This window comes from Ammospiza nelsoni, chromosome 16 (genome assembly GCF_027579445.1).
Source record: "Ammospiza nelsoni isolate bAmmNel1 chromosome 16, bAmmNel1.pri, whole genome shotgun sequence".
Lineage (NCBI taxonomy): Eukaryota > Metazoa > Chordata > Aves > Passeriformes > Passerellidae > Ammospiza > Ammospiza nelsoni.
In genome coordinates, this window is record NC_080648.1 from 17581446 (window position 1) to 17640498 (window position 59053).

Genomic DNA, 59053 nt, shown 5'->3' on the forward strand with positions numbered 1-59053 from the left:
CTGCTCTGTGCCACAGGCGGGGAGAAATTCTGGGAAACACGCAGGAGATGTCTTCCCAATTATCCCTGCTGCTTCATTTGGATGAAATTCATTAGGTGTGCAGGGGAAAAGCCAAGGTGTTTTATGCCAGGCTGTGGATTTGGAGTTAGTGACCCCATGAAGGGCTGCAGCTCCAGTGCCAGGGCCACATGGAATAACAACAATGGGAGAGCCTGGAAAAGGGCTGTGCGTGCCTGGTTTGTTGGAGTTATGATTCAGTCCTCTGCCACTTGCTGATGTCAAAAGATCATTTCCAGCAGTGTCAGAGAGCTTATGAAACATCCCCATTTCCCCAGGAAGAAACACCACAGAACAACTCCTGTTCTTTTGTGCCTGCTCATGGCTGAACTCACTGCAGAGGTCAAGTGGGGCTGTGGACACCTTCCCTGGATGGGGACATTCCTCCAGCAATTCAGGGATATTTACAGCCCATGCCCACAGAGAGGAGAGGGTTTGTTTTAAAGGAAAATAGGCAGGGACAAGCAGAAATATTTGGGAGACTCTGCTTCCTTAAAATTCCAGAGGTTACCAAGGAGAAAAACTTCTTCTTAAGCCCTCTATCCCACAGATATCCCCAAAAAATGCAGGGAGGTGAAGCGGGGGAAATACATCCTGCTAATTTGTTTGTGAAGTACCTTGGAGTGACACAAACCTCTCCCTGGAGCCCAATGTTCCCAGAGTTGTTATCAGCTGCCTGGCTATCAAATAATCAGGAGAGGCAAAGAGGAGAATTCTGGCTGCTGGCATGAGAAGTGATGACCCAGCTGAGCATCCCATTTCCTGGGAGAAGGAGAGGCCTGATCCCTTGGGACAGAGGGAAAGAAGGCTCCAGAAATCCTCCCCAAGAGTGCAGAGAAATCCCCAGTTTGGATTTGTGGGAGTTTTTCCCACCTACACAAACTGGCAGTGGCTGGTGGAAGGACAGTCCATGTGGGAAGCTGCTGTGGAAGGGTTGGAAAGTGGAAAAAGAGGGAATATGAGCCAGAGGGAGAATTCTCCAGGAAAAGGACAATAAGGAACTGAAAGACACAAAATAACACAACCTGGACACGCTGCTGTTTTGAAGGTAAAAAGGGAAGTTTATTTTCTGATTCCAACATTTATAGATTTCTAGAAGTGACAGTGGATTGGAAGGTGACAGTGCCACCTCTCCAATGACACTGGGCAAACTAACAGTTCATCAAATTTCTCTTCCTCCATAAAAGAAGGCAAAACAATGAGTTATTTACAGAAAGTGTGTGAGAAATTCGTTACAAGAATGTCAACATCAGAAGGCTTAGAAAATCTTAAAAAATCATTTGGGTGCTAAATGCTGACATGGAGGTGATGAAGAGACAAATGTCACCTTTTAAGGTGGTCTGATGTCCCTGAGATGTGTTTGGAGACGCAGCTCTGAGTCTTTCTCCTCCCCCCATCTCTGAGGTGCTGGATTGGCAGGGAAGAAGGGAAAGAGCAAAACCAGGATTAGATGAACAACATGCTCAGTGGAAGAGCCAAGGAAGGAACACCTGGAGAAACAGAGGGAGAATGAGAATCCCCTTGGACACTGCCAGGACCAGCAGGGATTTGGGAAGGGCAGGTCCCAGGGCTGTGGATGCAGCAGAGAGGAGGGAGATGGAATGTCCATCCTGGATTTGGGAAGGGCAGGTCCCAGGGTTAGGGATGCAGCAGAGAGGAGGGAGATGGAATGTCCATCCCATTGCCAGGAATGTGGGCAGCTCTCCAGCCCTGCGGGTGAAGGGCACTGCACTGCCCCAGGCAGCCCCCCGAGAGCACCAGGGGAAAGGAAACAAAGGAGAACACCAAAGGGAAGAAAACAAAGAGAACACCAAAGGGAAGAAAACAAAGTCACCGGGATTCCTCGGCACTTCAAAGCCCCGAGCCACGCCCGGCCGGTGTTGCTGCTCGGGCTGGGAGCCATCTCTGCAATGAAGAAAAATTAAAAAAAAAGAAAAGAAAAGAAAAGAAAAGAAAAGAAAAGAAAAGAAAAGAAAAGAAAAGAAAAGAAAAGAAAAGAAAAGAAAAGAAAAGAAAAGAAAAGAAAAGAAAAGAAAAGAAAAGAAAAGAAAAGAAAAGAAAAGAAAAGAAAAGAAAAGAAAAGAAAAGAAAAGAAAAGAAAAGAAAAGAAAAGAAAAGAAAAGAAAAGAAAAGAAAAGAAAAGAAAAGAAAAGAAAAGAAAAGCTGCTTCATCGTGTTCTGCTCCAAGCCTGGGCCAGCCCTGCCAATCCAGCACCTCAGAGAAAGACTCAGAGCTGTGTCTCCAAACACATCTCAGGGACATCTGACCGCCTTAAAAGGTGACATTTGTCTCTTCATCACCTCCATGTCAGCATTTAGCACCCAAATGATTTTTTAAGATTTTATAAGCCTTCTGATGTTTACATTCTTGTAACGAACTTTCTCACACACTTTCTGTAAATAACTCATTGTTCTGCATGCTTTTATGGAGGAAGACAAATTTGATGGAGTGTTGGTTTGTCCAGTGTCATTGGAGAGGTGGCACTGCCACCCTCCAATCCACTGTCACTTTTGGAAATCTATAAAGGTTGGAGTCAGAAAGTAAACTTCCCTTTTTACCTTATAAACAGCAGCGTGTCCAGGTTGTGTTATTTCATGTCTTTTAGTGACATCCAAACTCATGAAAATTCCAAGTTCCCAGGCTGCTGGTGCATCCCAGAAAACTCCACCTCACAGCCAACCTGTGGCGTGTCTGGACATGAATTTAGGGAAGAATTTTTTGGAGGGGAAGAGTTGGAATTCTGGTCTTGGAGAAGGAGTTTGTTGACAGAGAAATTGGGAGTCCAGAGTTTGGTAAATATTAAAAAAATATTACAGTCTGACTCATGTTCGTAAATGAGTAAATTTAAACTGCTGACATTATTCTCAGAGGTCTCAAGGGGACTCACATGGAAAACTGCAATGAAAAGTTTCTAAATGGTGGCATCAATTATTAATTTCATTAAAATGTGTGCCTGCAGAGCAGCACTCAGGAGCTGCTGCGGGGTTTTCAGGCAGGGCTTGGAGCACCCTGCTCCAGTGGAAGGTACCTGTGATGGGGGCTGGAAGGAGCTGATCTTTAAGGACCCTTCCAACCCAAACCATCCCAGGATTCTGGGATTCCAGGAACCAGCCAGCAGAGGAGCCAAGCAGAAGTGGAGCCAGCCCTTTTTGCCATGGCCCTGCAGTTTGGCACATGTGGGATGTCAGCTGAGGGGCAGCTGGGATGCTGTGACTTGTCCTTGTGCCCTGGGGCTCCTAAATCCTCACTGTGGGCTGTGGGGGCAGTGGGAGATGGGACTGTGTGGTAGAGTTCACAGGGGTTCCAGGATAAGGGAAGAGATGAGAACCTTGACTCCATGTTTCAGAAGGCTGATATATTATATTATATTATATTATATTATATTATATTATATTATATTATATTATATTATATTATATTATATTATATTATATTATATTATATTATATTATATTATATTATATTATATTATATTATATTATATTATATTATATTATATTATATTATATTATATTATATGATATTATATTATTTCATATTATTTCATATTATTTCATATTATTTCATATTATTTCATATTATTTCATATTATATCATATAGTATCGTATTTATATATTCAAACTACACTAAAAGAATAGAAGAAAATATTTCATCAGAAGGCTTGCAAAGAATATAAAGGAATGATAATAAAGTCTTGTGACTCTCAGAGAGTCCGAGCCAGCTGACTGTGATTGGCCATTAATTAGAAACATCCACATGAGACCAATCACAGATGCACCTGTTGCATTCCACAGCAGCAGGTAATCATTGTTTGCATTTTGTTCCTGAGGCCTCTCAGATTCTCAGGAGAAAAAAATCTTAATAAACAATTTTTCATAAAATATGTCTGTGCCAGGGCTGTTCCCAGCTCCCACCTTTGTGCGGTTTGGGGCTGATGCAGCCTCCTCTTCTGCTGGGATTCATCACCTGCACAGCATTTGTGTCACCCAGTGCTGTGACAGCGTGGGGCTGGCTCTGCCTCCTGCTCTGTGCAGCTTTGGGCATCACAAAATACATGTATATATAATCACAAAATAAATGTTTATCAAGATATTTCTGTCCAAAACAGGCGTGTGCAGGTGCTGAAAGGCCAGCCTCGAGTGCAGCCCCCTCTGCCCAGCCCCATTTACCCCCAGAGCAGCAGGATGAGGATTTGGGGCCCAGGCTCTGAGGTGCAGCTTCCCCAGGGGAGGTGGCAAGCCCTGAGATGAGCCCAGCTTGGATTGCAGTGACTCAGAGGTGTGAGTAAATGTGAGAACACTCTGCAGCACGGCTCCTCTGACAGGAACACTCCCTCTTTCACACGCTTCAGAGGTGATTCTGTAAAAAAAAAATAAAATCTAAAGGAGCAGAATATGAGCAACAGCCGAGGAATTTATTTGCCCATGTGCTTCCCACCTCTCTCTCACACCTCTGGTCTCCTGCAGCTTTGCCCATGGAGCAGATCTGGGTGGAGGGGAGGGAATAAAGGTAATTTTCTTCACGGAATCTGTGGTTTTTCACATGGGGTGGCTGCACTTGCACACTTTGCTCAGTGAGGGAGGAAGGCAGAGCTCAGGAAAAAAAGCAGATTAATGTTCCTGAAGCAGCATCTGCTCAGAGGAAAAGGCTGTAGAGATCTTAGCTAAATATTCCTGGACATGTGTCTGTAAAAGAGGGAAATTATTATGGGATTGAGAGAGAACACAACAAAACAGGAGTGGGGTGATGGAGAGAGCCTGGGAAAGGATGTCCCTGGAAAAACACTGCCTGTGCCTCAGCCCTGGCTCCAAACCAGCTCCAAAAGGGAGTTTGGGTTCCTGATGTCCCCCAAGAGAGGCTGGGTGTGCCTGGTGCCAAGGCAGGTACCAGATTCATATTCAAACAAATCCCCCAGCAGTGACACCTCTTTGCCAGCTGCCAGGGTGAAATTCGTGTATTCTGCAGTCCTCACGTGGGAAACATCAAAACCAAGAGCAAGGACTCTCCATCCAAGCTAAATCCAGCCTGGCAGAAACCAGTCCAGGTGTGAGCACAGAGGCAAAGGCTGTGCACTGGTATCTGGGTGGAGCTGGGCTTGGGGATTAGCTGAGATCAGCCCCAGCAGTGACTCCAGGGCAGCAGGAGCTGATTCTGTGACTGAGACCTGTGAGAACCAGCTGGGAGTGGCTCGGGCAGGCAGGATCCCTTTGGAACCATCACACTTCACATCCCTGCAATGCTGGGCTGGAGGCTGAAAGCAAAACTGCCCAGCTGAGGTGGCAGCCCTGGCACCTGGGGCAGCCCTGGCACCTGGGACAGCCCTGGCTGGCACCACCCAGACCAAGAGCTCTCATTTGTCACCCAGATCAGAGCATGGGAATGGCCTTGGGAGCACCTGAGATGTCTTTATCCAAGGCTGTGGGTGAGCACAACAGAGAAAAGGAGGCTCAGGGGGGCCCTTGTGGCTCTGCACAGCTCCTGACAGGAGGGGACAGCCAGGTGGGCATCCAGGATGAGAGGGAACGGCCTCAGGCTGGGCCAGGGCAGGCTCAGGGTGGGCACAGCAGGAATTTCCCCATGGAAAGGGGGCTCAGGGCAGGCTCAGGGTGGGCACAGCAGGAATTTCCCCATGGAAAGGGGGCTCAGGCACTGGCACTGCCCAGGGAGGGTTGGATGCCCATCCCTGGAGGTGGCATTCAGTGCTCTGAGCTGGGGACAAGGTGGGGATTGGGCACAGCTTGGATTTGATGGGCTGGGAGGTCATTTCCAACCTAAATGATTTTGGAATTCTGGGAAGTGCCACCTTTGGATGTCACTGAGCCTGTGCTGACAGTGGGATATGAGACACTGGAAGGTTCTGTGAGACCTTGGAGACACCATGAAAAGAAGGGCAGAGAAACACAATAATTGGGAGTAAATGGAAATAAAGGGGACGGCTCAAGCTGCTGAGACATGAAGGGAGATGAAAGTGGCACAAATCAGGCAGTGACTAATAGAACACTGCAAACAGGAGGAGGGTCACACACCAACAAGGAAAGGAAAGCAATTAGGGGCATCGTTAAGAGAAATGGAATGACTAATTGAAGGAAAGTGTCAGCTGAATGTCAGGAAATAATTCCTAAGCGGGAGCAGCTCAGGGCTGTGGAACAAGCCTGAAATGAGATTTCCTGAGCTGTTCAACCCTGAGTCAAACACAGAATCCACCACTGACCTGGCAAGAGCCCAGCCTGAGCTGCTTCCATCGGAGCCTCCGCTCTTGTCCCAGCTGTTTGAAAAACAAAAATGATGTTCAAGTCCATAAAACACAGCTAAATTTCCACTCAGCCCTCACCACAGGAATCCTTCATTCCTTGAAACCCCTGGTCAGGCACAGACCTTTGGTTGCATAAAACAGCCACGGAAAGATCTCCAACACTGATTGAGCATGTTTGCCTCGAACCCTTCCTTCTCCTGAAGTTCACAAAAAGCCAAACAACCTCAAATCCTGATTTTTATCTTTATTGTCCTCCCTGGAAGGCGCAGTCATTTTCTGATTCATTTACTCCTGTGAGCAGTGCCAGCTTGGTCCCTGGAGCTGCCTGTCTAGGAAGCTGCTGCCTGCCTGGATGGGTGCTCTGGTGTTTCCCAGCTCAGCTGGAGCTGATTCCCACTTGCCATTCCTTTCTCAAAGCCCCCTGTGCCATGGGGATGGGAAAAGAGGTGAAATCCCCCTGGAGGGGCTGATTTCCAGCTCTCCTGTGGGCACCCAGCACAGCCCCTGCTGGCTGCACTCCGTGTCCAGCTGCTGTCCCCACGATGGGGAGGATAATCCATAATGGGGAGGATCTGTGGAGTGCCCCCATCTGCTGAAAAGAAAAATCAAGGCTGAATTTCCCCTCTGCTATTTTTGCCTTGAGTTCTGTGTCCTCAGCACGACGCCAGCTCTGTTCTTTCACAGTGTGGGCGCGAAGGAAGAGGAGAGCAATCCCTGGGAATTTTGTCCTGGAAGAGATGGTGGTGGGGTCACTGGGAATGGAGGGGGAGCAGCTCTGTCCTGAACCACCCAGGGCACAAACCATGAGTGATGGAAACTGATAACCAGAGAGTTCCCCAGGGGAAACCTCCCCCCGTTCCTCAGGGAATAAACCAGAGCTGCCAGCACGGATCTGTGACAGCTCTGGGATGTGCAGGGGGAGGCTGTGGGGTCTCTAAGCTCTTCAAAACCTCAAAACTGCCTCTGTTTAATGAAATTGTTGTCTTTTTTTAGCTTGTCCTTATCCAGACGTTACTTCAGGTGTCTTCAGGGACACAGCGCAGCAGTTCAGAGGGTCCCTGCTCCTGATCCTGCAGCTCCCAGGGACGAGGGTCAAAATTCCACAAGGTCTGCAGGTGCCTCTGAATTCCTGCTTGTCCCAGCATCCCTGAACTTGCAGTGAAGCTCAGGGGAAGACTCAGCCTGTGCTGAGCTCCGATTTATCCCTCAATTTTCACCTGGTTTCCCTCAGGAGAGGATAGAAGTGGTGATAGCAGTACCCATCTGTGAGATCCACAAACCTTCAGCTGCTTTGCCTCTGCTCCTTGTCTAAAGATGAATTGAAGCCACAGTGAGAAACCTCCTTTACCAACCCTGGCCAGAACTGAAAAAGTGGCTGCTCAGTTATTTTGGGCTTGGAATCCCCTCTCCTTTTCTGCCCTGCTTCCCCAGCCAAAACAGAGCTTCAGGAGCAGGAGAAACACGAAATGAAGCGGAGCAGCTCTGCCTAACCTTGTCACCGCGTGTTCATGGGAATGGCCTGACTTGTGCTGCTGGCCCAGGTCCTTTTCCCCAGCTGCTGTTTGTCCCTTGCCCAGGAGCCCTGAGCACAGGGACAGCCCCTGCTGGGCCACACCAGCTGTGCCTGCAATCCCTCAGCCGTCTGCAGCAGCACAACAGGATTGTCATCATCGGAAACGAGACCAGATTCTGTCCGAGATGTTCTGATGGAAACAAGAGTCTGCCCTGGGAACAAAGAGGCTCCTGAGAGGTTTTTGTGCAGCTCATTCACAGCGAGGAGCTGCAAACACGGGGTGATGCTGCCATGGAGCTGCTGACATTGCTCACACCCTTCACGTGCAGCTCCAGCCCTGCAGGAGACCCCTGATCCTTTAGGGCTGCAGGTTTTGCTTGCAGATGAACTTTGGTACTGATGGACTCGGTAAAAACCTCATGGAACACACAGCAGAGGCAGGATGGCAGTGAATAGCAAGGAATGGGGATTTGCTGACACTCAGGGCACTGCAATAATAAAATGTCTGCAATTTCCACCTTGTTTCAGCACTGGTAATGCCATTTTAAACTTTATTTTATTTTGATTTTATTTTTTATTTTATATTTTAATTTATTTTTAATTTTAAAATTATTTTTAATTTTTTAATTTTAATTTTATTTATATTTTATATTTTATTTAATTTTAAAATTTATTTTAAATTTTTATTTTTAAGATTTTATTATTTTATTTAAAAAATAAAAAAATTCTTTTCTTTTATTTCAATTTTTTTGTTTTACTTTATTTTATTTTATTATTTTATTCTAGTCTATATTATTTTTATTTTATTTATTTTATTATTTTATTTTAAAAATAATTTTAAACTTTATTTTATTTTATTATTTTATTCTATTATATTCTATATTATTATTTTATTTTATTTATTTTATTATATTTTTTCCCTGGGTTCTGAGAGGCCTAGTTAGGCAAATATTGTCCATCCAGAGCATCGTGGCTGATGGTGCAAACATCACTTGTGAGCTGCTATAGAAACTATAGAAGTTTCTGCTTTAAAGATGCTGTTAGGAAAATTAATCCACAAACACCAGAGGTTTATGTCCAAAAAGGAGACAGAGGAGTCCTTTGGCTTTATTCCAATAAAGGGAGAGGCCATGAGGCATTCCCCTGGGATCTCTCACATTTTTGAAGGACACAGCCTCCTTTTTATCCCAATTTCCAACCACATTTCCCTTCTGTCTTTCCCCATTTCTGAGGTACTTGAGAGGTTCAGACTTCCCAAAATGCCCTGATACCAAAAATTTGCCTCTGATGTATAACCCTCCCTTTTCATTTTTAATTCTTATGGAATTTTAGGGGTTTTTCTTTTCTGTTGTTTCTTTCATCTTTCAATGTCTAATTTCGTTTATCAGCAAACTAAAGTTTATTTGTAAAAGCAAATATCTTTTTCCATTCATCAATCAGTGGAATCCTTCCCCTTGTTTATTTATCTCCCAGTGCTGGTTCGATCCACCAGCAGCCCCACAGCTTGTTCGGAAAGACAAATCCCCTATTCCTCTCAAAGTGAAGGAATTTCTTGCCGACTTTTCCAAGCCCACAGGCACACAGTGGGGACGTGGCAGTGAAGCGTTCTGGGGCTGTTCCAGCAGTTCCAGCAGACCCTGCTGTGAAACAATCCACTCCCAAACACTCCCTGGTCACTGCCCCACCTGGGCAGAGTGTTGATAAGGCAGCGGGGTGTTGATAAGGCAGCAGGCCGGGATGATGAATGGCTGGAGGTTTCTCTCTGGGATCAGCCCAGGCCACGATGGATTCCTGACGTCAGCAGGCTGTGGACAGACCTGGAATCCCAGAGAACACAGCCAGATCCTGCTGGCCTGCCCTGACAGCAGCAAAATGGGGGGTCCCAGCTGTGGGGGTGCCAGCAGTGGGTTTCTCTGGGGCTGGATTGAAGGCACAGATGATATTTCATGTTTGGACTCAGGTGTTTATTATTTCTGATCAGTAAAACAGTCTCACTACTGTGAGATCAGCAGCTTTTCATTAGAAGGCACAAAAGGTCTTTTAAATTATCCAAACTCTCCAATTAAGAACTGACACCTAGATTATTTTCCCTTTTAACCCAAAAACTGATCCCAAAGAGCCCCCAGTGTGAACTTTTCTGCCCAATTACAAAATGCTACCCAAACCCATGGAGAAGGAGGAAGAAAAAGCATGAAGAAGAAACTCAGGAGGACACCCTGTGCCCTCCATCTTGCTTCCATCCACAACACACTAAAAATCCCAAAATCTCAATTTCTCACCGAGTGACACACCTACACTGCTCTCTATAATCTATTGCACACTTTCGTGGGTTCTAGTCTATTCTGGAGTTTAGGAAACTTTCTCCATGAATGAGGGTCAGAGTCAGTGCTGCCCTGGGGGTCAGGGCACCCAGAGCAGACAGAGGAATATTCCCTGTGGTGTCCTGGCTTTCCAGAGCAAACTATCCCAAATTCCTGGGATAACGCCTGGAAAAGCTTTACCCTGGGCACAGAGCTGTGCTCCTGCTCTTTTCCTGCTGGGATTGGAGCTGTGCCCAGCTGGCAGCGCTTCCCTGCCTGCCCCAGAGCTTCAAAGGCTGCTGGTATTTCCTTTGAGTCATCTGGGTGAAGAGGCTGATAAGGCTGGGCTGGGGCTCAGGGGTGTCAGAGCCTCTCTGTGCTGGCCTGCAGCTGCAGAGTCCTCCAGGGACATCCCAGGGCTGGATCTGGGCGCTCCTGGGTACAAACTCTGATGGCTCCTGGGCATTTGGGCTCTCCTGGGTACAAACTCTGATGGGTCCTGGCAGGAAAAGCTCTCTAGAAAAGGTCAAGCCAACAGGAACCCCTTGAAGGACAGACTAGGATGTTCCAAACCTCCCTTCCAGGTGACTCCAGGAGATCCTTCCTGCCCCATCCTGGCCTCACTCTGCATGAAGATGGAGAAAATAAATGGGAACCCCAGCAAAGCCCTGGTGTGCTGCTGAGGGAGCTCTGCTTGTCACTGAAGGGCAGCTGCTGCTGAATTCCAGAGCTTTATTTCCTGGGAAAGCGAGTGAACCAACAGAGCAGAGCTGCAGCTGGAAGAGCTTGGAGTTGGGGTGGAATTTCCTCACTGCTCCAGGTCCTGTGGCAGCGGGAGAAAACCTTGCAGAGCACACAGAGAGAATCTGGGAAATGGGAATTGCTCTGCTGCTGATTTCCTGCGTGCCCCTGAGCATAACCTCTCCATATTTCACCTTCCATATTTCACCTTCCCATATTTCATCTTCCATATTTCACCTTCCCATATTTCATCTTCCATATTTCACCTTCCCATATTTCACCTTCTCTTGGATTTAAAAAGATTGTATTGATTCTGTTCCTCTACTTCTGCAGGGAGCAGCGAGGACCAGGACCTGGAGAGATTTTTGGTCTTTAAGTGCTGTAGATGGATAGAAATTTAAATTCATGTGTCAGGCACTGAACCTGGTGCCAAGCGAAGGGATGGAGCTGGGAGAGGTCATCACAAAATTATGTCTCACTCAGGATTGTGCCAGAAATTCCCTTTGGTCTTCTCTCCGTGGTGAGAGGAGGCTGTGTTTACGTCAGAAAGACTCTTCAGCCTTTCTGCACCAGGCTGGGGAGCTCCCAAAGCCCTGGGATGAGGCTGATGCTGTCCAGGGCCCTGGCCAAACGTGCTGTACAAATCCCAGAGATTCCCGCACGTTCCAGGCGTCTCCAGATGAATTTAAGATGTTCAGGATGGAGGAGACGTGGAGGAAAAAGGGGAATAAGCCATGGATGATGTCCTGTACCATCAGTGGAACACCCATCCTGCACGAGGAGTTCCTAATTCCATTCTTATTCCCAGCTGGCAACACCAAATGAGAGAAGAGGAAACTTCCAGAAGCTCCTTGTGGTTTGAGCTTTAATAACTCTGATCCCCATTCCCACCTCCCTCAGCCTGGAAAAGAAGAAATATAAAGTGTAAAGCCCCTTGACACTGGACTGACATTTTAATTTATTTTTTTATCATCTGAAACGTTACCAAGTCTTGTCTTGTCTTCTTCTAATCAGCCTTCAGTAGGAAAGAAAAAGGAGAATTCCAGAAAACACCTCCCAGCAGAGAGCAGGGACATAAAGAAAGATGTCAGGGAGGTTTTTATAACACTGACCAAACCTTTACCTCCTTGAACATGCGGGAAACTTTTCCCAGGTGTTCTTCGCACCTGGAACAGGAGGAAAAGTGGGGTTTTTTTTGTGGTTGTTTTTGTTTTGTTTTGTTTTGTTTTCCCCACAGAGTTATTTCCACCTCCTTTAAATTAAGTTTTGGACAGAGGAGGTCAGCACTAAAAATCTTGCTGTATTTGTCAGTCTTGTCATAACCAGGAATCACTAAATGCCTTCTAAATCTTGCCTTTATATAGAGAACAAAACTATTTTTTCCATAAAGATTTATCTAAGTGCTACAGTTTAAATTTTGTGTTTAAAGTCAGAAATCCCCAGTTTTTGTGGATTTACCTTTCAGGTTATTAAATATTCCTCCTGGCCCTTAAAAACCTCCTGGTTTTGGTTTTCTTGAGGCAAACAGGAAGAGATATCACCCCTATCATAACTGAGTTTTGTTTATCTTTCCTATTAAGTGCTTTGTCTCCTTAGAAAAAGCAGAGACACATCCAAAAATTCCTTTCCATACATTTTGTAATGATTTTCCTCATTACCTGTAAGTTCAGATCCCAGTTAGGATTTCCAGGAGTTCTCTGAGCTGTAGCTCTGAAATGCTGCAGGATGTAAAATAAAAGGAGCAAAAACAAAAGGAGCAAAACCAAAAAGAGCAAAAACAAAAAGAGCAATTTCTCAGTGCACTGAGCAACCCTGCGCTCTTCCCAGAGCCCACAAATGCAAACCCTCCCTGGGTGCAGGACAGGGATTTCCCTTCCCTGGATGCAGGATGAGGATTTTGTGGTTTTATTCCATTAAAACTCTTTTTCCATTAGACTCTGGACCTTCACTCCCCACATGGTGAGATATGAAGACAATTCCCTGCCTGGGGCACTGCCAGCCGATGGCCCTGAGGATGGAGAGCAGGATGCAAACCCACGAGGATGGGCTGGATTTTACCCCTCAGAGCTGTCCTGAGCCCAGGGCCAAGCCCAGCCCCTCTGGATGGGCATTTCTGGGATCCCTGCAAGGCTCCTGCTCTGCTGCCTGACAGGAAGCTGTGAATTCTGTAACAGGAGCTGGGGGGAATCACCTTTCCCAGGCAGGGTTCATCCCCATGGAATACCAGGAACAAACACATTTCAATGTCCTGTCATTCTAGGTGCTGCCTAAATTAATTATTAGGCAGCGCTGCCTTGTCAATACTGCAAAAATTCCCTCTAATTGCACATTGCTTCTTCCCTCTCATTCCACCTTTTCCTCTGGCTGCAGCCATGGGAACATTTATCCTCACAATTCTCTCTCTGTGGCTCACACATCCCATCCTGGTGTGCTGGAAAATGAACCTTTAATCTGAGAGGGAGGAATCCCTTCCAAAACAATAAGGAAAGAGCTGCTCCTCTCTTGGAAGCAGGTGAAAACATTTTTTGCATCAGCCATTTAATTTCTTTCCCTTTTGTTTTTTCTACCTCATTAACATGGTTTAAAGTTAATTACAATGCTCCAGAGCCAGTTGTCAGCAAAGCTCTAACAGGGGCTCAGGGCAGTCTCTGCTCCATTCTAAGGCAAATTTTCCTTTCTCTCCTGAAGCACTGCAGGGATAATAAAGAAATCTTTTACAGTGCATTGAAATTTTCCTTCCCAGCAGCAGTTGTGAGTCATGTCCAGGCTCAGAGGTTTTCCCTGGGGAGCACAGGAGGTTCATTAGGAACCACAGCAGCTCCTCCAGCCTGGGCTGCTCAGCACCCTCAGCCCTCCCATAGATCCAACCCCTGCAGCTCTGCAATAATCAAACAAATGTTCACCCTTTGGGGGATTCCTGACTTTCTTAGATCTCGCGTCTCCTTCCAGGAAAGGCCCTTTAGGCCGCTCTTTTTATTTCTCTGCTCTCCTGAACTGCAGGAACAAAAGGGGTTTTAATCAATGTATCCCAGCTCTGCTGAGCCTGGAGCAGAGAGAGGTGCAGGGTGCCAAGGTGTGGTTTGTGAATTTGGGGGCAGGCAGGCACAGATTGGCTGCCATTAAGGAATTAAAATGTGCAAAAGTGGATGAACGAACCAGGAAAGCCCAGAGCATTCAGGAATGCTGAATGCTAGAAGGGAGAGCCCCAGGATTTCCCCATTTTTCAGCTGCAGAAAGGATGGCACTGGTGCATTACCTGTCCTGGCTGTGCATCCATAACATCATCCATAACTGCCGGTGGCTCAGGAGCAGGAATCTGGGGATTAAAGGGACATTTCCTGTGGAAAGCACACCCAGGAGCACAGGTCATGGATCTCAGATCTGTCCTGCGCTCCAGAGCTGTTCTCTGTGCTTGCTGGAAACTCAGGAACAGGAATCTGGGGATTAAAGTGACATTTCCTGTGGAAGGGACACCCAGGTACAGAGGGCATGGATCTCAGATCCCTCCTGCACTCCAGAGCTGTTCTCTCTCCTTGCAGAACCAAGTTCCTGCCCCATTTTGCTGGTGTCTCACAGAAGGCTCCATCCAGGCAGGAATATTTTATTCCTTGCCCTCCCTCGTGGCACTGACAGCATTTGAATCCCCCAGCTCCAGGCCCTGCACAAATTTGGAAAGATTTTATCTCCGCAGAGACATCAAACAGCTGAGGGCTGGCTCTGCCAGATGCTGGAATTCCTTCCCCCAGAGCGAAATTCCTGTGAACTGGGGTCTCCCACATCTCCCACTGGCTTCATGTGCGATGCCAACAATAACCAGACTGTGAGGACTGGGTAATTAATGAGCTTTGAATCCCTGGGGGAAGGAAAGCATGGTGGTGACAGTGCTGGGGCCAGCCCCATGAGCTCCTGCTCCCACTCTTGCTCTGTTACCCTTGGCACCAGATTCCAGAGAGATGCAGCCCCTCCAAACTCCTTCATTGCTCCAAAAATCCATCCACACCCATGGCTGGGAGTGCTGGGCTCAGGCTGCCAGCGGGTAAAGCTGTTTATTTTAGTTGAGCTTATTTAAAGCCTTATAATTATTTTTCATATGGCCGTATGCATAATTATTTATTCTGGGCTTCGAGCAGGATTTTCCCTTTTAAAACTGCACCCACTTGAACTCGGCAGCTGCCTGAACTCATGCAATAGGAATGAGCTGAGATTTCCAGGGAAAGGGAATGCAAGTCTTCCTACAAAATGTTCCTCACCAGGGTCTGTCAGCCACAGCCACCCTGGAACCTCAGGCTGGACAGGACCAAGGTTTTTTCCCAGATGAAAATCTGGGATGCCCTGCCTGGCATCAGACACTGGATCTGCTCCTCCTGTGCCCGTAAAATCCCTGTAAATCACCTCAGCCAGGCCCGCAGGAAGCAATTTAAGATGTTGTGGAAACTGAAGGAAGGAGTTGCTCTCAAATGACAGGGACAGGAGTTCCTCCCCTGCAGTCACCCCTTGTTTTTGTGGGACAAAGCCTGGTGCTCCCATCAGTTCTTGGTGCTGACAGCTCCTGCCCTGTCCTGTCACCCACAAGATGTGCCCCCAGCCCTAATGGGGACATTATGTTGCTGTCACCTCCTCAATCTCTTTCTTTCAGCAGTTTAGGAGACAAAACCAAGGATCTGTCTTTGCTTCCTTGAAAAACAAGGGATTTATAAACAGGTGGCAGACAAAAATTCCTGCTCCCTGTCCCTGAGCTGTCACCTCCAGGATGGAGCTGCTGCTGCTGGACCACACCTGAGCCTTGAGAACCACAGCAGCAGCTGGTGAAGGGACACAAACCTGCCCTGGGTGCCCTGGGAAGTCCCCAGGGTCCTGTCCCACCTTCTCCTGGCTAATCCTGCAGGAATGGAGCCACTGGAGTGCACAGGGGAGCGCCCAACCCTGCAGTCACAGAGTTCACACATCCCACTGCTGACACCCCAAATGGAGCTGGGACAGCTCGGGAATGCATCAAAAACAGCCCCAGGAGCACAAACACCGTGGGCTGGAGAGAGAAAAACAAGCAGGGTGGGACTGGATGGGCTAAAGCTGGGATGGGACAATGAACTGCAAGGTGCAAATGGAGCAGAGCTGATCCCAGGGACAGAGCCCGTGCCCGGCCGTGCATTTTGGGATCATTTTGGTTCATCTTGGGTTCATTTTTTGACCATTTTGGTTCATCTTGGGTGCAGCCCTGGCTGGGCTCTGGTGCTGCCCAAGGTGGATCCATGGAGGAGATCCTTTGAATAAATCCCTGCTTTATTCTGTAGCTCTGTCTGGTCTCTGCTCTAGCTCAGCCTTCCCAAGGCATTTCTGCCTTTTCCCCTCCCACAATCCCGCCCCAGATCCACATTTCCACCTGCCCTGCATTTGGGCAATGCAGCATCTCCCTCCTTGCTCCTCCAGGACCCCTTTCCCAACCTCCCCCTTGCACCAGGGGGTTACACAAGTGATTATGAAACCAAATAAAGGCTTTGACCTTTGGGGAATCAATGGCTGGGCAGGGCTCAGCTCCCTGCAGGAATATTTAATGGGCACAGCAGGAAAGTTGCACAAATTTCTTTCATTCTGGAGAGAAGGCAAAGGCAGGGAGCCAGCACGGTGTTGTGTGCTCTCCTCAACCACTCAAATCTTCATTATTATCTTGGTTTACCTGGCCTGGCCTTCTGCCCTGCGGAGCCAAGAGATATTTTTTTGAATATTTTTTGGAATATTTTTTGGAATTTTTTTTAATATTTTTTTTAATATTCCCAGAACTGGAAAGGTAATGGAGAAAACTTCTCTCAGGGATTTCTTGCACTCAGAAATGGACACAGTTGACTCTGAGGGAAATCTGCAGGCACAAGGGTTGGTTCCTGGAGAATTTCTCTTCTGCAGCAGCATCTCCAGGGATGCAACAAAAGAAACCCTCAGACAGGCACGAGGGTGGATTTTTAAGGCAAAAAGCTGAGCTTTTGATACTTTCTGGTGAGCTGAGGGAGAAAATTCCTGTTCTCTGGGGAACGGGGAGGAATTTTGGAGGACGCAAAGTTCTAAAACCGTGGAGTCGGTGCCTCCATGGAAAGGGTAATAGTGAGGTGGGAATTGCAGGTTCTCTGGTCAGGCTTGGAGCCGATTTTTATCCCAAATATTCTGCCGGGAGCTGGCGGAAGGGGTGAATTCGAGTTTGCCAGGGCTAATTTTAGCATGAGACAGCCTTACACCATTTCCCTCAGGGCTGGCAGCATCCAGAAAAATTAAAATAAAATCAAGCCCAGATTAAAATCACCCAATTACCGTCACGCAGCAAATAAAAACACTGGTCAGAGATGTAATCTGGTGTGCTGTTAAATCTCTGTACCACACAAAGGCCCGATCCCAGATACCATCTCCGAGGTGGGTGCTGCACACAATAGTCCATCTAAAAGCAATTACTGCTATTGTTTAAGGAGTTAAATAAGGTTTGTTTGAGGAGTTCAGCAGGGTTTGTTTAAGGAGTTAAATAAGGTTTGTTTGAGGAGTTAAACAGGGTTTGTTTAAGGAATTAAACTGGGTTTGTCTCACATTCCAGAGGGGCTGAGGTGGGGAAGGAGCCCGGGTGATGCTGGAATCTGAAATGCAGAGAACTCAGAACTTTGGGCCTGGAAGCCAAAGCTTAAAATCAAACAGAGAATTTCATCTAAGACCTTAGAATCAAACACAGAATTTGATCTGAGACCTTAGAAAAAACCTCCAAATTGAGGTGCTGGAAATGAGAATGTGGATTTATAGTTTAAAGCAGAGGCACATAAACTAAGTAGAAGAAAGATTAGGAGACAAAACCAAGGATCTGTCCTTTTTTCCTCAAAAAATAAGGGATTTATAAACAGGTGACAGACAAAAATTCCTGCTTCCTCCAGAGTGGAGTACAGCACTGTAAGTTTGTGTGTCATAACATGATTAGCTAAGAAAGCGCACACTGCAGCATGAGTCCATGAGATGAAATATTTAAAGATTGAGTCAAAAGCACAGATATCCTTGTTAGAAGTGGTTTATTAGTTAATAAATACTTTAAAAATCTTGTAATGAGGGGCCTTGTGACTTTCTGAGCCGTGTGGTGAAGATGTGAGCCGAGCTCACCCTTCCTGCCTGTGCAGAAGATAAGAAAAATAAATCACATCATCTAAAGTGATGTCTGTAATTCCTTCCAAATTCCTCCCAGGGCGGTGCCTTTCGCTTCCAGGGGCTGCTCTGCCTTCAGTTCCCGAGTGAGAAAATGAGAATGGAGAATAAAAGGTGGGATGAGAGAGGAAAGCTGGGAATGGACTGAATTCCCCTGGAGAAAGGGAATGGTTTAATGGGGTTCCCAGCATGGCCAGGCTGAAAGGGAGTGAGCAGAGGGAGAATTCTGTCTGTTTTCACCCCACCCTTCTCACCACCAGACTCGGCCCCCAATTAAGCAAATTAATTGATGGTAGATAATTAATCACCTGTCTTTGCATGGTCTGTGGGTGGTTTCGTGTAGGATTCTCAGTGTGTTTTTCCTCAATCCCAGTCACTTTATTAAGGATCCTCCAGTCCCCAAATCTTGCAGAACTCAGCCAGTGAGTTCCTTTCAGAGCATCCATTCACTTCTGTGCTCAGAGGAAAATCCCTGTGACAATTCCTGCTGGAACTGTCCAGGGTCTGTGTGAAACACAGGGATCGGTAATGGAATATGGTAAAAGCAGGGCAGCCCCGACAAGGGGGAGGAATGACAAGGAGGGCTCTATCTTGTCAGAGGGCTAATTATATATATAAAAATATATAAATATAAATATCTTATATTTTATAAAGCTATAAAAATAAATATATAAAATAAAATACATAATTATATATTAAAATTTATATTATTATATTATATTATATTATATTATATTATATTATATTATATTATATTATATTATATTATATTATATTATATTATATTATATTATATTATATTATACTGTATTATTCTATACTATATTACATTATGAGAGGAATAGTGGATTTGTCTTTCCAAACAAGCTGTGGGGCTGCTGAGAGATAAAACCAACACTGGGAGATAAAAGAAACAATGAGAAGGATTCCACTGATTGATGAATGGAAAAAGATATTTGCTTTTACAAATAAACTTTATGTTTGCTGATACACGAAATTAGACATTGAGATATGAAAGGAACAATGGAGAAGAAAAAAAAGACCTAAAATTCCATAAGAATTAAAAATGAAAAGGGTGGGATACACATTAGAGGGGAATCTCTGGTATCAGGTGTTTTGGGAAGACTGAACCTCTCAAGTACCTCAGAAATGGGGAAAGAGAGAAGGGAAATGTGGCTGGAAATTGGGATTAAAAAGGAGGCTGCGTCTTCCAAAAATGTGAGAGACCCCAGTGGAATGCCCCATGGTACTTTGAAGAAAGTATATTATATATATATATATATATATATATATATATATATATATAAAACTTATATTTACTTTATTCGAATAAATGCCCCTTTATTTGAATAAAGTAAAAGGACTCCTCTGTCTCCTTTTTGGACATAAACCTCTGGTGTTTGTGGATTAATTTTCCTAACAACTACGTCTAAACTGAAATCTGCACAAGCACAAAACTGCACAGAATGTTGTGATTCAGCTGACAGTCTCAACACACACACCTGGATTCAAGTGGTCAATAAATCAAAACACTCACACCAGAATCTAATTAGCAATTCTCTTCAAGTAAACAATCTTCTACAATGCATTCTACTTGTGAACAAGACAGGAACAGCAAATGAAATAAAAAATTGTTTTTTCTTTCTCTGAAGTTTAGAGAATGTGAATCCCAGAAATATCTTTGGGAAGTTGTGCCTTGCTTTTCTCAGTGAAGAGAAATTGTTGGAATAGGCTGAGGCTTTACAAAGAGTTCCAAGAATTAACCTTAGCCACTTTTGAATTGTTATTTTCTTTTTCCAGCACGGTTTTTAGGGAAATGGTGGGACCCTTTATGCTGTAGCCACAGAGAAACCCAAACTTTTTGAAACCCAAACTTTTTAGGACTATCTTGTGAAGGTGCTCCAAAAGAACAGAAAACAGTGAATGTCCTCTTAATACTCCTGGAGAAATAAGGAATTGTTGATTGTGTTTCATTGAGGGAAAACAGAAAACCGTGGGCACAATGCCTGCAAAGGTCCATGGGATCCAGGAGGAAAAGGTGATTAAAGCAAATTAAAGCCTCTTGGGTTTGCCCCAGATGAAGCACATCCCACCCTGCAGCAATTCCTCCTCAGTCCATCTCCTCTGGGCTGAGGCAAAGCTCGGCAGCCACTCAGCTATTTTGGGCTTGATACGAGGCAGATTTGATAAGAAAGCTCTCAGGAAAAACCAAATTTCCTCTTGGACTCTGCACATATTCCAGCACATGGAGTTCCTTTTCCTACCTTCTAAAATTAGGAGTGAGGTGGAGGTCTGTCCTCCCTGCACACAGGCACCTGTGTGCTCAGCCCCAGGGCTCACCTGGGGGCACAGCAGATCCTGCTGGATGGACAGGGGGACGGGGCAGAGGTCCCTGTGCTGTTTTCATGGAATAGCTCCTGTGTCCTATGGCCATTTATGGGAGCCAGAGCTTTGCACCAGGGGAGGTGCCACATCATTTGCCTCCTGCTTGATGAGAATTGTCTGGGCAGCTCAGAAAGGCAGTGAAAGGTTTTAAATCAGAAGGACCCTTCAATTTGGTGCATTTGTCTTGGAATCAGCCTTGGCCTCACACCACCAGTATGTAACTCCAGCCCAGGCTGGGGAATTCAAGGCTGCATTAATGTGACCCCCCCTGCACCTGGCTGGGGTCCCCTCCAAGCTGGTGATGGAGCAGAAAGCACCCCAAAACCCCCCCAGGTGTGTCAAATTCCCCTTGTGCAGGCTCACAGCCTGCCAGGACAGCAGATCTGGGGACAGACAAGGGACACTGCTGGGGACAGACAAGGGACACTGCTGGGGACAGCACAAGGGACACTGCTGGGGAAGACAAGGAACACTGCTGGGGACAGCACAAGGGACACTGCTGGGGACAGCACAAGGGACACTGCTGGGGACAGACAAGGGACAGTGCTGGGGACAGACAAGGGACAGTGCTGGGAACAGACAAGGGACATCGCTGGGGACAGACAAGGGACACTGCTGGGGACAGCACAAGGGACACTGCTGGGAACAGACAAGGGACAGTGCTGGGGAAGACAAGGGACAGTGCTGGGGACAGACAAGGGACACTGCTGGGGACAGCACAAGGGACACTGCTGGGGACAGACAAGGGACATCGCTGGGGACAGACAAGGGACACTGCTGGGGACAGCACAAGGGACATCGCTGGGGACAGACAAGGGACACTGCTGGGGACAGACAAGGGACACTGATGGCACCAGCAGGGCTCAGGGGGCACTGAAGGGACCTGCCCAGAGTTAGGGAGGAGTGGCTTGGACGCAGCATCTCCTGTGCTCTGGAAACCAAGCTCAGCTGTGGGAAAAGCAGCAGGGGGAAGAAGAGGCAGCGATAAGCGTCCTTTATCTGCGGCTGTCGCTGCCCTGCTCTCCCCACCCCGGTTTCCTCTGCTGCCCTCACGCTGTGTCACTCTGTCACCTGCAGCCACAGCAGCGCTGACTGATGGCTGAGCAGACAATGAATCCCGGGTGCTCAGTGCTCCAGCAGGGTCAGGTTCCACACAAAGCCTCACTTTGCACCAGGCTCATTGTGTCCAACAATTTCCTTTGCCTTGGTCTGCTCTGAAACACAGCAATTGCTTCCCTGAGAGTGCTGGCATTGCAGGGGTTAAAAGCTGGGTGTTAGGAAAGATAAAAGTCGGACAAGAAAGTCTCACAGATATGTATATTCAGCAGAAAGATTTTTAAATGTAGAATATGAAGAAATAATAGAGAGAGAAGCAAGTTTTGATATAAAAGAAAATAATTACTGAGCCAGTCTTACTGGATAACCAAAGAATCAAAATGTATGATAGCTAGAAAAGGTTTGATAGTTAGAAAAGCTATGATAGTTAGAAAAAGTTTTATGACTTAGAGCAAAGGATAAACCCACCTCAAACAAGAAGATGTTTTAACCAAGCAGAAAGACAGCACAGGCAAACAAGTCAGCAAAAGTTGCAAGTAAAAAAAAGGTCTCAGAATTTTCCACTGCAAGAAAAGTGAAACACAACTTCTAGCTTAAACTGTAATGTGCTAACTTTTAGTGATTGGAGAACAGTAACATGAATGTGGTAGTTATTGTAGTTATGATAGGCTATAGATAAAAGAGCCTGATCTGGGCAGGCCACTCCATTGCAGTTTGTGATAAACATCTGGGCAGGCACACAGCTCCTCACAGTCCTCAGCAAAGCCTTCCATGCCCAAAGCCCGGCTGTTTATTCCAATTATGTCAGTTGGGCTGATAAAAGTGATTATTTCTCTCTGCCAGCCCTGCTTTCTCATTGATCCCACAGGCTGCTCTTCAAATGTCACTCAGTGAGGAGGGAGAGCACATCCAATTATGAAAAGGGAAAAGATCAGCGTGATGACAAAGCACCAGGGCCAGTGGGCCATGAAATAAGTGAGATCTGTCTGGTTTGACACCCTACAAGTCCAAGGAACCCAGGAGGCGGCATTTTGGGGCTCTTTCCCCCAAAAAATTCAAACTGAACTGTGTTCAGAACATCTCTGAGGTTTGGTGTTGCATTTGTTCCAATACGAAGCCTTGAACCTGATGGAAATCTAATAATTACTCAAAAGTAAAAGTAAAGTCATGCAAACCTCAAAAGCCAGTGGGAGTTGGGGTGATGGAATTTATTTTTATGTCAGGCAAATTTCTGCCTTTTTTCTGTACCTGTGTCCAACTCACTGAGGGACTCAAAGACAAAAATCATCTCAAGCCCTGTGGCCACACTAAAATGTGAGAAAAGATTGCCAAAGAGGAAACCAAGGGAGAAAACCAAAGAACAAAAATCAGCTTTGCCCTGCTTCCTCTAGCACAGCCTCTTGACCAGAGCCCAGGCTGAGATTTCTTTGAACAGAGCACAAAAGCCTCAAAATATTGAGCTGGAAACTGATCCCTGGGCGCAGAATTACAGAGCCCTGAGCTGCCTCTGGAGGGGGATTGCCAGAGACAGGGCTGCCTTGGCTAAAACACTGGCCGCAAAGCAGAGAACTCTGCTTTTAAACAAGAGTTTGTTGAAGCCTTTGTGTCTTTCTCCCACCACATCCCCAAATCTGCTTCTGTTCCTCCAGGGCCCAGTGCTGCCTACAAGGATGAACATCTGTAGGATGAACATCTGTATGTTTATTAGGATAGAGGACTTAATTCTTTAGGAATGCTTGGATTTGGAATGAGAACTCTCAGGAACAGCCCAGCAAACCCACCTGGTCTGTGTCTGACACCTGGAGTGCTTCCTAGAGCTGCCACATCAGCTCTTACCAATAAAGGGGGAGCAGGGAGCTGAGGGTGAGGTGCAGTTCCCACAATTTCTGATTGTGGGGGGTGATTCTGGATCTTCTGTTCCTTGTATCTTCATTTTTAAACCGCTGAAGTGTGTGGATGGAGTGTGGGAAGGGCAGGGAAGCCACTGGTTCAGGGCAGGACAGACACTTCCTAACTGCCTTTAATCTCATTTCCTGATTCCAGTACCTCATCTGCCCCTCTGCTTTAAACCACAAAACTTCCTCCTTTCCCCATAAATAAATATCCCCAGCACAGCTGGGGCATTACATGGGCATCCAGCAGGCTGTGGCGTGGGGCACTGGGGCAAAGGCAGCAAAAAGGGGGGAGCCTGGCCCTGGCACCCCAGAACTGCAGGGAAAATGAGGCAGAAACATGAAAATTCATCAGAGCACAAGAGCTGATGAGTTTCAGATAAGATTCAACATTGATAAGGGTTTAATTGCTGACAAAGGCAGGAGTCTGGCACTGCCTGTGCCATGGGAGGGTCACAGAGCTGCATCCAGCCAGGACTGACCTGCAGCTGCTGCTGGGGCACTGGGGTAATCTGGGTGAAAAGAATTCTTTATTTTCTCCCTTTCTCTGGCACAGGGCAGTTTTAGAACCACAGCTTTCAGCTGTCACCTCTAAAGCAGCCAGGGCCAGCAGTGAGATGTGTCTCTGGAGAGCAGTGCTGCTCAGAGGGATGGCAGAAATGAAACTCCAGAGGCAGGGTTGTCTCCTGTCAGGCGGAGAGGAAGTTTCCAGGATTCCTTAGCCCTTATTTAGCCAATTTGTTTGTTTCAGAGGGGAATGCTTGTGACCGCATGGCTGGCTGGCCACGGTGACCATGGTCAGTCCCTGCCTGGTCAGTGCCCCCAGGACAGTTAGGGGGTGTCTCTACCCTTCACCAGCTCTGGGATTTCTGTGGCTGCTCCACTTGGATGCCCCCCACAACTGGGGTGCAGCCAGAGCACTGAGCTGGGGGCTGGCAGGGATGGGGACCTGGGTGACATCCTGTCACCAACAATGATGGGGTGCCAGAGGTCCTCAGTGCCAGGAGCCCCAGAGCAATGGGGATTTTCCTGGTGCTGTGCATGCTGGTGAGCACACAGGGGGCACGGGTGGGGTGGGGACTCCTCGGGGCAGAGAGCGTGGGGACATCGGTGACGCTGCGGGCAGGAGGCACGGGTACAAGGCGGGGAAAGGAGCACACGGGGACACCCTGGGCGGGGGGGACAGGAGAGCACGGAGAGGAACAGGGGGCACACACGGAGCGGCTGCGGGGACACAGAGGGGAAGGGGAGAGCACAGGGACACCCTGGGGCCAGGGACAGGAGAGCACCGCGAGGAAGAGGAGCACACACGGAGCGGCTGCGGGGACACAGCACTGAAAGGAGCGCACAGGGACACTCTGGGGCTGGGGACAGGAGAGCACCGAGAGGAAGGGGAGCGCACCCGGAGCGGCTGCGGGGACACGGCGGGGATGCAGCGCACGGGGCGGGGACACGCGTGGGGCAGGCGGGGGTGGCCGCGGGGTGCGGGGGGGTCGGGGTGCGGTGCCGGCTGCCATTGGCTGCGCCGGGCTGATGTCACGGGCTGCTGTCACTTAAAAAGCTCCGCGGCGCCTAACGGGCTGGGACACGGGCTGGGACAGAGCCGGGACACGGCCGGGACGGGAGCGGAGCGGTGCCCGGTGCCCCAGCCGAGCGGCCCCGCACCTGCCCCGCACCTGTCCCGTATGAGCGGCTCCCGGAGCGGCGCCGCGGCCGCGGAGCCCCGAGCGGAGCCCCGAGCGGAGCCCTGAGCGCAGCCGAGCCGCCCCCGCCGCCCCGGGGCTGTCGCCGGGCCATGGCCGCGGCGGGGACGGAGCTGCCCGGCGGCAACGCCAGCGCCAACCAGAGCGCCGCCGAGCCCACGGTGTCGCGGGACGTGTGGACGGTGGGCATGGGCATCCTGATGTCGCTGATCGTGCTGGCCATCGTCTTCGGCAACGTGCTGGTGATCACGGCCATCGCCCGCTTCCAGCGCCTGCAGACCGTCACCAACTACTTCATCACCTCGCTGGCCTGTGCCGACCTGGTCATGGGACTGGCCGTGGTGCCCTTCGGCGCCTGCCACATCATCATGGAGATGTGGAAGTTTGGGAACTTCTGGTGCGAGTTCTGGACCTCTCTGGACGTGCTGTGCGTCACGGCCAGCATCGAGACCCTGTGTGTCATTGCTGTGGACCGGTACTTCGCCATCACCTCCCCGTTCAAGTACCAGAGCCTGCTGACCAAGGGCAAGGCACGTGTGGTCATCTTGGTGGTGTGGGTGGTGTCGGGCCTGACCTCCTTCCTGCCCATCCAGATGCACTGGTACCGGGCAGACCACGAGGACGCCATCCGCTGCTACCAGGACGAGATGTGCTGCGACTTCTTCACCAACCAAGCCTACGCCATCGCCTCCTCCATCATCTCCTTCTACGTGCCCCTCGTGGTCATGGTCTTCGTGTACGCCAGGGTCTTCCAGGTGGCCAAGAAGCAGCTGCAGAAGATCGACAGGAGCGAGGGGAGGTTCCACACCCAGAACAAGGAGCAGGAGCAGAAAGGGGGAGCCGGGCACCGCCGCTCCTCCAAGTTCTTCTTGAAGGAGCACAAGGCCCTCAAAACCCTGGGCATCATCATGGGCACCTTCACGCTGTGCTGGTTGCCCTTCTTCATCGTCAACATCGTGCACGTCATCCAGGACAACGTCATTCCCAAGTACCTGTACATCCTCTTGAACTGGCTGGGCTACGTGAACTCCGCCTTCAACCCCCTGATCTACTGCCGGAGCCCCGACTTCAGGTACGCCTTCCAGGAGCTGCTGTGCCTGCGCAGGTCCGCCCTCAAGATGTACGCCAACGGCTACTCCAACAGCAACGGCCGCAGCGACTACAACGAGGAGGACAACGGCTACCCCCTGGCCCCGGATAAAACCTGCCAGCTGCTCTGCGAGGAGGGCTCCTTCCCTCGCCCCGAGCACTTTTTGCACGGCAAAGGTACTGTGCATGGAGGGGAGGGTGCTGGGGGCTCAGGAGGGGGTGGCACAGAGGAGATTTTGCAAGGAAAATCACCCTTCTTTCATAATAATAGTGATTCTTTTATAGAGAGCGACTAAAACCTAACAGCTGGGAGAAACCCCAAACTCTGCCAAGCGTGGCTGGCCCTGGCAGGGCGGAGGGGCTGCTGGCAGCCCCCCAGGTTTGGGGCACAATCCGGGGGTCTCTTAGCAGGGAGGGGGATGCCAGGCTGTGCAGAATGCTCGTCCTCGGGGGGACTATCTGGCCGTGGCCGGGACTGAACTGGCCTGGGACTGAGCTACCTCATGACCTTGATGGGAGCAGGACCCCCCTGCCCCGGTGGGACTGCTGCCTGTCCCCTTGTCACCACCCCGCTGGTGGCTGCGGGAGCCCTCCAGGCCAGGAGGGCACCTGGGGCGGGGGGTGGCAGGACTGTCCAGCCCGGGGCACTTTGCGGAGAGCCCTGGATTTGATCTGCGACAAGCCGGCGGGGAGGGATGCAGGCAGCGGGGCAGACCGGGGCTGCCGGCTCTGGGACAGTTTGGTCACAGCCCAGAAACTGCGAATGCTCTGGGGGGTTTTGCTTTGCCAAGTGCTACAGGACTTTCTGTAGGGGGGAAAAAAAGAAAAATAACGATAGAAATAAACGGAGCGTCTGCCTAGAATGTGAGCCTGTGACTGTGGGACTCAGGAATGTGGCACTGGGAAGTCGGGTGACACGCGGCTGCAGTCACAGCCCAGCCAAAAGCTCGTAAAGCGCCCGGTTTGTTTAACCGCAGGGCTCGGATGACAGCGAGCCGGGGCAGCTGGGACGGAACGAGGCTCGGATTGTCCGGGGCACCCTGGAAACGCCGCTCCGACCGCGGCACGGCTGCAGGACCCTGGGGTTGGTGTGGAGGGGGGTTTGTCCCGTGTGCCAGGCTGTGCCAGGGGTGCCCGGGCAGGGTCGGCTGCGGGACAGGAACGGATAGGATAGGATAGGATAGGATAGGATAGGATAGGATAGGATAGGATAGGATAGGATAGGATAGGATAGGAACGGATAGGATAGGATAGGATAGGATAGGATAGGATAGGATAGGATAGGATAGGATAGGATAGGATAGGATAGGACAGGACAGGACAGGACAGGACAGGATAGGATAGGATAGGACAGGACAGGACAGGATAGGATAGGATAGGATAGGATGGGAACGGATAGGATAGGATAGGATAGGATAGGATAGGATAGGATAGGATAGGATAGGATAGGATAGGAACGGATAGGATAGGATAGGACAGGACAGGACAGGACAGGACAGGACAGGACAGGACAGGACAGGATAGGATAGGATAGGATAGGATAGGATAGGATAGGATAGGATAGGATAGGACAGGACAGTCCCTGGCTGGAAAGGAACAGCGATTTGGGCTGGGGGCTCACCCCGGTGTGACAGGCTGGACGCGGGGCAGGGAGGGTGTGCAGTGCCGGGAGGGTGTGCAGTGCGGGGTTCTTTCAGGAATTCTCGGGAAAGGGGCAGGAAAAGCTGCTCCCGGCACCTCTCGGGCCGCGGTGTCCCGGGGGATTCTCGGGGCATGCTCGGGCGTGCGGACCCCCCGCATTTCCACGCGCCGGGGATGTTGGTGGCGTTGTCGCATCACGGGGGTGTTGGTGGCATTGTCGTTGCGCTGTGGTCAGTTTGGGGAAGCGGGGCTCGCTGGATGCCCGGGAGACGTGGATGGGTGGCTGAGTCCCGGTGCAGGCGGAGGCAGAGCGGCTTTGGGGCAGCCGTGCCCGTCCCGCAGGAGCCGGGGGTAGATGGGGGTTTGTGGTACCGACACCCCCGGCAGTCCCTGGCTGCTCTGAGGGCTCGCCCCGAGCGCTGGTGCCGGCAGGGCTGGAGGGAATCCCCCGGCCGGGAGGGGACATCGCTGCTCCAGCTGTGGCGACAAACTGCTCTGGCTGTCAGGGCAAAACGCAGCGCTCTGGGAACTCCTGCTGCTCCTTTTCCTCCTTCCCAAAGTGCTGCTGATCCTGCCTGGGGAGGAGGAGCAGCTCCAAGAGCCCTGTGCTCCCCAAGCCCTGTGACTGACTGCGCTCCTCTTGTCCCCTGCGCATCCCAGCCCCGCAGCAGGGACAGGGGATGTGCCCGGAGCCCTTCCCGGCCCTCTGCCCGCCCGTGCCCTCACTGCTGCCCGGGGAGCGGTGCCAGCAGTGCCCCGGGTGCTCGGAGTACCAAGGAAGGGTGCGGTGACACGGTGACACTTTGTGGCGTGAGAGGCTGCGGGGCAGCCCCTGGGATAAACACGGACAGGAGAAGGGCAGGAGAGGGGCTGGAAGGGCAGGAGCAGGGCTGGCAGTCGGGCACTGCTCACTCCGTGCTGCACTGGCACTGAGAGAGAGCTCAGAGGCTGCATTTGCACTGAGAGGGGGCTCAGAGAATGTGCCGGGGTGGGCAGCTGGTGTAGGAGCACTCGGTGCAGGTCACACTCGGTGTAGGAACATACTCAGTGTAGGTGCACACGGTGTAGGTGCACACTCAGTGCAGGTACACACCCAGTGTAGGAGTACAATTGATGCAGGAAAACACGGTGTAGGAAAACACTCAGTGTAGGTGCACACTCAGTGTAGGAACATAGTGCAGGTACACAGTGTAGGAACACACTTGGTGTGGAATCACTCTCGGTGCAGGTACACACTCAGTGCAGGTGCACACTTGGTGCAGGTACAGCGTGTAGGAACACAGTATAGGAACACAGACAATGTAAGAATGGATTCAGTGTAGAAACACACTTGGTGCAGATGCACACTCAGTGTAGGTACACACTCAGTGCAGGCACACATTTGGTGCAGGTAAACACTTGGTGCAGGTGCACACTCTGTGTAGGCACTCAGTGTAGGCACTCACTCTTTTGCTGCAGATGCAATTTAGCTCCGTGCAGGCTGTGATTACCAAACAACACTCAGGGAAATGAGAATTAACCTCTTGATTGCAGAGATCAATATGTCTGCCCTGCTTTATCTCCTCTATCCCTTTATCTGCTGCCAGTCCCTGCTGCTCTGCAATGCCCAGGGCACCCTGGGTTTGAGGGGGCACAGAGGGACTGAGGTGTCCCACAGTGCTGGGGGTCAGGCCAGCCCCAGCAGGCTCCAACCTCCCCAGTTTGAGCCAGGACCCCGTGGCACAGGGAATTCCCATGCCCACATCTCTGTTGTGGTTTGTGTTTTCACTGTGATGAATTATTTGCATTTCGGTAGCACTGGCGGAGCAACAAATAATCCCCATTATTTGTTGTCCAAATAATTGTTCTCTTTTTTTGGCTTCCTCTTCTTACTTCAAATATTGTGGCTGTGGGTAGCCAAAGCTGAGAGATGAGCGAGTGTTTATTTGCAGAAGCACTCCAGCACCCAGAGCACGTGGCTGTGGAAGGGACAGGGAATTTTGGGCTGTTTGCACTGGACAAATGACCTCGGTGCTGCCAGGAAACCTCAAGCTTGCATGGGAGTCTGGGTGTTGAGGAACTGATTTCTTTTCTCTAAGGCAACATTAGTAAAACTGGTGAAATATAAACTGTAAAGTTCTGGGGGCAGCTGGAATCAAAAGAGAGAAATAGTGGAGGGAAAAATATTATGGCATCATCAAAGCCAAACCTTTCCATGGCTGGGGAAAAAAAACCCAAACAACTTAGCCCTGTTAAAATATTTTATATTAAAAAGTTTCATAGACATATTAAAAAATGGAGCATTGGAGTCAGGAGTCGCTGTTTAAATTGGATTTTAGGATTTTATACTGGCAGAGTTGGCTCAGGTTAAGCACATCTGATAAAACACACAGTGGTGACTTCATTTGAGGGAAATCAGTGGCAAACATTACATTCTTCCAGCAAACAGAGCAGGCTGAAGCAAACACTGTGCTGCTGGCTGTACCCTGTGCCACTGCCACAGAGGAGGGGACGCAGCCCCAGGTGTTGCTGCGCCAATGCCACAGAGGAGGGGACACAGAGGGGACACTGAGATTTTTTAAACTTTCTCCATCATGATAAAAAGTGGATTTGCTGCTTCTCCATGCATGCAGTTTCAGTTTTGCCATTTTCCCTATGGCAGGAGCATCCAGCTGAATTTCTGTGCAATATTTCCAGTGTCAGGGAGAGTGGATTGGGAAATATTCACTCGTTTCCTGTCCTTTGTAAGGACATTTTTGCACAAGTGCACATACAGATATGTGTCTGTGTGTATATATCCATTATCTCTATACAGCAATACTCAGAGCTTACATAAACAAGGAAATGGAAAGGGTTTGCTGTGCCAGATAAGTACAGAGATGAAGATCTGTATGTTCAAAACTCCAAGTATTTACTGCAGGTCCTACTGACTGACATGTTAAAATAAAGAGGATTTATGGGATTTATGCTGTAGTCAAGTGTCCTTGCTTAAAGCCGTTTCTCCCATATTTCCCAGCATTTTCCCAGTGAATCCTTCAGGTTTTATTAAAGAAAACCAACACCTCGAGGAGCAGGGAGGAAACACAGTGTGGACAAAAACTTCCTTAATTTATTATTATTTATTATTTATTATTTAATTTATTTTTATTTTTATCTTTAATTTTATTTTTATCTTTATTTTTATTTTTATATTTTTTAATTTTAATTTTCATTTTAATTTTAATTTAAATTATTTACTATTTTATTTATTATTCCAGTGCTTTGAGCCCTGGCAGGGGAGGAGGCTGTGGGTGCTCAGCACTCTCTGGTTTTCCCCTCTCCCACCAGGATCTGCAGACAGGGGTTTCAAACCCACCTGCATCTCTCTTTGGGCTGGCAGTACTCCTGTGCCCCCGTGGCAGCACTCCCAGCAGCTGGCAGGGTTTGGAATTTGGGAGGCCTGGGAGGGAGCTGCAGCTTCCCCATCTGTTGGGGGTTTGGAATTTGGGCTGGGAGAAGGTGAGGAGGTGACCTGTCCTGCAGGAAGGCGGTGGCAGCAGCACTCCTGCCTGCCCCAGGTTGCTTCACCTTGGAGAAGCTCCTGGAGGTGTTTCTCTGGACACGTACCAACTCCTGTTCTCTGCTACCTGGTGTCCTGGTGTCCCTCCTGGTTCAGGTGAGGGTGAGGACAGAGCAGGAGTGATGCAAAGCAGGATGCCAGCCCAGAATGTTGCAATGACCAGGATTTTGTGTCCTCTGTGCCACTTAAGCCCAGGATGAAGCCTTGGCAGCACAGGACACTGTGCCCTGCACATTTTGAGGCTTCTCCTTTCCAGAAACAACAGCAGGGAATTGTTGTGCAGCTCAGACAGGGAGATTGCAGCAGGCGCTTCCTGCCAAATTACAATAATTTGTGCTTTCAAGGGATGGAGAGCCCCAGCCCTGGCTGACTGCAGAAGGAAAAGATCAGCCAGAGCTTCAGCATCTGTGGGGGAGCAGCAGCTACCACCCACCTTTCCCTATCCCTGTTACAACAGGACATTCCTGACAGGGAACATCTCACCTGGAAAGGTGCTTGGGCCTAAAAGGTGCTTAAATCCAGCCCTTATTTCCCCTGAGGATGCAGCAACCCCTCCTGGCTCTGATCCCCCAGGAATGCCAAGGGAAAGGCCTTGGGGAGCCACAGTGGCAGAGCCTGGGGGCTCACAAACACAATCACACTGGGGTTGTGCTTTCCCTTCTCCCTGGGGTTGTGAGGCCCAAACCTTTTCCCTGGGGTTGTGAATCCCAAACCTCCTCCCTGGAGTTGTGAATCCCAAACCTCCTCCCTGGGGTTGTGAATCCCAAACCTCCTCCCTGGGGTTGTGAATCCCAAACCTCCTCCCTGGGGTTGTGCTTCCCTGCTCTCAGAACTCCCCTTGCCTCGGTGCTGTGCCAAAGGGATTTTTCTCTCTGTAAAGCTGTTGGTGCATCTGAAGCCAGCTCTGAGCCTGGCCTGGCTCTCTGGGGGAGCTCAGGAGCCCCTCTGGTGCCGGGGCAGGGCTCAGAGCAGGATTTGGGCCCCGCTGAGGCCTCAGCCCCAGGCCAGGCTGGTTCAGGTTTATCTCAGCATCGCAGGGCTGGCTGTGGTGCTGACACTGTTCCTCTCCAAAACCACCACCAGCAACAACAACTGATGCTTATGAGGCAGAGCTCAGCTCTGAGGGCTGGAGCAGAGGGTGGCAGCCTGATCCCAGCCTTCCCCAGCAGGTGAATGGAGAGGGAGGAAAGCTCTGAGCAGCAAGAACAGATTCCCCTGTGAGCTGACCCAGTTCCCCCACAGACACTTTGGGGCTGCCACCAGCTCTGCTGTGTGCAGACACACTTCCTCTCACTACCACCAGCAGAAAACACACACAGCTGAGACATTTGATCTGAAGGCCAGACTGCAAGAAACTTATTTAGGTCTCCAGTTTTTCTCAGAAGAAAAAGCCACACATTTCCACTCACGTGTCAAACACAACAGGGCGGGACTCTCAGCCTCTGGAATCCTGAAACCCCAGGGATATTTTGCACTGCTTCTGAAGTCTTCAAGGCTGCCTCACAATGTGCTGTCCTGTGGGACCTGCATCCAAGAGCCACCAAGGAGGTCATGTCCTGACAGGCACCATTAATCTGATTCCTCTGTGGCTTTGGGGGTGATAAGAAATGTTTTCAGCAGCGTGGTTCTTGCTTCAGCTGCAAGATATCAAGATGAAGCTGTTCCCACCCGGGGATGAACAAGCATTTCCTTCAGCCAGGCAGAAAAAAAAGAAGATTAAGGAGAGATTTTTCACACTCGCATACACTTGAGAGGAAAAAATATTTACATGAGGGAGAAAGGACTTGGCAGGGGCTCCCCAGAGGCCATTTGCTGTTTATGCATTTCTCAGGCCTGGGCTGAGGCTGCAGAGCCTGAGCCTCCCTGAGCCACTGGGGGATGTTTTAGGGCTGGGAGATCCCTAAAACCAGTGGGGTGGTGTTTGTGAGCCCCCAGGCTCTGCCAGTGTGGCTCCCCAAGGCCTTTCCCTTGGCATTCCTGGGGTATCAGAGCCAGGAGGGCCTGCTGCATCCTCAGGGGAAATAAAGACTGATAATGATAAAACTGCACAACTCTTTTAGGACAGGTTGGGGTGTCCAACGAGGCTCCCATCAGCTCTGCCAGGAAAGTCATACATCCAGCACAGACTGGTGGTGGGAAGAGAAGGAATCTATGGAGGATTGTTACATGGAAAGGTGGATGCAACCAAATAAGAGAGACAAAGTAAAATCCAGCCCAAGGAGAGTGTAAAGAGATGGAGAAACAATTAAAGATGAGAAATCAGTCCTAGGAGGGAAAATGACTCAAGCACCAGCAGGAAACTCAAGAGGCTGGATCCCCTGAAAGGGAGGGAGAAGGAAGGAATGGATTGCAGAAGAGGAAGCAGGGCTGGGAAATGCTGTGAGAGCAGGACCTGCACTTCAGGGCAGGATCTGTGTTTGTGTGCAGGATCCACATTTCAGAGCAGGATCTGTGTTTCTGTGGATCTGTATTTCAGGGCAGGATCTGTGTTTCTGTGGATCTGTGTTTCAGTGCAGGATCCACATTTCAGGGCAGGATCTGTGTTTGTGTGCAGGATCTGTGTTTAAGGACAGGATCCGTGTTTTAGGGCAGGATCTGTGTTTCTGTGGATCTGTGTTTCAGTGCAGGATCCACATTTCAGAGCAGGATCTGTGTTTGTGTGCAGGATCTGTGTTTAAGGACAGGATCCGTGTTTTAGGGCAGGATCTGTTTCTGTGGATCTGTGTTTCAGTTCAGGATCTGTATTTCTGTGCAGGATCTGTGTTTCAGTTCAGGATCTGCATTTCAGTTCAGGATCCACATTTCAGAGCAGGATCTGTGTTTCAGTCCAGGACCTGCCTTTCAGTCCAGGCAGCCTGGCTGGTGCCTGTGCCCTCCCACGTTCCCCTCTGTGCCCCAGAGCTCTGGGGGATCACGGCTGCCTCTGGAATGAGCAGCAGCTTTGCTTCCTTCTCTGGGCTGCCCTGCTGCCTGCCAAGGCATGGCAGGAGGGCGTGGGGCAGGCGTTCCTGCCATGCTGGGGCCGGGGATGCCTTTGGGGTGAGTGTGTGACAGGTACAGAGACAAACCAGGACAGCCGCCTGGCCCTGGGGATAGAGAGGTGGGAATGGGGAATCACAGAGCCACTGAGATGGGAAAGACCTCCCAGAGAACCCAGCTCAGCCTCTGACACTTTGCCAGCCAGGAGAGTTGGAGGGGAAATGGGATTTTCCCTGTGGAAGGGCTGTGGGTACCTGGGATGCTGCTGGGCTTTGGCATCAGCATCACTCCCAGGAGTTTTGCTGGTCTTAATTTGCTTTTTGTTTGTCATCTTGGGGTCTCCACAATGCCAGCCAGGAGCTGGGGTGTGTTTGGGAGGGGACAGGTCAGCGTTGTCACCTCTGCTGGTGTGTCCAGCATGCAGATCTCCCTGGGTGACCAGCGCTGTGGCCCTGCTGTTTCCAGTGCCCCTGGAACACGATCTGTCACTGTCACTGTCACTGTCACTGCCACTGTCCCTTTGCTGAGGTGGCTGATCCATGGGCAGCCCCAGAGGATGAGTGGAGGTTTTGAGGTTTCTCCTTTCCCCAGCTCACTGTGCCCCAGGGAATTCCAGGCTTCCCACAGGAACATGGCAACCCACAGGATGGGGGCATGGGAGGGACCCTGGCTGTAATAGGGATGCAAACCATGGTCCAAATGTCCATTTTTTCAATGGGACACTTCTGAAAGAGATCCTTTGCTAATTATGGAATAGGATTTTTTCTATTTTCTAATAATGGAATAGGATTTTTCTAAAAATACTACCTTGATTAGGCATTGCAAAATTCAGGTGCTTTGCAACATGCATTGTTAAATTTTTCAGGTGTTGTTCTATTCATTACCCAGCCCATGAATTATTGCAAGGAAAATTAAGTTTTAGAGGAAAACCCATGCTGAGTGAGGAAGTTTTGAGTGCCATCACTAGCAGGAGCCCTTGGAGCATGGGGATGTCTGTCCAGGGCCATGTCCACCCTGAGAGCAGCTGCCTGGGTTGTGCAGTCCCTGGGCAGGGATTGTGCTGCTGCTGACACACACACACAGGACTTGGAAAGGCCAAACTGTCCCTCCAGGCTTGGGTGTGACTCCTCAGAACCTCCTCAGCCCTGTCTGAGCCTTGTCAGTGGCAGGAAGAGCGAAAGGCAGCGTGAAGGTGTCACCCTGCTCGTGGTGACAAACAGCAGGGCCCAGATTAGAAACCAGCCTGTGCCCTGGTGAGTCAGAGCCCAGCCCGGTGCCACCTGCCACTGCACCTGCCAGGACCTGCCACTGCTCCCTGCCAGGACCTGGCAGCAGTAGAAATCCAATTTATGTTGTATTTTTTAGGATGAAACCCTTCTCTTCCTTTGCTGCTTTTGGGGGTGGCTGTGAGACAATGAGATCTTCCAGATAACAGAGGGGATGAGAGCTGGACCCTCAAAATCCTTCACTCCCAAATGTGCAATCCAGGTCTGGAAATAGTAGAAAACCATTTTACGTTGTATTTTTTTCAGTCTTTAAAAGTGTCTGCAGCCCCTGCCAGCTTGTTCCATGGACCCTGAGTACCTGCTGAATTCTCCTCCTCCCCGATGGCCCAGGTTGTGTTTGCAGCAGCTTTCCTCCCTCCCCTCCCCTGGGTGATTCATTCCTCGGGCAGTGGAGAAGGCATTGCATAATGCAAATAGGGCTGAAAATGGCAATTTCTGTACAAATGCTCATTCCAGGAACAGCCAAGCCAGGTCCCAGGCTGATAATGGCAATTTCTATACAGATGCTAATTCCAGGAACAGCCAAGCCAGGTCCTCTGGGGCTTTGCTCCTCGAGGAAATAAATCCCTGTGGGTTTAGCCAGGAGTTCCAATTCATTTTTGTTACAATTAATGAGAGAAACTTGTGGATTTACGAAGGGTTTCTCTGCTCTAGTGCAGACCCAGAGATGGTTTATCCTGCTCAGAAGTGGCCTGGAAGTTTTTCAGGCTGTGTCTTTGCAGAAGGAAGGGGTGTCCACTTCTCCCCTGGATAAAAGAATCTGGGACAAACCATAATTTCCTAAATCTGTGTGTCCTGCCAAGGCAGAGGGATTCACCTCCTCAATCTGTGTCTCCTGCCCCACCCCACAGGAATCTTCACCCCCATCCACGGCACCTTCAAAGGATGGTGATGGCAATAACGAGGCCTTTGTTGTTAATAATAGAGACAATCTGGAGAGGAGCTGCTGAGGGATTACAGGGCTGCTGGACTGGTTTTGGGGGTGAGAATAATGGAGCTGAATAAATGTGTGGAGCGGAATAAATCCCACCCGCTCCTCCTTTCATCTTCCTTACATGGAGTTCACTGAAGTTTGGCTTGCAGTCATTTATGGGAGGCTCAGTTATCATTCCCACACCCCTCTTGCTGATTTCTGTGCACAGAAACCCCTCTCATTGCACAGCACAGGGGTTTTTGGGCCACTTTATGTGATCCTGAGCCCTGCTCTGCCCTCCTGCCTTTGCAGTGAGCCCAGGGCCAGGTGTGGAGGAACCAGAGGATTCCCCCAGCTCTGGGCTCCTTCAGATATCAGTGCTGTTGTAACTATGAATCTGATTTAAAATAAAACACGCCTGAAAATGTCCCATATCGGACCCTCAGAGGGCTGTAGTGAGCTCCTTGAACTCTCCTCCCATTCCTGCACCAGTCTTGGCACCCCCCATTTCCAAGTGAGGTTTCAGGTGACAGCTGGCCTCCTCAACCTCCCTAAACAGGAGGGAAATCACAGTAAATAAATAACCAAAATGAAAACTTTGTGTGCCCCTAGCATCCTGCCCCTGCCATTTGGGCACATTCCTGCACTTTTCCTCCTGCGAGGAGTGTCTGTGTCGCTGTCAGCCCCATCTCTGGGGTCAGGATTTGCTGGCCCTGCTGCTGTGCTCAGAGCTGGGTTTGCCCTGAAAGAGGCTGTGAAAAACGCCAACATCTTGTTTTTTAAACTTTAAAAGTTTAATAGTAATAAAATGGTTATAAAAATAATAATATAATTAGAGTAATAATAATTTGGACCATTTGGATTAGGACAATATGAGACAGTAAAAACAAACAGTTAAGGACAGTCCAGGTACCTCTTTCTGGGAAAAAGAAGCCCGAAAAAGGACCCACGTTAACAGAGGATTAACCCTTAAAAGCAAGAACCTGTTGTATATTCATACATGATGCATACATTCCATTCAAACACAGAATTCTGTCTGGGCAGTGTCAGCTTCTTCCACTGAATCCTGACAGCATCGTTCTACAGAATGAAGTGGGAAGAAGTTCATTTCTCCTGATAATGGGGTAATAAATTCTCTTTCTCTGAAAGATTCAGGTGTCCTGTGGCTGCTATCTCAGTGCTAGTCCTTGCTTTAAAAAAATGTCTTACATAGCATCGTTTCTATTTTAACATTTTGTTATAACCTAAAACTATATTTAACACACTACTTAAGAAAATTAATACAGCATAACTTTCTAGCACAATACATATAATATTATTAATTTTAATATTAACTTCATTTTAACAATAACTTTGTAACACAACAGCCAGCAGCTGTTCAATATTTCATTTAATTATTTTAATATTATTGCATTATTATTATTATTATTATTATTATTATTATTATTATTATTATTATTATTATTATTATTATTTTATTTATTTATTTATTTATTTATTTATTTATTTATTTATTAATAATATGGAAATCCAATCATAAAATAGGCATTTTTCACAGGGGGACAAGGCAAGCCCAAGCTCCAGCAGTGCTGCTGCTGGCAGGGGCACAGAGCAAGGGCTGCATCCATCAAGTGCAGCAGGTCACCGTGACCGGAACCATGAGATCACCACCACAGGCTCCACCCCGCAGGGAAATCTTTTTATATCTCCTGGCAGATGCCAACCATTTGCTCAGTGCCTGCAGCAGGGGCTTGGCAGGGAGCAGGGCAGGAGAGCCCAGCCCTGGTGCTGTGAAAACAGGCTGTGTTTGTCCAGGTGTGATGGGTAAACAGCCCTGGGTGCCTGGCCCTGCCTGGCTGCTGGCTGTTGTGTCTGCCTGTGATAGCATCAGCACCTTCTGCCAGCCCAGCTGGGCTGTGCTGAGACAAAGCCTGGGCTGAGCCCAGCCAAACCAAAGCTTGGTGTGAACCCAAGAAAAGCAGAGCTTGGGGTGAGCCCAACCAAACCAAACCAGAGCTTGGGGTGAACCCAAACAAACCAAAGCTTGGTGTGAGCCCAAACAAACCAGAGCTTGGGGTGAACCCAGCAAAACCAAAGCTTGTTGTGAACCCAACCAAACCAGAGCTTGGGGTGAGCCCAACCAAACCAAACCAGAGCTTGGGGTGAACCCAGCAAAACCAAACCAAAGCTCGGGGTGAGCCCAGCAAAACCAAAGCTTGGTGTGAACCCAAACAAACCAAAGCTTGGGGTGAGCCCAATCAAACCAAACCAGAGCTTAGAGTGAGCCCAACCAAACCAAACCAAACCAAACCAAAGCTTGTGGTAAGCCCAACCAAACCAGAGCTTGGGGTGAGCCCAACCAAACCAAGCTTGGGGTCAGCCCAACAAAACCAAAACTTGGTATGAACCAAACCAAACCAAAGCTTGGGGTGAGCCCAGTCAAACCAAAACTTGATGTAAGCCCAACCAAACCAAAGCTTGGGGTGAGCCCAACCAAACCAGAGCTTGATGTGACCCCAGCCAAACCAAAGCTTTGTGTGAACCCAACCGTGCTGGAGCCTTTCCCACCCATGTTCAGCCCTGGGAGTGTTACCAGGCTTTGGCACAGCTCCTGTGCTCCACCCTTTGATGTGGGTGAGAGAGATCAGGGAGAAAAATCAGGATTTTCTCTCAGCCAGTAGCAGCTGCTGCCATGAGTGATTGCCCAAGGAGATTTTAAGAATGGGGTTTGAGCTCTGGAGCAGCGTTGGAAACTGTTAGTGGGGATGTGGTGCACAAGAGGCCAGCTGGGGCTCTGTCCCTCTCCCAGCCCCTGTAATTGTGCATTTCTGACCTGCTTGTCACTGATTTAATGGATGGAAGATCCATGAAACTCCCCAGGAGCAGCATCCTCCAAAATCCGGTGATTGAACCGTGAGTTGGAATTGCCAGGAATTGCAGGAATTGCCAGGAATTGCAGGAATTGCAGAAATTTTCCCTCCTCCAGGATGAAATAAATGTGTTTTTTCTGGGATTGCTCCTGTGGGAAGTGAGTAACAGGGGCAGTTTGAATCCCTGAAGTTCCCTGAGGAGGGGATGGAAGGAGCTGATGGATGCTCCACCCTGGGCAGGGAATTTCTGAGGGGCAGGACATGCTGCTAAGCCTGCAAAAGAAGATTTTCTCCTTGTCCCCAGGTGGGAGACAGCAGCATGAACAGATGGAGAGGATAGCCTTGGTTTTTGTGCTGGGAAGCAAAGCCCTGGCTGAGCACTGATTTTCCAGGCACTGTTGGAATTCCTAGAATAAAAATCCTTCTGCATTTCGCCCTGACACTGAGATATTTCACATAAAGCAATCAAGCTGACCACCCCACGTCCATTTACAAGTTTTCCAGGAACTCCTCGGGGCAGTCAGAGGAAATCAGAGTCCAGAGCTGAATTCCACAAGCGATGACGCCGAGCCTGGGGAGGGATTTTCACTGCTGGAATCCAAATGTCCACAAATGCTGATTTCTTACAATGTGGCATGTTTCTGGTGTGGATCCCCCTCCAAGCATTCACAGGCACCTGCTGATAATCCCATTTCTGTCAGATCCCTGGCTCTCTCCCACCTGGAGGATCATTGTTTGCTATTTTCTTGTGAGGATTTGGTGGTGTCTCCATGTTTTTGACATTCCTGAGCTTGGCACACAGCAGTGCTCCAGCCTCTGTGTGTCACAGGGCTGCAGGAACTGGGAGGGAACCCTGGAGATCATCCCAGCATCCCACCAGAACCCCCTGCCCACAGCAGGGACAGGGAGAGCAGCCAGGCAGAGCTTTGTGCTTGGGATGGGGCAGGAGGGAGCTGAAATCCCACCCCAGATCTTCCTTTGTGTGGGTGGAGTCAAGGCAGGTGGAGGAGAGAATTCAAAATTCCATCCCAGATCTTCTTTGTGAGGAGCCCAAAGGCAGGTGGAGAATTCAAAATTCCATCTCAGATCTTCCTTTGTGTGCAGCCCAAATACAGGTGGAGGAGAGAATTGAAAATTCTGTCTCAGATTTTCCTTTGTGTGGAGTCAAGGCAGATGAAGGATAGAATTCCAAATTCTATCTCAGATCTTCCTTTGTGTGCAGCCCAAAGGCAGGTGGAGAATTCCAAATTCCATCTCAGATCTTCCTTTGGGATAAGCTCAAAGGCAGGTGGAGAAGAGAATTCAAAATTCCATCTCAAATTTTTCTTTGTGAGGAGCCCAAAAGCAGATGGAGGAGAGAATTCAAAATTCCATCCCAGATCTTCCTTTGTGAGGAGTCAAGGCAGGTAGAGAATTCAAGATTCCATCCCAAATCTCCCTTTGCGAGCAGTCCAAAGGCAGGTGGAGAAGAGAATTCCAAATTCCATCTCAGATTTTCCTTTGTGAGCAGCCCAAAGGCAGGTGGAGGAGGGGATCTGTTGTTCCTCCAGGGAGAAGGTTGTTCTGCTCATTGTTAACTTGTTTGGCTTGGGTTTAAGTCCTGTGTTAGTTGGAATATCTGCAGAGGAAATTGGGTGTGAGCCAGGCTTAGGGACACATCTACACTGTGCTGGCATCACACCAAGAAAAGGAAATTACAGTGCCACAAGGCAAGGCAAGGTGTTGCCTGCATTGGTTTAGGTGGGATATTGGGATTAAATCCTTCCATGTGAGTGTCCAGGGAAGGGTTTGGAGCCACCTGGGACAGTGGGAGGTGTCCCTGCCATGGCAGGGGTGGCACTGGGTGATTTTAAGGTCCCTTGCATCCCCAGTCATTCCATGGTTCTATCCCTGCTCCCTCTGTTGGGATCAACATCCAATCTGCTCAGTGATTAAAAACCACACAAGACCCAAAGCAAACAATGTCCTTCCATTTCCCAAAACTGAACAGAGGAAAAAACCCCTCAGAAAAGCTGGGGCAGGGGAAGGAGGGGGAAATGGGGTAACAGAGCTTTTAAAATCCTGTTGCTTTGCAGCTGTTCCCACCCTGGCTGCCCTCCAGAGGGACTTGGATGATCTCTGCCTGGAAAAAAAGGAGTCCTTCACGTCCATCACTGGATGGGGACATTATTCCTCAGCAAAGGAGATTAAAATCCAGGTTTGGGGTTTAGGAATGGAGCTGCACCAGTGTGGAGCCAGGGATCTTCCCTCAGGTGGATTTGAGTGATATCCCAGTGCTGGTGGGAGTGAAGGGCACAGAGGACTTGGGTCTCCAGAGCAGTTTGACACCAGCCAGCAGTAGATATATGGAGGTTATTTTGGTGCTTGTTCATGGGGAAAGCTGTGCTAAGAACTACCTGGGAATTTGTGTCCCAGTCTGGCTTTGTGGCTGCTGGACCAAGAGCCCAGCCGGGCTGTGCTGGGCTTGGCACAGCAAACTGGAAGGGATGAGCTGGAGTTTTTCCTTTCCTAGATAAAAGTCACCATAAACCAGACTAAATCTGGGACTGGGGCACTCTGGGGTTGTTTTTTGTGCTACACCTTGGCTTCCTCTCAGGCATTCACAGGTTTTTCTCTCCCCTTGAGCTGTGCAGGAGCACCTGATGGTTCCTCTCCTGTTGCTGAGCCCCGGGGCTCCTCTCACACCCTGCACTTGCAGCAGATGCTGTTTAAACGTTCCAGGAGGAGCTGTTGGCAAATGGGGGATGACAGGTTGCAGAAACAGGATAAAATAGCAGGAGTCTCCAGGGAAAGCTTGGAGAGGCAGGAAAGGAAGGGGGCACAGTCTGGAAGGGGCTGTGCCAGGCCTGGCTGGGTTGTGAGACCCCTGTGGAGCTGCAGGCGGTACAGGGCAAGGCTGGCAGATTTTCCTGGCTCCTGGAGGGCTGGGGCAGGAAATTCTGCCTTGCTCTGCCCTCATTCCACCCTGAATCCTTGGATTGCTTGGGGAGGAGCTGCTCAGTGCCTTGCGGAGAGCTCCATGTCCATGGACATCCAGCTCCCATGGAGATTTCACAGGGCACAGGGCTCAAATGGAGTGAAGCAAATCTAACATTTATGGAATCAGAGATTCCCAGAACGGTCTGGGTTGGAAGGGACTTAAAAATCATCTCATTCCACCCCTGCCATGGGCAGGGACAGCTCCCACTGTCCCAGGGTGTTCCAGGTCTCATCCAGCCTGGCCTTGGGCACTGCCAGGGATCCAGGGGCAGCCACAGCTGCTCTGGGCACTCTCAGGGCCTGCCCACCCTCCCAGGGAAGGATTTCTACCCATCCCTTGCAGTCTGAAGCCATTCCCCATGTCCTGTCACTGCTGTTCCTGCTGATTTGCAAAACCACTTAGTGCAAAGCACTGAGACAACCCACAGGGAATTTGTTTTCCTCTTCATCCTCTCCTTGACCCCCTGGGAAACGTCCCCTGGGAGCCATTTCAAGCTCCTGCCGTGACTCTGTGGGCAGCAATCCATTCCCATTGACTGGGAAGGGAATTCTGACTTTCTCATCAGCTCCTCACCCTGTGCAATGGCTGTCCTTGAGCCTGGGATTAATTAGGACTAATGACCAAAAACGTCATCATCATCATCAGGCTTCCACCTCTCCTAGGAGTGTCTGAACCAAAACAGGGAATGTAAAGGAGAGGATTCCAGCTGGAAAGTTGCTTTGTGGGATGTGGATGATCCATCCTGCTGAATCCAGGATTCCCACAGGTGACCAGGCACTGCTCATTACCAGAGCCTGCAAGGTTTCCTCGGCCAACTTCTGTTTTCAGTATTAAGCTTTGCCTTGTGAACCTTGAGGAACTCGGCTCCCAGGGCAGAGGAAATGTTGGAAGGGGTCAGGCGAGCTGTGCTCTGTCCGTGTCACTGGGAGCAGCCAGCAGCATTCCAGGACAACATCTGATTTTGTGCTTTTACGAGGCAGATGTTTGGGAGAAGGGCTGTGCTGTTTATTCCAGCTGCCATCTCCCAGCCCCGCTCCCTCTGCACAGAGCAGCCCATAAATAAAAATCCTTGGGATTTTGCCACCATTTGGGCAGCCCTGCCTTCCATCAGGGCCTGCTGCAAACCCCCTCCCCCTGCACCTCACTTTTACAGGGGAATAAATCAGTGAGGGCTAAATCCTCTCTGAGAGACACGAGGATAAATCCGGAATGGCCGCGCTGACATCGGCGCCGCGATGGAATTGTGAAGGGGGTTTGATTCCTTCATTTCAGAGTCCTGCTGCTGATTTCCTGCAAAGGAGTTTGGTTCCTTCATTGCAGAGTTCTGCTGCTGATTTATTGCAAAGGAGTTTGGTTCCTTCATTGCAGAGTCCTGCTGCTGATTTCCCACAAAGGAGTTTGGTTCCTTTATTTCAGAGTCCTGCTGCTGATTTCCCGCAAAGGAGTTTGGTTCCTTTATTTCAGAGTCCTGCTGCTGATTCACTGCAAAGGAGCTCGGGCTCAGCGTGTCCTGGGACTCAGCAGCAAGGCAGGGCTTGCTCTGGGGTGCAGAGCTGATGGCAGAGCAGTTCCATGGGTTTTGCTGGAATTGATTCACAGAATTCGCAGAATGACACAATCACAGAATTCACAGAATCACACACAGAATTCACAGAATCACAGAATCCACAGAATCACACAGAGAATGCACAGAATTCACAGAATTCACAGAATCACACAGAATCACAGAATCACACAGAATTCACAGAATTCACAAAATCACACAGAATCACAGAATTCACAGAATCACACACAGTCACAGATTTCACAGAATCACACACAGAATTCACAGAATCACTCTCAGAATTCACAGAATCTCACAAAATCACACAGAATCACACACAGAATTCCCAGAATCACTGGGTTGGAAGAGACCTTCAAGATCATCGAGTCCAACCCAGCCCCAGCACCTCAACCAAACCCTGGCACCCAGTGCCACATCCAGGCTTTGTTAAACACACCCAGGGATGGTGACTCCATTCACCTTCCTGGGCAGAACATTCCAGAACTCCTATAGACTGTGTGGCCTGGATTTGGAGCACCACAAAGTCATTATTGTGACCATCTTGTGGTGAGATATCCAGGAACTTCCTTTGTTTTCCCAGGAAAAGCCAAACCAGGATCTCAGCCCTGCAGGGATGGGGGTGATGAGCAGCACCACCATAATGAGCAAAACTCCCCAATTACAGCAGCAGCAATTAAACCCCAGTGGTGAGGGATGCAGAGCCTTGCTGAGCTCCGTGGCTCCATTTCCTGAGCACAGAAATGGAATTATTTTGGATCTTCCCATTTAATCTCCACCAGTGCTCTGCCCTGGGAGCTGTGGGAGAGGTTCAGGTTTCCTTGGAAGCTGACAAGCACCATCTATAGGATTGCTGCAGAAGAGGCCTCGAGCTGCCAGCTGATGGAAAAGGGCAGAGGAATTCACCCTGGATTTCCAGATTTGTTCTGGAGAAACCCCAGTGTGCCCAAAGCCACAGCTGCCCTCATCCATCCTCCATGGGTGGGGCATTGCCCACCCTGGATGAGCTGCTGCTCCTTGGTCCCCTGGGGGAATGCTGCCTGTGGAATTGCTGGAATTGCAGAGCTGGGATTGTTTCACACAGGGATTTCCTAAAGGGCTCATAATCTGCAAAATGTCCAGTTTTCCTCGGGAATTGTAAGGACAGGACAAGGGGGAATGGCTTCAAATCAACAGAGGGGGAATATTGGGAATAAATCGTTCCCTGAGAGGGTGGGGAGGCCCTGACACAGGTTGGGAAGGAAGAAGGGGAAGAAGGGAGCAAGGAAGGAAAAAAGGAGGGGTAAACACACTTTCAGGGCAGATGGAGTACAAATAATGCTTTTAAAGAGATGCTGGCAAGGGACACCGGTGCAAATCATCCCTGTCATGTTGGAACTTCATCCTTGATTTGCACAAGAAATACAGCTCCAGTTTGGATACCCAGAATTCTTCCGAGAGAGGCATTGTGTTCCCAAAGAACAGATATGGGGTTTTTTTTCCCTCTCTGCAGATCCATTTTGGCTTTAAAGCTATCTTCTTCTCCTACACACACAGATGATAATCTTTTACATGTCCTTATTAAAAAAATATCACTTCCAGAAAATAAAAACACTGGCATATTCTGTACTTGTTCCTTTCTCTATCTCCGAATTAATTTCCCATTTTTTCATCTGCCTTGTCAGTCATTTCCTATCTCCACAATCAAGGAAAGAGGTTTAATCTCTCTCCTGGCTTTGGCATCCGAATCCCTCCTCTTTCCCAGCCTCTCTGTGCTAAATTAATGCTGTTTTTCCTTTCCTTTCCTTTCCTTTCCTTTCCTTTCCTTTCCTTTCCTTTCCTTTCCTTTCCTTTCCTTTCCTTTCCTTTCCTTTCCTTTCCTTTCCTTTCCTTTCCTTTCCTTTCCTTTCCTTTCCTTTCCTTTCCTTTCCTTTCCTTTCCTTTCCTTTCCTTTTTCCTTTCCTTTCCTTTCCTTTCCTTTCCTTTCCTTTCCTTTCCTTTCCTTTCCTTTCCTTTCCTTTCCTTTCCTTTCCTTTCCTTTCCTTTCCTTTCCTTTCCTTTCCTTTCCTTTCCTTTCCTTTCCTTTCCTTTCCTTTCTCCATTTCCACTTCCGTTTCCGTTTCCTTTCCCATTTCCATTTCCATTTCCATTTCCTCCTCTTTTCCAACCTCTCTGTGCTAAATTAATGCTGTTTTCCTTTCTCTCTGTTCCCCACAGAGATCCCTGGGTGCCCGGGAATGGTGGAGAGCTGAACCAACCTCTGTTCCTCACCGCCCTGAGCTGTGAGGGCTCTGCAGAGATGGAGTGGGGGCACAGCTTCTCCTCCCTGAGCCAGGGGATGCTGTGGGAAGTGACTGCCTTGGCAGGGTCCTCATCCCAACCCATCACCCACCACGCAGCACCTCCAGGAGAAGCTGGGCAAGGACCACCACGGGACCAGGAGAGGCTCTGAGAGCCTTGGAGGACACCAAGAAGCCACAGGAACTGAAGGAGGTGGTTTGGACATTTATCCAAACCATGACAAACGTGCTGAGGGGTTTTTCCCCTTGGAAAAGCCTTTGCAGAAGGGAGCACCAGGCGCAGTGTGGGCTCCAGCTGGATTGGAAGAGGCACAGCCAGGTCTCACAGCAGGTCGGGAGCCCAGCAGGTCATGGCAGCCTGTCCTCTGCTGGGTGGGGATCCAGGTGCAGCAGGAATCTGTCCAAGACCAAGAGACAGGAGCATGGAAGATTCCTGCGATTTATTCTGCGCTTGTTTCTCCTTCTGGTGTCTTCTCTGTCTACCTCTTCTCCTCTAAGAGCATGGAGGGCCCTGACTGTCCCCAAGGAACAGCAGGAATGGGGTCTTTCTTCTCTCCTTGCTCCAAAAAATCTCCAACTGCCCTGCCTCGGCAAGGCTGGGACCTGGCAATCCTTCTCCTTGCAGGAAGTCCCATTTCAGCAGGACCAGCCACCCTTGGGAGCCAGGATTTCCCACCTGAGGTTCAGAATGAGACAGAGCACCCGTGACAGAGCATCCCTGACAGAGCATCCATGGCACAACATCCATGGCACAACATCCATGGCACAACATCCATGGCACAAAATCCATGGAAGAGCATCCATGGCACAACATCCATGGTAGAACATCCATGGCACAACATCCATGGAAGAGCATCCATGGCAGAGCATCCATGGCAGAACATCCATGGCACAACATCCATGGAAGAGCATCCATGGCAGAGCATCCATGGTAGAACATCCATGGCACAACATCCATGGCACAACATCCATGGCACAACATCCATGGCACAACATCCATGGCACAGCATCCATGGCACAACATCCATGGCACAATATCCATGGCACAACATCCATGGCACAACATCCATGGCACAATATCCATGGCACAACATCCATGGCAGAGCATCCATCTCTCTCCTGCAGCTGTGGGAAGGAGCACACCAAACTCTTGACTTTGGATTGTGGGAAACTCACTAAGCAGACAAAGAGATGGAGTGACTTGTGGCCTCAGGCAGAAAACAGCAGGAAAAACTGGCTGGAAACCATAAAAACATGCACCTTGGACTGGCAGGTGGTGGCCCAGCTGCAGCTCTGTGGTCACTGAGCTGGTACTGAACTGTGGGAGCCCCATCTCAGACCTTCCCCTCGGGCTTCCAGCTGCAGAACTTTCCCTCCAGTGCAATCCTATTTATTTATTTATTGTGAAGCTGCTAAAGGAGCCCCCTGCAAGGCCAGGCTGGGCAGGGCTTGGAGCCACCTGGGACAGTGGAAGGTGTCCCTGGCCATGGCAGGATGGGAATTAAATGATCTTTAATGAATTAAATGGTCTTTAATGAATTGAATGATCTTTAATTAATTTAATGATCTTTATTGAATTGAATGGTCTTTAATGAATTGAATGATCTTTAATGTCCCTCCCGACCCAAACCATTCTGGGACTCTGTGATTCCATGGGGAGCAATCCCTGGCAAGGACAAGTGCTCAGCTCAGCCAAGCCCAGCTTACTCTGGCAGTGGGGGATGCTCCAGTATTGCTGTGGAATTGTACTGGGAACGTGTGGGGAACGGGGAACTGAGCTCTGCCCTGCCTGGCATCCCAGCCAGGGGCTGGGGGCACACGGGGGGCTGGCATGGGGGGCTCTGGGTGCAGCTGGAGCACCAGGGGAGGGTCCCAGCTCTGCTCCTGTCACTGAACAAACTGCTCCCACAAATAAAGAATGGAAAGTGCTGCTCTTCCCACTCTTCTTTATCCCAGCTGCCCCTGGCTGTGGGCACACAGGAATGCCAGGGCAGTGTGGGAGGGCTGGATGCAGGCAGGAAAACCAGGGGGGTTCAACCAGGGGCAGAGCCCTGCAGGGATTCCTGGTGGTGCTGGTGGGTGATGGGTGCCAATAACTCCAGAAAAATGGGCTGTGGGACCCGGCTGAGCAGCAGCAGGGCCCTGGCTGTGGGGCTGCAGGAGCAGGAGGCACCAAACCAACCCAGGAGGAGGAGAAAAGAGGGTGATGAAGGTGCTGAAAGCCAAACCAACCCAGGAGGAGGAGAAAAGAGGGTGATGAAGAAGGTGCTGAGCATCCCAAGGGCTTCACAGGATGGCAGCAGAGGAATCTGCAGTGCTGTGGCATTGTGCTGTCCCCCGGGCTGGTTCTTCACCCAAATCTCCTTAAAATCTCCAGATCATCCCCTTAATTCCATCCCTGCTGTTCTGCCCCTGAGCCAGGGCAGGGTGGCAGTGACAGCATTGCAGCTCCTCAGCAGCCTTTGGCAGGGGAAAAATCGGTCCCCAAACAAGGAAAGAATCAAAATGACACATTTCCAACTGAATTGATGGCGAGACAATTAATCATCCCAATTAAAAGCAGTGGAGAACCCGGAGAGCCCTAATCCATAAAGATGCTGCAGGCAGCAGCACCCTGGGGCTTCACACTGCCTGGGCAGGAGCTGCAGGCAGCACTGCCAGGGGAATTTGGGAATTTTATCATAGGAGAGCCTGAAAAGGAGAAGTTGGGAATTTTATCCCAGGCCAGCTTAAAAAGGGAAATTTCGGAATTTCATCACAGGACAACCTGAAAAGGAGAAATTGGGAATTTTATCACAGGCCAGACTGAAAAGGAGAATTTGGGATGGATTTTCCCCCAGGATGGATTTCCTCCAGCATGGATTTCCCTCAGGGTGGATTTCCCTCCAGGATGGATTTTCCATCAGGATGGATTTCCCTCCAGGATGGATTTCCCTCCAGGACGGATTTCCTCCATCTCCCAACCTTTCCCTCTGGATTTGCAGATCTCTGGGCTCAGCCCTGGGTTTGGGACTGGAGCAATGCGAGCTTTGTTTGCCAGGAGCCCACACAAGCCCAGACAAGTGTCCAGACACCTTCCCGAAGCTCCTAAATCCTGAGAGCCGAGGGCTGTGAGCAGATGGCTGCCATAAACCCTCTCTTCATCCTTTCATGGTGCGAGGGATGGACATGAATTATGGCATCTTTAAACCTTTCCCAAACGGCCGCTAAAGGCGTTGCTAAGCCGGGGTGTCAGCGCTCCCGCCTGAATGAGGCTGTTTAACGAGGCACTTCAATCCTTCCAGGAATCCAGGAATCCAGGAATCCAGCGACCCCTTTTCCAGCCACAGATCCGCTCCTGGCACTCGTTTTCTGTCCCGTTTGTTCCTCCAGGCTCCAGCACCGTCACCTCCTTCCACCCTCCTCGGCTGCAGAGGTTTTGGGATTTTGCTGGGTTTAAACAGCAAAGGAGGGCGCTGGGAGAGAAATGAGAGAAATGAGAACAACCTGGGCGTCGTCTCCACAAGGGCATTCCAGGACAGGGCAAACGAAGAGGAAATTAAATTTTCCGCTTTTCTTTTATCACCCAAAGCAGAGCAAAATGAACGCGTCAATCCAAAATTAAATTTTCTATGGAAGCCTCTCCCAAAAGGTGTAATCAGATTTTTTTTTTTTTTTTTTTTTTTTTTTTTTTTTGGAGAAAAGAGATGGATGTGATGGAATCAGGCTCTTTGATCCCCAGGTTGTGGCTGAGCAGGGTGGGGTGGCCCTTCCATGCTGTGGCTGCAGTTGGGACTTTCCTGCTGGTCCTTGGGCAAAATTGGATGGTTTTGGTAAAAGGGGGAGAATCCCAGCTTGGGTCCAGCCACAGACATCCCACACCCCATGGAAAGCTGGGAACAGGACAGATTTTGGCAGGATTTGGTCAGGATTTGTCAGGATTTTGACAAGATTTTGAAAAGATTTTGGCAGGATTTGGACAAGATTGTGGCAGGATTTTGCCGGGATTTTAATAAGATTTTGAAAAGATTTTGACAGGATTTTGGCAGGATTTTGGCAGGATTTTGATAGGATTTAGACAAGATTTTGGCAGGATTTGTTGGGATTTTGGCAGGATTTTGACAAGATTTTGATGAGATTTTGGCAGGATTTTGGGAAGATTCTGACAAGATTTTGGTAGGATTTGGACAAGATTTTGTCAGGTTTTTGTCAGAATTTTGTTAGTTAGGATTTTGACAGATAATTTTGACAGGGTAGATAAAGAGCCTGACTCACCTGCAGCTGGAATTCCCTCCAGGATCACTGCAGGGCTGAGTTTCCATCTGCTTTTCAGGATTAACCCCCAGGGCAGTGCCCTGAGTCCCTCCTGTCCTGGCCAGGTGTGTCTGTGGTGACAGAAGTGTGCCTCACACCTGGCCTGTGACCCTCACCTGCACCTGGGCAGCTCCACCCTCACTGACACCCCTGCTCTCCCCAGTTCCCTCCATCCTCTGGGCTTTCAACCAAACCACGGAAAATCACCAGCAGCTCTGAGTGGGAAATCTCCTTCCAGAGAGCTGTGTGTGCATTCCCTGCCCAGGCACAGGGATAAATCCCAGTGGGAGATGGATTCCTGTCTTTTGGTGATTAATGCAGCCTTCAGCAGCACCAAATGCTTCTGCTGATGCAGAGGATTTACAAGCAAAATGATCATTTGCTGCATGTGGGACTGAATAACAGTTCTTTCAATCCTGCCATAAATAAATGGAATTAATGGAAGTGATCATTCCCACTCAGGGAATCCCTGGGTGCCCAAGGCCAGGTTGGACTTGGAATAACCTGGGATAATAAAAGGTGAAGGGAAAGGTGTCCCTGCCCTCGGAATGAGATGGTTTTTGAAGTTTCCAACCCAAACCATCCCATAATTCTGTGATTACCAAAGAGAAAGTTTTACTGTGATAAAGCCTTGTAGGGAGAGAGTGGGACAAGAACAATAAGGAGGCTCTGCCATTAAATTACATTAATTGCAACACAATCCTGCAAACGCGTTCCTGGCTGCCAGATTTGCTCACAGCACAGCAGAGCACTCCCACATCCCTCCCCAGGAGCTCAGTGCTCACAGAAAGCACAGCAGCTCCAGAATTCCTCCTGCTGCTGCATCTTCTGCTGTGCTTTCTGCTTTAGCCCACTCACTGTCCCTCTGGTGAGTGGTTTTTCCGTGTTTTCCCGAGCATGATCCAAGCAAATCATGGAGCCACAGCCCAGCTGCCCATGGCAAGGTGCCCGTGGTCAGTTTGGGTGCTGCCACTCAAAAATCAGGGGAGTTGTGACCTAATTAAGGAGATAAAAAATGAGTTTGTTCCCAAAGTAGCTCTGGTGGGTGGGCAGCCCCTGGCTGGACGCCCCAGGCCATGCAGGGGTTTCATTCTCTCTGTGGTTTGACACCAAAAACACCCCGAAACGCCAATGCTCAGGTGGGAACTTTAGTGGGAATGTTCTGCCTTGCCCAGCACTAAAACCCCACAGCACCCAGGGGCTGTGCAGTGTGTGAGGGGCAGATGTTGGGCTCCTTTCCCTTCCCAGCCCGGCAGATCCCTGGGGAAAGCCCTTTCCCTGTCCCTGGGGCTGGGCAGAGCTCCAGGTGACCCCACAGTGGTGGGAGCTGCACAGAAGAGACCAAACCCCAACCCACAGAGCCCAGGCTGGCCCTGTGTGTGGCAGGGGGCTCAGAAACCACTTTCTCATCCTGGTTTCACACTAAACCACAGCTTCCCCTGAGCCCTGCTCCTGCAGACCTCGTTTGGCTGGAATTCCACACACAGGGGCAGCAGGCAGGAGCCTCTGCTTCCCAAAATATCCCTGACAGGTGCCCTGAAAATCCTGGCAGCAGAGTGACACCGCTGAGAGAGATCCCAAAATGGATTCCACCTCTTTGGGTCCAACCAGATGCAAGCCTGGACCTGCAGGTCAGTTTGATTTGTCCAGCTTCTCTCAGGCACAGGAGAGCAGGAACATCTCCATGCTCCCAGGCACAGAGCTCAGGCTGGGGCAGGCTCTGGCTCCCCACTGCCAAAATGTGGTCATTAAAATAATTAGAGAAGTTTCTCTGCCCTAATTAAGGTGCAAACAAACCCAAAGTCAGTAGTGGAGATGTTTATTTAACAGCAAATGTGAGGAGCACAGGGATGGGCAATGTTGGATGGATGGATGGATGATGGATGGATGGATGGATGATGGATGGATGGATGGATGGATGGATGGATGGATGGATGGATGATGGATGGATGGATGATGGATGGATGGATGGATGGATGATGGATGGATGGATGGATGGATGGATGATGGATGGATCCATGGATGGATCCATGGATGGATTCCCAATGGGAAGGCAGAGCACTGCATTGCACTGGGGTTTTGGGATTTCTTCCCAGCACTGCCCAGAGGAAATTTGAAACATCAACTCCATCCCCTCCTGCATTTTGTCTCCTGAATTCCCCTGTAAAGGCAGGAAGCTCTCTCAGGACAAGCACTGTTATTGCCCCTAGGGATGCCAACCACAGGCAGAGAGGGATTTTGGGATCCTCTGCCTTCGCTGGACCTGTCCTGTCCCCTCTGCTCCAGCCTGGCCTTCCTGGGCAGGGCCAGCCCGAGCTGCAGGAACTGCAGGGGTGCAGGAGCTGCAGGAACTGCAGGAGCTACAGGAACTGCAGGAGCTACAGGAACTGCACGGGTGCAGTAGCTGCTCTGCCCATGGTGGCTCTGGGGACCCCAGAGGTGACAGTGACACAGGTGGTGTCCCAGCAGTGTGGTCACATGGGGTGTGAGTCCTCCAGAGCTGCAGGGCTCCATGCACAGGCCACGGGAAAATTCCTCATCTGTAAAACCACACTGTGTTCCACGGGGAAAAAGGAAAATATCCCCAGGAACGTAACTGAAACCAGGCCAATCTCCAGCAGCAAATCCAATCAAGTTTTCCTGTTAAGTACAGGTTTGGAGAACATTGGATTGAGTCATTTACGGGGCTGGATCGATGGGAATCATCTGGAGTGAGCCCCAGCAGTAGTGTGTGCTTGCAGAGAGGTGAATGTTGGCGCAGTGCCCGCTCCTGCCATGTCACCACACGGGGGGTGACACAGGCCCTGGGCCACCAGGGCAGCGGCAGCTGTGGAAAAATGCCCTGGAAACATGAACGAGGCTGTTCTGGGTAGGTGTGGGGCCCTGAGGTGGCACAGGGCACAACCCACAGGTTCAGGGCTGCTGATAACAGAAACCACAGCACCAGAGGGTCCCTGGCTGGGATGGGCTGGGAGGGACCTCAGAGATCATCCAGTGCCACCCCTGCCATGGCAGGGACACCTTCCACTGTGCCAGGCGGCTCCAAGCCCCGTCCTTGGACACTTCCAGGGATCCAGGGGCAGCCACAACCTCCACCTGACGCTGGCCTCTGGCACTGGGAGCCATTCCCTGTGTCCTGTCCTTCCATCCCCTGTAAATCCTCTCTCTCTGCCTTTCCTGCAGCCCCTTCAGGCCCTGCAAGGCCACAATTGTGTCACCCCAAAGCCTCTCCTGTCCATGTGAGCAATCCCAGCCTCTCCTCCCAGCAGAGCTGCTCCATCCCCTGATCCCCTGGTGCCTCCTCACCCAGGACCAGGGGATGCTCCCCCATCCCTCTGCCCCCTCCACGCCTAGGGTCAGGCTCAGCCCCCTCCCCTGGACCCCTGCCCACCCCATCCAGAGCTCTGGGGTGTCCTGGGACCGTGCAAGGGGCAGCACAACTCCACTTTTCCACTTTTTTTTTTAGAGCAGCCCAGCCGCCTTCTGCCTTTTTCCCAGAGCCAAGAGGAAGGTCCCAGGGAACTGGAGTGATGCAATCCTTGAATCATCCTCTAAAGAGCAGTGGTGGGCGAGAGTGGGGTGTGAATCACACTGCTCCTAATTGCAGCCCCCGCTGGCAGCCAACTGCCCGAGTTGTTGTTTGCTGTCCTATTTTCCCTTTCATTTGGCCATTTGACAGAGTTGTTCATTACAGGACTTTTTGAGATGCCTGTTGCCGTTGGCTCAGGGCTGCCAGCAATTTTTTAATGAATTTCCCCCCCCAGATAGAGATGAACAAAAGAGCTGGAGGAGAGGGTTTGATTTCCAGCCTCTGGCTGCACTTTATAAACAGCTCAGATGATTAAAAAGACAAGGGTGCTCTTTTAATAACAGGTTTTGTCAGGGTTCAGCTAATTAATTACAGAGAAAAATGAAGCATTTTGGTAAAGCAGCCACTTGAGTTCCTTTCTCTGCTCAGCTTCTCTTTGGCTTCATGATAAAATTTCCCCTCTCGTTTGAAGGCTGGTGGAAGTTTAGGATGATTTTGGTCCCTTCCAGCCTGGCCAAACCTCCCCATCCCCCTGAGAACGTGGGCAGGGTGGGAATGAGGAGCTCTGCCAGCTGCAGCCCTGGCATCCTGCAGGATAACACAGAGGGAAAGAAAAAAAGAGGAATTCAAATTAATCCCTTTCAAATTAACCCCTTTCAAATTAACCCCTTCATGTCCTCTCCTGACACGCTGAGGGCTCCTGGCTGGTGAGAAATCAGGTGTGAGAAGGGAATGGAGAGAAAGGACGCGGAAAATTGGGATTCAGGCAGTGGGGAGGAGCAGCAGGGAGTCTGGGATCTCTCCAAAGGTGAGGGACCAACCCCATTCCCAGTTCTGCCTTGTTTCCCCTGCATTCCTGATGGAGCCTCCCTCTCCTCCTCCCTGCTGTGGAAATACCAGGACAAGCAGGAACCAGAACTCCTTCTCTGGGCACAGCAGACAGGAAAAAATCAGAATATTGCACCCAGCAGGTCCTGCTGGATAAATCCAGGTTCATTTGCCCTGCAATCTTCACCTTATTTAGAGGCAGCCCCGTCCCTGTTGGCCTCCCCTTGCTCCACTTGCGAAATAAATGTCTATTTTTGTGCTCAGCTCCTGCCTGTTCCCCACGTACTGCCAGGGAAATGAAGAGCTGTGTTTATTCCAAATGGCTTTATTGAAGCATCAGGAAGCACAAATCAATTTCCAAACAAAGTCCTGTGGTACCCCAGGAATCAGAGCTGACAAACACAGAGATTTGCTGGCTTAAATTAATAGCCAGGCAAGATAAAAGGCAAGGCAGGCCATAAAATGAGTCAGGTACAATTTACTCCCTAAATGTAGAGCTCAGCAGTAAATAACCAGCAGAGGGGTTTTAAAAATCAACCTGGAAAAGCAAATTCTGGGGATTTGCCATGGAGGAGTCGCTCCTGCCTTTCTTCCCTGCCCATGGTGGGGCTGCAGGAGGAGAGCGCTGCTGGAAATTCAAATCTTCCACTTTTCCAGCTGCTTTGGGCAGAGAAATTCAGATTTCCTCATGTTCCCCTCCAGTGCTGTGAGGCTGAGAGCTGGGGCTTTGCTCTCTGGTTGTGTTGCCTGCAGAGATTGGGAAGTGCTGGGTTTGGCAAATAAATGAAAGGAAGAATTGGAGCCCTGGGCAAAAAGGGGACAGAGAAGGCAGCAGGAATCCCAGCACCTCGGCTGGAAAAGTCGGGAATTACCTGGGAATGTGCCCTGGCCACTGGGCACCCAGTCTGCAGGAATCACAGCACTTCAGGCAGCATCCCCAGGGCTGGAAAAGCTGGGAATAACCTGGTAATGCTGCCCTGGGCAAGGGGGCTGTGGCACAAGAGAGGCTTTGGAGATGTTCCCTTCCTTCCACCTGCTGGAAGGAAAAATGTGAATTTTCTCTTTTCTCTCCTGCCCCTGAGCTACTATTTTATTTTATTTTATTTTATTTTATTTTATTTTATTTTATTTTGTTTTGTTTTGTTTTGTTTTGTTTTGTTTTATTTTATTTTATTTTATTTTATTTTATTTTATTTTATTTTATTTTATTTTATTTTTTATTTTACACCATGGCACTGAGTGGTTTTTCCCGTTGCTTTTCCCACCGGGGCTGTCCCGGAATGTCCCCAGGGCCACCTTTGGTCCCTCCCTGCCGATGCCCGGTGACAGGGACAAGCTGCCCCAGGCGTGGCACCTCTGGCACCGCTGCCTGAGCTCGCTGAACATTTTCACACCTTCTGTGGGGCTGCTCCGGCTTCTTCCTAATTAATTAATGCTCTAATTAACTAATGAGACGTGATGAGGCTGTGACACCACAGGGAGGGACGGGGCCACCGAGTGTGGCGTTTCCCTGGCAGCATTTCGGAGGGGATGCGGTGACAAACACTGGAATGGGAGCACCTGGAAAGTGAGAATTGCACAGAAACCATAAAATTCTTTAACCCCCGGGGTTCTCCTGCATTCCCAAGTGGCCACAGCTGGAAGGAGATGCTGCTTTTCTGGGAGTGTGTCCCCCATCAGGGCAGTGAGACACGGCCTTTTTTAAACCCTTTTTTTGGGGGGGGATGTGGCTAAAGCTCTCCTGGAATGTTCCAGGTTTGAGAGCTAATAAAGCTCTTCCACATAGATTAAGTTACAGGCATCTCATGTTCATCCCTTTGGGTTTCATCACTTTTTGTATGTGAAACTCAATCCAGCGATGCATAATAACAATAATAATAATTGTCTAATGAGCAGGAAATCGATCCCTGTTTCCTGGGCAGTCATTGAAAAACAGATTTTTTTTAATCTGGTTTTTTTTTTTTATAAATGTGATTTCTGTGTAACTAAAGCTGAATGAACAGGTTCAGCTCGTGTGTGCCGGGTTGTGCAGCATCTCTGGCTGCTGGGGGTGATTTCTGCAGGATTTCTGCAGGCTCCAGCTCGGGCTGGGAGGGATGCAGGACCGGGAGCAGCTCCTTGTCATGGTAACCCCTGCCCATCCTGGCTGTGCTTTGTTTCTCTCAGGTAGGTTCTGGGTTTTGGAGATGCTGGCAGCAGGGAACGGGCTCCAGTGAGCTGAGCAGCCTGGCCTGCCCTTCCCTGCCAAAAAATAAATCAATAAATCACCACCCTGCAGCTGGGCTCCGCTCCTGGTGTGCCCAGGGTGAGAAATGCTCCTCACTTTTCATAGTTTAGGAAAGTTTATTAAACCTTATCAAAAATACAAGAGAAGACTGAATAAATAAAAAAGTTACAGTGCTGGGAGCAAAATATTTTCCCCACCATGTGCTCAGCCCCTCACAGTGGAGGTTTTTCCTTTTTTAACCCTTTAATCTCGTCCAAAGTTCTGCCCATCAACCCCTTCTTCGCTGCCCAGGGGTGGAGATCTCTTCCTCAAATCCTGACTAATGTATAACCCTCCCTTCTCATTTTTAATTCTTACAGAATCTAGAGGTTTTTCTTCTTCATCGCTCCTTTCATCTCTCAATGTCTAATTTCGTTTATCAGCAAACCTAAAGTTTATTTGTAAAAGCAAATATCTTTTTCCATTCATCAATCAGTGGAATCCTTCCCATTGTTTCTTTTCTCTCCCAGAGCTGGTTTAATCCACCAGCAGACCCAGAGTTTGTTTGGAAAGCCAAATCCACCATTCCTCTCATTGGAGAGGCACTCCCACGGCATCCACGACCCCATCGTGGTTTGTGTTTATTTTTTCTCCCAGCCAAGCCGCTCTGCCTTGTTTGAGGGCACGGGAAAGGAGAGGGCTGGTTTCCCTGAATGCCACAGGAGCTGCGGTTTGGCAGGGAACGCTCAGAGCTGCGGTGCCTGGGAGGATGCTCGGGGTCCAGACCTTGGGCCCGGAGAGCAGGAAATGTTAACGAGCTCTTCATTAGCGCCGGGTTTCCGTCACACCCACGCCCTGCACTCCTGCACGGGGTTGGGTCAGAGGGTGTTGGCAGCACCTCGGCCACCCAAAGATAAAAAGCGTGAGCAGGGCAAAAATTGGGTGGGATTTCCAGCTGCTGTGGCATCACCTGCTGAATTCCACAGGCAAGAACCTTCCTGCCCAAAAATAAATCACCAGAGCTCTGGTAGGATTTGCAGAGTGTCTAACGGAGCCTTTCCTCAGTGTCCCTTAGGCTGTTGTATCTTTCCGGGTGGAAATACAAGAAGATCAAGGGGGTTCCAGCTGGACGTGAATTCACAGGGAGAAGAGGGATGCATCACAAAAATTTGTGTCAGTTTTTAGGGCAGGCTTGGAAAGGATTTGAGAACAAAGCAGCTCATGGCTGGGAGTTTATCAAAACAGCAGCAAGAAGATTTCAGAAGAAAATCTGTCAAGGCCAGCAGAGGATCTGTAAGGAGGAGTTCAGGTGGTGCAGGAAGAAAGAACTGAGAGAAGGCAGGACAGGGACACCCCCAAATCTTCTGGGGTACCAAATAACTCCCATAATGAGGGTTGTACAGACACAGGAGACAGAGATGGCTCTGAAGGTGCCAGGTTTGGCTTCCTTTGGGTGCCCCCCTGCCCCTCAGTGCTCTGCCCCAGCACAGCCAACACAGAGCACACGGCTCATCCTTCTGCCACACCATGAGATGAAAACAGCAAAACCCACCTGATGGGTCAGGGAAATCTGGGAGAGACTCCTGATGCTCTGGAGTCATGTAGGAATTCATGAAATCCTTCCCAAAGGTTTTTTTTAAACCTGATTTATATTGTAGGAATACTTTGGGATCAAGCCTGGCTTAAATCTCAGACAAGGGAAGGAAAAATCGTGCTGCCATTAATCAATCAGCTGCAAGGAGCTGAGGGTGTTCCAGGGAGGATTAAACCCCACAACCAGCCCATAAATCCTGCAGATATAGAATTTATAACCAACGTGGGTTTGTGCTCTTGTGTGGCCCCAGTGCCACGGTCAGAGCAGGTGCAAAAGAAAGAAAAAAACCCAAAGAAAACAGCAAAAGAAAACAAGCAGCCCATAACCAGAGCACAGAGGGAGTTTGGTTATGTAAGAATTCATTCTTCCTTCCTCAAAACCCATCTGCTGCTCAGGAGCTCATT

At 49.6% G+C, this 59053-nt stretch overlaps 1 protein-coding gene across 1 annotated transcript; it reads left to right on the forward strand.

Annotated features, from left to right (window-relative positions):
• The first annotated feature begins 24971 nt into the window (after positions 1–24971).
• Positions 24972–47724, forward strand: ADRB2 (adrenoceptor beta 2). The gene is made up of 2 exons (XM_059483929.1): positions 24972–26329; positions 46117–47724. The coding sequence occupies exons 1-2, from the start codon at positions 25156–25158 to the stop codon at positions 46149–46151; spliced, it is 1209 nt and encodes a 402-aa protein (XP_059339912.1). The 5' UTR covers positions 24972–25155; the 3' UTR covers positions 46152–47724.
• The last annotated feature ends 11329 nt before the right edge of the window (positions 47725–59053 follow it).

What these genes read in the sequence shown, in the direction of transcription:
- ADRB2 (XM_059483929.1), top strand. Translation starts at nt 25,156, where the DNA reads ATGGCCGCGGCGGGGACGGAGCTGCCCGGCGGCAACGCCAGCGCCAAC. An exon ending in GCACTTTTTGCACGGCAAAG is followed by an intron (nt 26,330 to 46,116) that starts GTACTGTGCATG and finishes TGTTCCCCACAG; the next exon opens with AGATCCCTGGGTGCCCGGGA.